The sequence below is a fragment of the Perognathus longimembris genome, chromosome 6 (genome assembly GCF_023159225.1).
Source record: "Perognathus longimembris pacificus isolate PPM17 chromosome 6, ASM2315922v1, whole genome shotgun sequence".
Lineage (NCBI taxonomy): Eukaryota > Metazoa > Chordata > Mammalia > Rodentia > Heteromyidae > Perognathus > Perognathus longimembris.
This window is the reverse complement of record NC_063166.1, coordinates 78156461-78225544: the sequence shown is the minus strand read 5'-3', so window position 1 is coordinate 78225544 and position 69084 is coordinate 78156461. Positions and strand designations below refer to the sequence as shown.

The 69084-nt window shown below is 59.7% G+C and overlaps 1 protein-coding gene across 1 annotated transcript; it reads left to right on the top strand.

Annotated features, from left to right (window-relative positions):
- The first annotated feature begins 13272 nt into the window (after positions 1 to 13272).
- On the top strand, positions 13273 to 68272 carry Sulf2 (sulfatase 2). Its single transcript, XM_048349588.1, has 21 exons — positions 13273 to 13325; positions 27766 to 28026; positions 35667 to 35906; positions 51271 to 51422; positions 54730 to 54899; positions 57332 to 57482; positions 58112 to 58287; positions 59740 to 59868; positions 60673 to 60729; positions 60998 to 61127; positions 61414 to 61606; positions 61714 to 61942; positions 62022 to 62118; positions 62353 to 62447; positions 62929 to 62988; positions 63202 to 63371; positions 63506 to 63648; positions 64701 to 64824; positions 65185 to 65218; positions 65402 to 65455; positions 67341 to 68272. The coding sequence occupies exons 2-21, from the start codon at positions 27852 to 27854 to the stop codon at positions 67369 to 67371; spliced, it is 2610 nt and encodes an 869-aa protein (XP_048205545.1). The 5' UTR covers positions 13273 to 13325; positions 27766 to 27851; the 3' UTR covers positions 67372 to 68272.
- The last annotated feature ends 812 nt before the right edge of the window (positions 68273 to 69084 follow it).

The window sequence follows — 69084 nt, the reverse complement described above, 5'->3', positions numbered from 1 at the left end:
ATCGACTGGGTCAGGGCTGGAAGGGAGAGTTCCCTGGCCAGGTGAACGCCGCAGCCTTAGAGCTGACAAGGCCATGGAAATCCAATCCAGGGCACTTCCCAGGGGACCTAGCAGCTGCTTCTGCCCATCCCAGCATCCTTGAGCTGGCCAGGGGTCCCTACCAAGGGCACGCTCAGCTAACAGAGAGCCCTGTCCACTTAGCCACGCCTCCGTGGGGGCAGGGCCACCCGCTGGGGGTGGGGGCTCCTGTGGCTCCGTTGGGCCCGTGATCAGGACACCATCCTGCCTGGCTGTCTCTCATCCGTTTGTCTCATCCTGGGCTTCCTGGACCTGAATGGAGCTCATCTGACCCGCCCATACCCTGGTTTCCAGCCCTGAAGTCCCAGATGTAGGCAGAACCCAAGCGGCCCAGCCTGCCTCTGCCTTCGCCACGCAGACACTTCCGGCTGCTTCTGTCACCTTGACCTCCGTCTCCTCTGGAGCCTGTGGGAAGGTTCTTCTCCTCACCTCTACCCCGCGACTACCCCAGAATCCCAGGGTCCCAGGAAACACACACGAGAGGATTGACCCAGGCAACCAGACGAGCACTTGGGATCACTGAACCCTACTGTGATTCTTCTCCTCCGGTTCTCCCAGTCATCTCAAAGAAACCATCTTGGTTTGGTGCTAATATGCCGTTAGCCCCCCGTGTAAGCCCGGGCTATCATCTTCGCGGACGACGGCAGGGCAAACGCGGGCTTAGCCCCTCTGTTTGGGCTGATTGTTTTTATTTCTATGGTTACCTTAGAAAGGAGATCAGCCGGGTTTTCATTTGCTCTGGTGATATTTTCCTTTCGACAAAAATAGAAAAATATTGAACAGAGGGCCATCCAGGGGGTGAGTGACCTTGGAAAAAGAGTGGATGGCCGCCGGGACATTACTTAAATTGGGAAGCTGGGGAATATCCCAGGAGCGGCAGCATCCAAACATTGCGGCTCAGCACCCTGCCCCCCCCCACCCCCCACTTACCACTGAGTCCTCTTCTGGATGTACAATAGGAAACAGGCCCCTGAGCAGAGCGATGGGCAATAAGGTCATGTGTGAGACACTCAAGCCACGCCCAGCACCGAGCAGTCAGCCCGGAAGCAGCCACTAGGACTAGGAGCGGGGAGGGCAGGGAGAAAGTTGCACACACACCCGGGCTGCAGCTGCGAGAGGAGAGGAAGCTTTGCAGCCCGGGAGGAGAAGATGCCGGGCTTAGGAAGGAGGTGGAGGTGAGGTCTGGAGGAGAGGGGATGGGGTTGCTAGGCAACGCAACACCGCCCTGATACTGGAGTTGGCCGCGTGGCCCAGGAACCACACCATTAACGTCACCCCCGGGGTGGCTTCAGGGTCACCAGTAAAATCTGTTCTTTCCAGCTGCCCCAGGGAACTGAAAATGGGAGAGGAGCCCAGTATACCGCGGGGTCAGACTCCTGCAGAGCCCAGCCCATCACACCGGGGAGGATGGACTCGTGCACAGCCCAGAGGAGCCAAGGGGACAAGAACTCCGAACGCAAGCCTAGAAATGAGCGTGGAGGAGCAGGAGCCGGGCAGCTCTGAGGTGGCAGAAATCTCAGGACAGCGTTGAGTGCCCTGGAGGTGGGGGACACGTGGGTTACAGAGCAATCCAAATGGCTAGTAATCTGAAGAAGCACTCTGTGAAAAGAGCAGACATGGGGGGGAGGGGACAGCCACTCCCGGGGGGCCCTGGAGAGAGAATCCCATCTGACAAGGCAGCCTCTTTCTACAACACCTATAAGACAATAACCACACTGGTGCCTGAAGCAGTTGGTGCTGGCTCTCCTGCCTTTGAACAGGTGAAAGAATCCTAATTTATAGAAGCCAGAGAAGACAAGTAAACTTTCTCTCCCACTTGAAGATGGGGGTTGGGGTGTGGGACACTGCCCGAAGTCAACCAGCTGGCCCCGCCTGTTTCTCAGTCCTGGGGCCACGTGTGGCTAAGATGGCGCCTAACGATGAACCCAGAGGCGGTTCTGTGGGCTGTGACGCTCCGTCTCTTCCTCCCCTTGACGGACAGCTCATGCCTCCCCTTACAGTCCCTAGATAGGTGCACACCCCTCCCCTTCCTGCCGATCTTTGACCTGATTGGCTCCTGTGCCTTATATTAGTTGTACATAGTTCCTCAATAAACGAGATCTTGCGCTGACTTGACTCCCAGACGTGGCCACGTCTGATTGTCCTCTGGTGAGGGAGGGCTGCGTGCGGGCGGTCTGTCGGCCCTTTCCTTTCTTGGCTCGTCCAGTCGGGGCGTGCCTTCCCCATCTGACATTGGGGGGCGGGGGGAGGGAATGCCGGGGATGTAGCTAAGTGGTAGAGCACTTACCTAGTATAGCTAAATAAAGTCTTGGGTTTGATCCCCAGAACTACAAAATAGATAGGACGATAAATAAATAGACATAGACACAGACAGACAGACAGATAACGATTCAGGTCCTACTGTCCTATGACTCTGGCTCCTTCTTTATCCCAGGAACCCTTGCCCTGTCCTTTCCCAGCCAATGAAGAGTAAAAGAGCCAATACTTGTACCCAATTGGCTACTTTGGGGGGCACAAGGTAGCCTGCGAAATGTAGTTTTTAATACGAGACATGCGGGAGGGACTCTGAGGGTACCCAGCAGCCCTGCCCTGCTCTCCACGGGGCAGCTATGAATGTGGCGCAGGTAACTGCCCACCCCACGACAACATGACAAGGCCTGGTTATCACACTGGCCCTGTCATGGCTGGGGAAGACAGTTCTTGACCCTGGGCTGGACCTAGCCGTGTGCAAGTGGGCTGGCCAGACAAGAAAGGTCAGGGAGGCAGTGGGGACAAAAGCCACAGAAACCCCTGCCCCATCTGGGGTGTTCAGGGTACCCCGGGGTCCTCCTCCGGGCTGAGGGTCCCTTCCTACACCTGAGACAGGTGTGAGGCTCGGGGAGGGGCGCTGGCAGCCACTCTGTGCTGGACAGGAAATTCCAGCCTTTGGAGGAAGTGCTAATTACAGGCTGCACCGCACAGTCTGCCACCTGCTAAAAATATGTCTCCTGCTCATCTCCACAGGTGCAGCCCTGAGGAAACAATGCTGTTTTTAGCACGCGCAGGAGACAACCGTGGCCAGACTCTCAGAGCCCTGCCCGGCTGCGTGGGAACGTGTTTGCCTGATGGCCGCCGATGGGCCACTTAGCCCACGGGCATGGCGAGCTGCCCACAATGGGAGCCTCCGTGCCGAGGCCGGGGATGGCTGTTGCAGCGGGACAAGGAGGGGTGCGTGGGCCTCAAATCCACCCAGGAGACCAGACACCGGGAGGGGAAGAGGGTGACAGCCATTCTGCAAACGGAGTCGTACCCGGCACACGAGGGGCACAGTGACAGGCAGAGGCCCCACAGGAAACAAAACCTCTCCCACCTGAGTTGATATTTAATAGTGTGAGGTGTGCCCGGGGAGAATGGCCCCTTACCCCTTTGTGCTCCCTCCTTGCATACAGAGGCCTTTCTAGAAGTTTCTGCTCAGCCCCTGAAACCCAGGTAACTGGTGTACCTGGGGGTAGTGGGAGGACCCCAGGCTCTGAGGTCACTTCCGTATCCCCTGTGGCCACACCTCCTTCCCCCACCTTCCACTGAGGCCGTACTTCCTCCCTCCCCCTCCCTATAGATCACCTTTCTCCCTGCCTCAAGTCCCCTCCCTGTACACTACCCCCCGTGCGAGCCAGCAGTTTGGTTCTCCTAATAAGCTCTCCCCTTTCTCCAAACCTTACAAATAGGGGGCTGGCACCAGCTCCCCCAGAGCAGATAAGCACGGAAGCAGTGACAAGAGTCGCGTGGGGGCTTGGACCCCTCCTCGGGATCTACTAGCTCACGTGGGCTCTCACGTCAGACGTAAGTTGGCCTTCAGAAGGACTCTCGTCTCTCCAGGCCAAGGGCAGGAGCTCCTGTCCCCAGCTCCCGGCTGAGGTTCTGCCCAGCAGACCTGCCAGGAATGGAGCCCTGCAAGATGGCGGCTGTGCCCCCAGGGGCTCCGAGCTTCCAGAAAGCAGCCTGGCGAGGGCTCTTCCACGGCCTCCGGGGCGGGGTGCTCAGTTTCGTCCGGTAGATGCAATGCACGTGGTTCGTGTTGCCCAAGCCCCTGCTCTGCGGCCGTAGCCTCTGTCTCCACGGTCACTGCCTGGCCCTGACCATCTAGAGACGGGAAGCAGCTCAGGAGCCCTTGCTGTGACCGGCCTAGGCAGGCCTGCTGTCGGTGTGGTGTCATCTTCATGTCACTCTCTCCCAGTGGGGTGAGTCGGCCTCACCCACGGGCCTCGGCTGCTCTGCGAGTTGACAGCCCGGCCCTTGCAGGCATCAGTGCCTGCCAGAGCCGATGGGGTGGAAACGCAGATGAGTCACCAGAGCCCTGGCAGAGCCCGGACGACCTGGGGGCCGAGTCACGGCCAGGGCACCTGGCGGGCCAGAGCCACCGGCGAGGTGCTGCTGGAAGGAGGCAAGGAGGGGGCCCTGGGAGCAGAGCAGGCCGTCGCGGGCTGCGACGTCTGTCCAGGCCCCTAGGCTACTGAGGAGAGCGGGGTGATGTGTTGTCACAGATGCTGAGTGACCTGTTCTGGAAGATCACTTCTGTGTGTCTGGGCCTTGCAGGCAGTGATGCTGGGTCCCCTCAATACCTTCTGACGCCCCACGCCAACCCCAGATCCCCAGACAGTGACCTGGGTCCTGCCCGCAGTTCCCTTGCCGGGTGGAAATGTGTATGGCGCCCGAGCCCCATCTCCCTCCTCATCACCCCTGCGTTAGCCCCAGTCTGGGCTCACAGCAAATCCAAACCATCCCAGGGATGCTCACCTGCACCCAAGTTACCTGCGTCGCTGCTGCGTCGGTCAGAAGGCCCCTCCTGACAACAGGACGCCCTTGCCTGACAGGCTAGCCTGTGGCGATCTCCCTCTGGGGACACTGAGGACGTTGCTTTTCTTTCAGCACCACCACTCACCCCAAGGGGACAGGTGGACCCATGGGCATGCGTAGCTGCCAAAAAGGACCAGAGGTCAGGTGGCCCGAATAACAAGAGCCTGTGTTCTCTAGGTTCTGGGGGCCAGAAGTACCAGGCTGCCCCCCGCCCCCCGAAGCCTCCAGGGTGAGATCCTTCTGGTCTCTTCCAGCTTCCTCCCGAGGCACCCGATGGCATGTGGCCATGTGACTCCAATCTCTGCCTCTCTCTTCCCAAGGCCTTCTTCCCTGCTGGGCTCTCAGAGCCTTCACTCTTTCTCCATATAAGGACACCAGTCACTGGATTAGGGCCCCCCAAGACCTAGCTTCATTATTTACATCTGCAAAAGACCCTTCTTCCAAATAAGGCCACATGCTGAGTTTCTAGACCGGCCTGAATGTGGGGGCCCACGATTCCTCCAGCCAGAGGGGAATGGTGGCTTAATCAATCTTGCTAGGGCAGGCCACGCCCACGGACAGGCACGGCCTCCTCCTCTTGGCTCTTCTTGAGTCCCTGGGCCTGCGTCAGAATCCAGGCCACCTGCCCTCCCGGGGCTACCACAGAAGCATAGGTGTGTGAGAGGTGGAGAGCCTCTGCCCAAGGTCTGGATTAAGTGTCACCTTTGCAGACGCCCCAGGGGACATCCGAGAGACGGGAGCAGGGATCTGGAGAGGCTGGAAAATCAAGTCCTATTATCTGATCCAGACTCACCAGGAAGGGAAAAAAAAAATGCTGGGTTGTTGACCTCTACCTGGCTGTAACTCACCTGGCTGTGGGATTGCAAGGTGAATAATGAGCTGAGATCATCCCTAAAAAGAACAACTGCACAGGGTCAGTCCCTTTGATTCCACATCAGCCCGGTGGGGTGAGCACCCTCATTATCCCTGCTTCCCAGAGGAAATGTGTTCAGAAAGACTTGCCCAGATGGCAGAGGAGGGGCCTGGGCTTAGCCTCATGAAATCTGCCTCCAGTCTGAGCCTGAAGCCAGAGCCCAGCGAACTGCCACCCACAACCGGATCCAACCCACCCGGACTGCTTTTACGCAGCCCATGAGCTAAGAATGGCGTTGCCATTTTTAAAGGTGGTTAGAAGAGGAAGAGGAGGGGATCTGGAATCCCTGAACTGGTTTTGCTTTTTTTCCCCCCCACTCTCCTTTTAGAGAGAATTCTTACCAATCTCCCCCTCCCCCCACCCCCAAACCATAGCACTTTGCTGCTTCTCTCAAACCCTGAACCCAAAAGGTTCCTAAGAAAGACCCCAGGAAGAGTTCGGGAGCTGTAGACAGAATCGTATATTCTCGGAGTCCAGACTGTGAGACACACAGGGAAAAATCACACCACCCGCAGCTGACAGCTCAGGCCCATGACCAAACAGAGCTGATGCCAGTACCCTGTGACAAGTCCCCAGGCTTGACAAGGGGTGTGGATAGGTCCACGAAAAACGACAGGCAATGGGATACAAGCTGGGAATTCTGCTTAGAAGTAAATACAGAAAACAAGCTTAAGAGAAGGAGTGTGTGGGGGGGAAGCAGATTTATTGGCTCATGTCATTCACTGACAATCCTAGTATTAGCTTGATCTAGGTGTGCACACACGCATTCATTTTCTACTGTTGTATAAAAAGTTTCCACAAAGTTGGCAGTACAAACCAAAGGCACTTTCTTCCCCACAGTTCCCTATGGGTTAGCAGGACCCTTGCTTAGGGTGTCTAGGAGCTGAGGTTGAGGCCCTGGCTGAAAGTGGCCGGGGGGGAGGGGGGCAGGCTCCCTTTCCGCTCGGGGGTCCCAGGAAGAACTGGGTGCCTAGTGGTTGCGGGATAAAGACTCTGCCATGCTTCCCTCCGGCAGGGGCCCGGCAGAGGAGCGAGGCAGCTGGCCTCAGGGCGGCCAGAGAGAGGGGCAGGAGGGAGAGAGGACATGCCTGCACTCCTGGCTTTTGTCTTTTCCCTTTTCCTTTTCCCCCTGGGTGGCTTGCGCCCTGGCAGGGCTGTCCTGTCTGTGGATGCCCAGACATACCCAGAGCGTGCCTTATTCATCTCCTAGGTGTCTCTCAATCCAAGCCGACAACCATCATTGGCCACCATAGGGCCGCAGGTGGACACCATTTCCCTGGAGGAAAGGACAGCGCCTGCCACCACAGCTGGGTGAATGGCTGCCGGGAGCCACCACCTACATGCACCCCAGGCAGCCTTACCGCGTAGTTCCTGGACAGACCCCAAATTCTCTATGTCCAAATTTCCAACCTAGCTCTTGCTTTCCTAACTCGTTTTTGTTGCAATGTTAGCCCCAAACCGTCTTTACCCGCACATGCCTGGGCATGTGAATGTCCAGTACTGAAGATCCTTTGCCCACGTACACAGGGGAGACCGCACGTTCACATCAGTCTGCCTGCCAGAGCAAACCAGGAGGTCAGAACTCACGCCACCAGGCGCCCTCTTGTCCTGCAAGGCGGGGAGCTATCTCCATCCCCTCCTCCGTGCCCTCCAGGCCGCCTCTGCCCTGTGAACCACAGGCTCTGACCTCCATCCCAGAGGCCTGCTGTACACAGGCGAGAGCCTTTTCCGGGCCAAATGTTGGCCTGGCTGGTGTCTCACGAGGTAGCATGGGGCCCAGAGTCTACCCCAGCCTTGCCAAGAAGCTTCCCCAGGGGTGTCTGCTTGGAGGCAGGTTCAGTGCCAGCCTGCGAGCCAGCCAATAACGCTTAGAAGCAGGGGCTCTGGCCCAACACGGCGCAGGCATTAGAAGTGCTCTCGGGAGGTGGTACGGTGCACTGGGCTCTGCTGAACACTTTGTGTCTAAATCCATTAAGAATGTGCCACAACCCTTGGAGGCAGAGAATGTAACGCCATGCCCTTTGGCAGGAGATTTTAAGGGACAGAAGTCCATAGCGGATGAGAGTGGCACTGTGCATTTTTCTCTCTACGTTGGGGTCCAGAGCAAGCGTGTTTTACCCCCTCTTGTGTTTGAAGGTGTCACAAACAGGATATTGATTTATTCCTTTAGCAAATGATTGTGTGCTAGACAGTGCCGTGGACATTAAGGCGATTATGGTGGCAGACAGAGACTCTCCTCTCCTACGAATAGCGTGGGGTGAAGCCTGGGGAAGGGGAAATAGACACAAAATACACATGGAATCTCCAAGACTGGCGGTTACAGGAAAGGTGGTAAACCGAGGAGAGGACGGACGCTGATCAGGAAACACATTTAGCAAAAACATAGAGATGCGCCGTTTGGGCTGAAATTTGAGCTGGTTGGGCAAAACCTGGATAAAGAATCTCAGTGGAGAGAGGGCACGGAAAGTGCAAAGGCCCTGAGGCAGGAACCAGGCTTGAAGAACAAAGCGCAAAGGACCTCTGTGGCTCTGGTTCCTGGGAGCAAGCTGGGAGTGGTTATGGAATTACTGTTAATTTCCTCGGATGGGATAATGATGGAGATGCAATCTGGGAAGACAACATTCTTAGGCGCTGCCCGCCCCAGTCCTGCCTGGGGGAGGTGTGTGTGTGTGTGTGTGTGTGTGTGTGTGTGTGTGTGTGTGATCTCAGCAACATGTAAAGCACACCCAATGAGACACAAACAACTGTGGAGCGGTGTCCTCTCAACACCCACCATGTGACTGTGTCATGCTAAACAGGGTGGAAAGTGCTAGAAGAAGATGGAGGTCGGCAGGGCTGTTTGCAGTGCCTCAGCTGCTTGGCTTTCCACTCTTCCGGCCCACGCCATTATACGGGAGTCTCATGGGCCCGTGACCGGCGTGTCTCTGATACCGACGAACCCTTCCCTTGAACCCCGCTCAGCTCAGCATACACACTTCGTCTCCATTAGCCTCAAGGCTCTTCATCTTCCGCCCATTGTTAAAGGAGGAAATTGGGGGCAGTTAAGGTGGCTCTGGCCGGTTCTGGCAGAGCCCAGGTGGTCTAAACTCCCTGGCCCTGGAGCCGCCCCGAGCTGCCGTCTCATCCTTCCGCCTCCCCCCATCCCCCCATCCTCTGTAATCACCACCCGTGAATTATAACCAAGGCTCCAAAGTGATACATTTTTTTCTTCTGGAATGAAGTTGTAAAACTAGATACGCTGTCCCAGAAGAGAGATCGGAATGGAATTGCACGATGCTCCGATGCCGCCTGCTTTTCTCCTTAAGAAAACAAAGATCCTCGGGCTCTGCTGGGTTTGCTCGCAGCCCAGGGCCTTGCTACTCATTTTAATACTCAGACACACCTGGGCCCAGGACGCAGAATTGCCGGCGGCAATTCGACTCTCCAGCCTGTTTATTGGAAAGAGGAAACCAGACACGTTGTCACTGTTACCTTTGAACAATGGCTTCACTGGGGACAGCCCCTATGTGCGGTCTCTGTAAGCATTGAGAATAAATATTGCCGTTTGAGATCGCACCCAAAGCAGCCCTCAGGAGACTGCAATTATACTCCTGTATAATTCGCTTCCCTGCCAAACTAACCTTTGATTCCTAAATGTGCACTTTTAGGCGTCAGGCGTTAGGAATAAATTAAGACTATACAATTACGTGTAATTAAAGGGGAAAATGGGTCTGCACTGCAAAGATTAGCCGTGTTTCGCTGAAGCAATCCACGCCTGTGTCTGTGTGCTGGCTGGCCCAGAGAGGCCGCGTGAAATACAATTAGTGTTCTTCTGATTTAATGGGGTTCACGGAGCTGTTTCTCATTATCGCACTATCTCGACACATAAACAGTTTTTCTACCGACAAGATAGCTTGGGTCTAACTGAAAATTCTGCAGGATTAAGCCACCAGTGTATGTTGCCATGCATCATACTGGAATTTGTTATTGGAGAGCACCCTGCCAAAACTGTCTCCACGAGAGAGCTGGGGAGTTTCATTGCTCCTCGAGAGCGATGGGGGCGGGGTGGGGGTGGGGGTGGACTAAGTCCAAGCCAAACGTATGAGCGTCATTAAAGCCACCTGTGTTCCAGCTCTGGGGCTTCGCTTGTCTATGCAAGCCCCCCCTCTTGTCTGTAGCCATGTCCCTAAGTTTAATTTTACACATCAATTTGTTTGAGACATGTTAAAAGGTTGCGTTTTACGATCCTCATAAACCACTCCGACTTAGACCCCGCCGATTAGATTAGTTTCAGCCTCGCAACCAAGAGGCAGCAACGGCAAGAAGGAATTCTGTTGGTTTATTTCCATTGTCACATGGGGGGCCGGAGGAGTGACAGAGTGACTGTCTCTGCCAGGTGGCAGGGGTGGGGGCGGAGGGACTGCCCTCCCGCCCCACGGAGCCACTGGGGCTCACAGGAGCCAGACAAAGAGGCCCCTTGAGGTTAAGTCAACAATGGTGGACAGACCTGAGGAGCTGGAAAGGCTGGACGGGACTGTCCAGACAGTGATCACGGCGACAGATGTTGCTGGGGACCCAAGGGGCGGGAAGGAGAAAAGCTGTCTCAGACAGTGCAGTTGGGGGCAGCAGAGGCTGGAGGCTCAGGAGGCCGCGAGGGTCCCCAGACTCCGCGGAGCCCACCCAGGCCGGCTGAGACACGGTTGGGTGACTTCCCTGGCTGAGCCCCTCACGTCCCCATGGATATGGAGCGCCCCCTCCACGTGGGTCCAGATGCCCCGCCCTCCCTCCAGGAAGGGAGCAGACAGTAGGCTGCAGCCGGAGGACGGTGGAGTTTGCTGGTAATCATGGGAAAATGTGCCCGGACAGCACCCTGAAGACCCTCCAACCCCGAGTGTGTGAGCTGTGAGTCTCAAGATGAAACATGGAGTGTGCTGACAGCCCTGCCTGTCGTGAATACCCACGCACACATACACACACACACACACACACACACGTAAGTCCTCACACTTAGATCTGATGATCTCTCCCATCAGCCCCCTCAAAGTCACTGCTGCAGTGAGGGTCAGGTCCCAAAGCCAGGCCCAGCCTCCAACGGATTGAAGTCCCACAGGCCAATGTTGTGACCATGGGTCAGAACTGCAGGTATAAAAGACACATAGAGTAGGGTATGTTGGTGTGTGCCTGTAATCCCAGCTACTCGGGAGGCAGAGGTAGGAGGATTGTAGTTGAGGCCAGGACGCTGGCACAAGCATCTGAAAGCTCACTTAAAGTGAAAAGGGCCGGAGTTGTGGCTCAAGCGGTATAGCTCTTAAGGCCCTGATTTCAAACCCCAGCCATACCCCCTCCTCTCTCTCTTTCTCTCTCTGTATAGAGTAAGAAAAAAGAATGCAAAACTATCTCACTCACACTTTTCTAAACTGAATACGTGTTGAAAAGATTTTAGACATGGAGTTTAAGCAGACTGTATTCGAACTGTTTTCACCTGCTCCTTTTTTTTAACCAAATGGCGCTACAAAAAAAAATTACATGCACAGCCTGCAATATATATCTACTGAGCAGCCCAATAGAATTCTGACCTCCACTTTGCAGACGGGAGACAAGAGAGGAGAGATTCCTGCCCCCCCCCACACACACATCTTTTGGGGTCCATGAAGGCAAAAAAGCAAGCTCGCCTGACTTCTGTTCCCAGGCACAGCCCGGGCACTGGGAGGCATCATGGTCCCCTGAGCAGGAAGAGCAAGTTTGAGGTGTTTCAGAATTCTGTGTGGATTGGGTGGCAAAGGGAAGAGACCATCAGCAGGGGACTAGGACCACCCTCCCCCTTTGCAGGAGACTGGCTGGGAATTTCAGATCAACAGCAAAGAATGACTTAGAGTAAGTTCCCCCCACAGTCCTGCAGTTGTATTTACCAATTCTCCCAAGGCTAACAAGAAACTAGAAAAACCGGACAGGGAGAGGGAAGGAAGAAGGAAGGTTAGAAAGGAAGAGTGGCCTGGGTTCCCCAGGAGACTGGCGGTTCAGATTCCAGGGCTGCTTTCCATCTGTGGGCCCCACGGGCCAGTTCTGAAGGTCTCCGGGGCTGGCGTCCCCATCTGCGAAGTGGGAATGGCTCCGGCTGAAAGCAGTCACCACTGCCCACAGGTGGCTTTCCACAGCTCAGGAGCCCGCTCGCCTTCCGCCGCGCAGCTCCCGTGGCTCCCGGGACAGTGGAGTCGGGCAGACAGCACCACCTGGAGTCCGACTGCCCCCTGTGGAAGGAAGCTGGCCTCCCCTGCCTTCTTCCCCATCTATTGCCGGGCCACCTCGGAGCAACGCTGCCGTTCCCACTAGAGCTCAAGTTAATTTCTCCCGGCTCGGCCCCGGCCGGCGACTCCAATGGCAACCGCGCGTGGTAGGAGGCGAGCGCAGGGGCCGGGGGAGCCCCTGGGAAAGCGGATGCAAGGAAAGCTTTACCAACGGCTCCTTTCCGAGGGCGGGGGTGGGGGGGGGAGGGCGCCGCCTGGCCCCGGGATGGCTTTGCGCCTTGCAGCTCCCGAGGGAGAAAAAGAAAGCCCAAGAGGCGCGGGTCCCCCGGCCCCCGCCCAGTGGGCTGACGGCTGGCCCTCGGCTTCACGGCCACAGCTGGTCTACTAGCAATGAATGCACAAACGTGCACAAGCGCGCAACACTCACACCACACGCACACAGGTTGCACACGAATGTGCACACACTAACGTGCACACACGAACTCGCAACACACGCATGAACACTAACGCGCACCCATGCACACTCGCATGTGCGCACACTAACACGCCCCGCGCGCACCACGCGGCCCGGGCTCGCGCCCCCCACCCCCCCTCACCCCCCACCCCCCCACCCGTTGGCCGCTCCGGGCGAATCCGCCTCGGTCCCACCTCCCCGCCCCGGGCGCGGGCGCGAGTGCGGGGCGAGTGAGCGCCGGGTCCCGGCGAGGGTGCGCGCTCGGTGCCGGGAGCGCGGCCGGCCGGCCGGCGGGGTCGGGAACCACTAGAGGCCGGGACCCAGCTCTCCGCTCGCTGCCCCGTCCGAGGCCGGACTTCAGGGCCAGGGCCGAGCGCCGGGGGCGGCCGCTGCGCCCCCACGCCAGAGGTACAGCGCTGGCCCGCGGGGTCCCCGGTCCCCCGCGCGCCGCCCGGGCCTGGCGCTCCCCAGCCGAAGCCGGTGGCCGGTGGCCGGCAGGCGGGGCCCGGGCGCGCGGTGCCCCGGGCTGGCTCGGGCCGCCGGACCCACGGGCGGCGGGAGGGGCGGAGCCGGGCCTGGGCGGGGCCGGAGGCGGGAGGCGGGAGGGGGGGCCGGGGCGGCGCGCGGGGCCGGGGCGGGGCCGGGGCGGGCAGCGGCGGCGGCGGAGCGCGGCGCCCGCCCGGGATGCAGCGGCGGCGGCGGCGGCGGCGGCGGTGGCGGCGGCAGCAGCGGCGCGGAGTCCCCTGCGCCCCGCGGCCCGGCCGGGCTGCGGCAGAGGCGGCGGCGCCCCGCGCCGGGTGAGGCCGCCGGAACCGCGCGCGTGGTGAGTGGGGCGCGGGGCGGGCTGGAGCCGGGGGCGCCGGGCTGCTCGGGGCTCTCCGCAGCCGGTCCTCGCCTGGGGCGAGCGTGGCCACGAGCGCCGCCCAGGTGAGCCGGGGCTGATCCCGACCGCCCGGCTCCGCTCCGGCCCCGGCGCCGCGGGGCGGTGAGACGCGATCGGCGCCCCGGGCGGCGGGCTGGGCCGGCGCTGCCCGCCGCGCCCCTCGAGACCCGGCCACCCCGGCCCGGGAGGGCGCCCGGGCCCCGGCGGCCCCGCGGGGTGGAGCCCCGGAGCCCCGAGCGGAGGCGCCCACGTGGGGCCGGCCGGGCCCGGGAGCCGCGGCCAGGTCCGCGGGCTGGCGGAGGAGCGGCCGGGCGGGAAAGGACCCCGGAGGCCGCGGAGACAAACTTCCCAGGAGTCGGACCCGCCCCGCCCGCCCGGGCCGGCCGCGATGTCCAGCCTGGCGCTCAGTCCACGGGAGCCCGCGGTGGCCGGCCTCTCGTTCCCCCCTCGCCTTGGGGGAGCCCCTCGCCCCGCTCTGCTTGCGCCCCGGGAAGCCGGGGGAATGGGACCCGGAGCTGCCTGGCCACTGGAGGGCGGCTGGGAGAGACTGGGTGTCCCGGAGGACAGTGTGGGGGACACCGCACTGTCGGCCTCGCGCACCCCACGACCGCGACCACCCACAGTAGGCCCCACCGCACATAGTAGGACACCGCATACAGGATGCCCCAATAATAGAACTCTACATACACCGTAGGACACCCCCCCCCCCACACACACAAAGAAGAACCCTGCACACACAGTAGGCCCCTGAACACACAGTAGGCCCTTGCGCACAGTAGGCCCCTGCACACACAGTAGGGCAGCGCCAATCTTTGCTGTGACCATCCTAGCCTCTTGCTTCTTGAAAGTTCTGATTTGCCCCAACACCCACCTCCACCCACCCCCTTTCTGGCCAGGCTTTCGTACAGCCTGTTTTAATCACTTTTTGAGATAAAAGTCAATATTTAATTAACCAAGTAATTACATTCAGCCTACGCTTGAATCTGGGTACTTGGTCATCGGTACATGTGGGGACTTGGTCATCCGGACGCCACCCTTTCACCCCTCCATCTGTCTCCTGCCTCCTTCCCCAGGGTCGTCCCCCCCCCACCCCCAAAGCTCCTTGGAAGCCAGGTCTGGGGTGAGAGAAAGCAGGTGAGGCACTCCCCCTCCCCCCATTGTCTTCTCCCCAGAATTGTTCCTCGGGCAGCTCACCGGGAAGGGCATTCCTGGGACTCCATTCATGGGGTGGTAATTAAATTAAAGCCATTCTTTAAAGATAGAATGGGGTGGGGGCACTGGAGACCACTGCCTGGTAAGGCATGTGCCTGGAGTAGGAAGGCTGGCCCAGCCGAGCCGGGTCCCCCCCCCCCCCCCCCCCCGGGTTGAGAGGGAGGCTCAGCGGTGGGGGGGGGGGCGCGTGCGGACGGAGAGTCTGCTGAGATGATGGCACACTGGGCAGTGCTGCCCGGAGACCCTCTCAGCCATGTCACAGAGGCTGGCGCTGGCACCGCCGCAGGGACAGGGCTGGTGTGGCTTTGGGCTTTGTGTTTGTCTTGGGTTTTTAAATTTGAATTTATGGCTTTGCCTGAAACCCTAATAACATGTTAAGTTTCCAAATGTAAGAGTTGAAGGATGAAATGATGGCTTGGAGGTGTGTGTGTGTGTGTGTGTGTGTGTGTGTGTGTGTGTGTGACCAAGCAATTCAGATCAGCTACATCCAAGGGCCCTCGAGAGGTCAGCATGCGGATCCAGCCCTGAGCGTCCGCGGTTTGGGTCTGGGGTCTGTGTTTTCCCCCTGGCTGCTTCAAGGGGGCAGCTGCCAGCCTCCTGGGCCAACCAGGTCACTCAGCCCAGCTTTTGTGACCCACTCGTGGCTCAAAGGAGGCCCTCTCCGCACCCCACATCACCACTCCGGTGGTGTGGTGTGGTGGGGACCGGCACAGTCCACAGAACGCCGGAGGGCAGGTCCTGGGCTTGCCACCGCGCTAGCAGTGGGGAATCGGAGGCCCCGAGAGTGCGGTGACTCCTTGACAGTGGTCCAGGGGTTTAGCCCTGGTGCTCCAGGGTCCCTCCAAGCCACCAAGACGGAACTTCATAGCAGCCCTGACCTTGTTTCTAAATGTAGAAAAACCCACGTGTTCAGTTAGATAAAACTTTGCACGCTTCAGCATTGCTTCCTCCCTCCTCCGCTTTGTATTTGGGGATTCTGGTTGTGTTTTTTTTTTTTTTAACCCTGAGGAAAAATTGCTTCCTGCCTTTCCTTTCTCCCAGGGCGTCACACAGGGGCCTGGTCAGTAGAATGTCAGGTGGACTGTGGGGTAAGGGTTTCAGCCCTTTGGAAGTACGTGGTGGGGGACGGCCTGTCTCCTGAAGGTGGGGGGCCCTCCTGTGGTTGGTGATGGAGTGGGGGCAGGGGCTCCAGGGTCAGGCTGGGCCCTATTCAGCAGAGGCTGGGTTTGCCGGGCTCTCTCTCTCCATGGTGACCTGCAGGTGGAGGAGGCCAAGCTGGGGCAGCCCCCTGAGCAGCCGGCCTCATGGCGCTATCTAATTGGGAGATCATTAAGATCATTATAATTAATTGGCATCCTGATAAATGGCGTGATTGCCTAATTGGGGTGGTTGCTAGGGAACTAGGCCATGCCTGGAGCCTAGAGGGGCAGAGGCGCTGGGCTGGCTAGGGTCAGTCGCTGGGGTTACAGACCCAGCAGTTGATGGACAGCCAGGAAGCCAGGAGGGTCCTGGCAGCCAGGAGGGTCCTGGCAGCCCGGAGGGGCAGTTGTGTGCCGGTTGCTGCAGAGCCTGGCTGGACTGCTTCCCCCACCCCACACAGAATGATCAGGACACCTCGCACTCTTGGAAGCCACGGAAACTTGAAAAGCCCAAGTCCGCGCGAAGGCTTAGCAGCTTTCAGAACCTTGGAGTTGTCGGGGGAACTCAGATTCAGGTTTTCCCTCCAGCTCCACTCTGCCTCCAGCGCTCCCCGTCTCCTTCTTTCCCCAGCTCTGAGTCTGTGGGCTCGGCAGTTAGGGCAGCCAGCCGGCCTGGCCTGCCGCCCAGCCCTGACATGGGGGTGTGTGACTCAACCTGTCTGTGCCTTGGAGTTCTCATCCCACAAGGAATGCCGGTCCTCGCACCTGCCCCCCTGGCTTGTGGAGAAGGGAGGGATGAGCTCATCGCTGACAAGCGCTTCCTAGGGCTGCCAGGGTCTGGCACTGGGACAGGCCGGCTGCCATGGGGAAGGACGGAGGTGTCAGACGCCAATGCAGCCCCGCGGTCCTGGGAGCTTGGCAGCGAGGGCCAGGCCCCAGGCTGCCCGAGTCCCCTAGCAGGGGTCCTGGGACCCCTGACCTGAGCTCACCGCACCCCAGGCTCTAGGAATAAGGAACTGCCGGTCCTTGGCTTAGGCTGGGCTTGCAGACTCCAGCTAACCTGGAGCTGGGGGTGTGGCCAGCAGCACCCCTATCCCAAAAGAACTCATTGGGGTCGTTGGATGGGAACAAGGAGCCCTACTAGCGTGAGTAGCATGCTCCTAGGGACCTGTCTCCATCTCCGCCGAGGTGGGGGCGGGCATCAGCATGCAGGGTCTAGCTGGACCCTGTGCTTTCTGGGGTCCTCCTCTACCCTGTGGAAGTCATCCTGTTTATTTAATGAGTGCAAAGCTCCAAGGCCAAGCCTGGTGGCTGGAGCTTGCCATCCCAGCTATGAGGAAGGCAGAGATTGGGAGGATCCCCATTGGAGGTGAGCCTTGGCAAAAAAAAAATAATAATAATAATTAAAAAATATATGGCTGCATCTCAATGAAGAAGCTGGGTATGGTGTTTTACACCTGTTATCCAGGCTCTGTGGGAGGCAGAGATGGGAGGATCACAGTCTTAGACCAGCCTTTGGCTAAAATCACTTGACTGAAAATCACACCAAAGCCAAAAGGGCTCCGGGGATGGCTCAAAAAGAAAATGACTTCTTAATTTTAATTTTAGACATAAACCTATAACATTTTATTGGAAAATGTGACAAGATGGAGTATTTATGAGCCTTGGTTGTATACTAGCTACTGGGGAAACTTCAGCACATGTAACAAAGCAGAACTTGATCAGCTCATTTGCTCTTGATTAGAAAATGCATTTTGATTTCAGTGGAAACCAAACTTTTCTTTTTTTAATATGGATCTTTTACATCCCGTAGTGCGTGTGTACCGTCTGTACGCATGTACCATCTGGGTGATACACAAAGCGGATCCCCAGGGGTGCATACACATTCCTGCCTGTTCCTGCGGTGCAAACCACTGCACGTCAGCTCCGGAAGCCCCCAGTGCGCCTGCCCGGCGGACGGCTCTCCCCTCTCCCACAAGTCAGTTCTGCACATCTTTGCTTTAATTTTAAAATATATCCATAGATGTGCCAGTCCTAGGGCTTGAGCACAGGGCCAGGGTGCGATCTGTTACCTCTTACACTCAAGGCTGGCCCTCCAACCCTCGAGCTACACCTCCACTTCGGGGCGTATGTAACTGTACATGAGGCTGTCTCGGACTTGTTTGCCCTGGCTGGCTTCGAGCATCAGCCCTCGGCTCTGTGTAGGTTAAGAGCGTGCCAAGGGCCTTGTTGGCGGTGGCCCTGTACCTGGGGCCAAGAGAAAGAACCCTGCTCTCGCCTTCTCTCTCTTTCTCTCTCCTGAGGGGTAGAGGCTGGTAGCACACAGTGGCCAAGGCCATTCCAAGAAAGCTGGGCAGTACAAACACAGCCTGTGCGATGAGAGGCCACTGCGTGGGCGGGGGTGGGGACAGTGTCAGGCGTGGGGCCAGAGGCCTCTCTGAGCACTGACCTTCGAGCTATGGCCTGAAGCTTAGGGAGGGCCTGGCCTCGGGAGGATTCCAGATAGCAGGAACCACCAGTGCCAAGGCCCAGAGGTAGACAGCAGGTCTATCCGAGACGTTTGTTCAAGACACACAAGTCCAGTGGGGTGACGGGTCCGGAGTAAGCTGGCGGCGAGGGGGGGGGATCAGAAGTGAGGTGTTCAGGCTTCAAGTCTGGAGTCTGAAAGTCAGGGACGAGCATGGCTTTAATGCAACCTCAAGAAGGGTGCCCTCTCCGTGGAAGCCGGGCTAGCAGGCAGGGCCAGTGGGCAGCCTCTTGAGGCCCGGAGGACTGGGCCTGGGGGAGGAGGAGTGAATTCGGGGCTGCAGTGGATGGAGTGGTTTTGTTGCTTCTGTCTGTGTGCCGGTACTGGGGCTGAGTGAACTGGGCCTGGGTGTTGTCCCTTAGCTGTGTTCTTTAGGGCTCGTGCTCTACCGCTTGAGTCAGACCTCTACTTGTAGCTTCTTTGGGTTTAATTGGAGGTAAGAATCTCACTTACTTTCCCGCCTGGGCTGGCTTTCAACCGTGATCCTCAGATCTTAGCCTCCTGAGTAGCTGGGATTACAGAGGTGAGCCACTGCTGTTCTGAAGGAGGAGACGCTGCGGTTTTCAACCTGGAGTGATTCCCCACCCAGGGGACTTGCAGAGGTGGCCAGAGATGTTTCTGTGTCTGTCACCTGGGGTGGGAGTGGCAGGGATTCTGCTCAGCCCCAGCACTGAGACTCACCCAGCCCCAAATGCCCCTGGGAGGAGGCAGGGTGTGCAGTAGGTACTTGGGGGCTCCTAAAATGAGGGCGCGGCGGGGGGGTGGGCCCTGTTGTGCCATGTCTTGTGGGTCTGCACTGGGTGGGGCGGGCACCACCTGAGTGTGGGAATCTTACATTAGTGTTGTTGTTAGTTTGCCAGCCCTGGGGCTCGAACTCAGGGCCTGAGCACTGTCCCTGAGCTTCTTTTGCGCAAGGCTAGCACTCTATCTCTCGAGCCGCATCACCATGTCTGGCTTTTGCAGTGTATGTGGTACTGAGGAATCGAACCCTGGGCTTCACGCATGTTAGGCAGGCACTCTACCGCTAAGCCACCTTCCCAGCCCCACATTAGTGTTATTTTGAGCCAGAAGACTGGACTGGCTCCTTGGGGAGAAGGCATTTGGTTCCCTGCTGCCCCTCCCCCCCGCCTGTCACATGTGGCCATGGGGTGTATTTGGAGACACCTCCCCACTCCTGGGGGCTGTGCAGACTGCAAAGGCGGGGGGGGGGAGGGAACAGTGATGGCTTGTGTGGGGTCCGGGTGCCAGCAGGTGACCCTGGCAGAACTGGGGTTGGCATGGGCTCCAGTCCCGAGTGTTTCCAACTCCCTGACACCTTCCAGGAGGGTTCTGAGGCACAGCCCCGTGCCCCGGGCCTGGCCTCGTGGCCGGTCTGGGCCTCTCTCTCCCTCAGAGTCCTAAAACAGGCAGGGGGATGGAGGGTTGGTGGGCGAGGCCGTCCCCCACATCCCCAGGGCCCGAGCTGTGTGTGTTTGGCCAGGTGGACTCCAGATGTTGCTGGGAAGGAATGTTGCTGACAGCTTTTCCTATTGGCTCAAGGTGTGCACCCCAGCGGGGCCTTGACCCGCCTCCACAGAGCCAGGGGTGCAGCCGTGAGCAAACCAGCCACCCAGAGAAGCTCAGCCGTCCCTCGAGCCTGACAATAAAGAGGCATTTCTGGGCTGCTTTGGAGGGAGACGCCATTCACAGACTTCAGACAGCAGGCCCCTGACCTGAGTATTTCAGAGAGCAGGAGAGTGGACCAGGACCCTTCTGAAGCCAGGGTCTGCACTCCGGAGCCGAGGTCCTGGTGCAGCGTGGTGTTCATTTCTCACGTGACAAAAAGTCTGTAGCTCAGCTGCCAGCGCGCCAGTGCCACGGAATTCCCAGGATCCTTCTGTCCTCTGCTCCTCTGGCCTTTCTGGGTCTTCGGCTTTGTGGTCTCTTGATTTCAACGTGGCTGCCATGGCTCCAAACAACAAGCCCTCCTGCAAAGTGGGAATATAAGGCAGGACTCCTTGCTGTCTCTCTGTTAATCAGAGAAGGAAATCCTTCTGCAACACCCCCCCCCACCATGACAGACTTTGCTGTATTTCTCATCAGCCCCAGGTTGGGTTTGTACTTACTTCCAAAGAAGAAGGAGAAACGCGTGAGCTTGGTAGACCCTAACGCAGCAGTCAGACACCCTCTTCTTCTATTAGCAAATGTTTTTGCCATGCTTGCCTGTTCCCACGTACTCATCTCTGCACCACCTTGACTCCAAGTAAAATAAAAAACTGGGTGCTGGTCACTCAACACCTCTAATCCTACTCAGGGGGCTGAGACCTGGGTGTCGTGGTTCAAAACTAGCCCGGGAAGGAAAAGTCCTTGGGACTTTTAGCTGCTCCAATTCATTCGCAAAAATATCCAGAAGTGGAGTTGTGGCTGAAGTGGTAGAGCACTCACTTTGAGCACAGAATTTCAGGGACAGTACCCAGGCCCTGAGTTCAAGCTCCAAGACCAGCACACGCGTGCTCGCATGCGCGCGCGCACACACACACACACACACACACACCACATCTGTCTTTTACTGGGTAGTTCTGTGGATAAAGAAATATGAACCTGCTTGAAACGGGGACAGGAACCAGCCAAAAGGAATACCCTGGCCGTCTTTTTTTATTGCCAAAGATAACTCTGGACATTAAACCCTCGTCGATCTTCATGATCCCCCGGTTTTTATACTGAAAGCCAGCGAGCCGAGGGGAGCGTTCCTCGCGCGTGGGCTGATGGGGTGGAGAGAGGAGGGAGTGGACAGCGACCCTGGCCAGCTCTGCGATCCCTGCCTCCCACCGCTGAGGTACCCGGGCAGCGTCCGGCTGGAAGCTCTCCAGGCCCGGGCAGGGAGCCGGGTCTCTCCTGCCTCGGGGATGTACTTTTTCCTCCTGTGGGTAGAACTGGGGGTGGCACTTGAAGGGACAGAGGATGGGTCAGGGAGATGGACCCAGCTGGCCAGCGTCCTTGCCTGAAGGTGACTGCTCCCAGCAAGGGAGTCACCTGCAGAAAGCAGGGGGCGGGGGTCGCTGGAGTGACAGGCTTACCTGCCCCCCAGCCTCCCCTCGACCACAGCGGGAGCATTAGGCCATTCTTGGGGCTCCCCCTGGGTGTGGAAATTCATCTTCGAGGCTGGTGTCTGACCCCCGAGGAAGGCCAGCCTCCTCCACGGCACCTCTGAGCGCTCTGCAGCTCTTAGCAGTGCTCCCCTGAACGCACTAGAATTCAGAGAGGCATTAGCTTCTGTCCGCCCCATTGGCAGATGGGGAAACTGAGGCACTGCCTGTGTGGCCCCCTGGTAGGTGGGTAAAGTTGCTCGCTCCCGTCTGCGGCAGCTCTTCCTGGGTCCCCGTCATGTCTGTTCTCTTTAAGGGAAAAACCAGCTCCCGCCTCCCTCCAGGGCCTCTGTTTCCCAGTCGAGAGGACGGGGGCAACTTGGGCTGCGCACAGCGTCACCAAGGGGGTGGCCGCCATACCGGACACAGCCCCCAAGCCGTGGCTCCTCCCCCGTGAGGCCTGTGCCCCGCTGCCAGTGAGCGGGTGCAGCCGACAGGTGGGACAGGGCCTGGCGCTTACTTGCAGGCCCGCAGGCAGCCTGTGAATCTCGTAAAGTCTCCCGCTCAGCCCCCGCCCCCCTCTCTCCCTCTCCCCACCCATGGGCTCCTGGCCTGAGCTGTGATCATTGTGTCACTATTCCAGGGTGAGCCTCGAGCTGTGGCCATTGATCTCAGGAGAAATGGGATTATCAACGCCGGCCAGTCAAAATATCCTGTTATCCTTATGTGTTCTGGCCGCCCGGGGAGGCCTAGAGGCTGGGGCTGGGAAAGTGTGGGGTTAAAACTGGGGGTGGGGGTGGGGGACACGGAGTAGGGGGGAGGCTAGAATGGTCAGCCCCGCCGTGGCTGTCCCCACCGGGAACCAGCCCACAATTAGGCATGAATAATGACTCTGTTCAAGTCCAACTTTTATTGCTTTTGGCCAAAGGCCTTTTGCAGAAATAACATTGTAACTCCCTGCCAAGAAAGCTTTGTCCTCAGCCAGACAAAGAGACAAAGCACAGAGGTGGGAATTTCTGGGTCTGATTCTGTTTCCTCTATAAACAACCAGGAAGCGCAGGGGGCGTGGCTTGCCCGCAAGGTGTGCGCCCAGATAAAACAGCGTTCACCCCCATCTGTGCCACCTGGTCACTGTCCCTCCCTGCTCCTGCCGCTCCGTCTTTATCCTCATTCCCGCCACAGGGCCTTTGCTTGTGTGTTTCCCTTGGCTCAGAGACCATTTCAGCCCCAACTGGCTCCTCACCTGTCTTCTGGACTCGCTGCAAATGTGAGAAGTGCCCCTCCCCTCCCCGCTCCCCCCCCCCCCTTTTGCTTTCACCTCTCTGACAGTTTCCTTCCAAGCCACTGGGACAAGCTAGCGTTGCTCTTCATTACCAAGCAGGGGTCTTGACCACAGAACCTTCCAGTCCCCACCTGGGCGCTCGGTGCTTTGTACATCCATCCACATGGTGGCTCTCGGCTTGGGGCTGTCTGGTGGTGTCTAGGATGTTGTTAGGAGTGGGGGGAAAGTACCGTGTCTTTCCCCTCAGCTGGCAGGGATGCTGTCCTTCCAGGAAGAGGGTGCCCCCCCCCGACTTCCCCTGCAAGCATCAGGCCTTCCATGTGAGCAGGGCTGCGGTAGAGGAGCCCAGCCCGGGGTGTGTGGGGAGAGGCTTTCCTGGGTGGTAAACCTCTAGGACAGCTGGGGCAGGGCGTGGGGAGCTGAGAGGCCGGGGCAGTGCTGTGGGGTACGCCGGCCAGCAGAAAGCCAGGCACCCCCGTGTGTGGGATGGGGTGCCGGTTACCCTTCAAAGGGAACCATTTGTTTTGTGCCAGGCTCCCCTGCTTGGGCGATGCGAGCTCTGGCCGCAGAGGTGGGCCCGGCCTAAGGAGTCTTGGGGCGGTGACACAGAAGAAGTGACTCACCGGTTCTGTGGGCACCAGCCAGGCCTGGGCGCCTCTTCCCTGCTCCCCTCCCTGCGTGGCCACGCCTGTCACCTGAACCGCAGCTGTCATCTCTCCGCCTTCCTGCACCCACACCCAGCCATGCTGGACATTCCTTTGTGCTCCTCAAACACACGGGCATGTTCTGCCTCAGGACATTTATACTTGCCGTGACCCTGAACATCCATGCGTAAGGCACAGCCTTCCCTTTTGTGGGCGCTCTGGGACGGGTCATCTCTCAAGGAGTCCCCTCTTCGACCATGCTGGGCCGGGGACATGGCTCCCGTGGTAGAGCACCTGCTTACTGGAATTCAACCCCCAGTGCCGGGAAGGGAGGGAGGAAGGAAGGAAGGAAGGAAGGAAGGAAGGAAGGAAGGAAGGAAGGAAGGAAGGAAAGGAAGGAAGGAAGGAAGGAAGGAAGGAAGGAAGGAAGGAAGGAAGGAAGGAAGGAAGGAAGGCCGTGTCATTTACTTTGGAGTCTGACCCATACGCAGCTCCACGTCCTGATCTCCAGCGCTGAAATTGGGGCCTGGTGCTCAGGAGATAGCCGGTGACCATCAGCAGCAAGGACCGATGGGCGGGGCCTGGAGAACTGGCCCCGCCCCCTTCCCCACCCTCACCTGTGGAGCTGCTGGTGGCAGAGACCGCAACCAGGCCCCGACCAGAGGTAAAATAAGGAACAAGGAAGGGCACCACAAGTTAGGTGAGGGCTGTGAGCCAGAGGCGAGCCAGGGCCCAGGTGGAGGCGTGGGAGGCAGGCTCTAAGCCCCGCCCAGGGAGCTGTCTGCCGTCCTTAGCAGATGCGGAAACCAAGCCCAAGCGAGGATGAGAGGGGGCCGGGTGCCTGCTCCCGCACTGTCTCACACACTGTTCCGGGTCTGTGGTGGGATGAGCAGTTGGCCCACCCTAGGGCGGAGTGCTGGGCACAGGCCGCAGGCCCAGCGTGGGGTGTCACCCGATGCCCCAAGTCAACTCTCTCTGGTCCTGCTTGCCCCCCTCCCCCCTTTCGTGGGCTCAGGACAGAGCAACGCGGAATGACCCAAGCAAGGGTGGGGTCTGGCTTGCGTCCTCAAAAAAAAAAATGAAGAAGTTGACTTGAAAAATCCCAGCTTGTGAAACAGAAAGAGGAATTGACTGGGCCTGGGACGGGGAACGGGAAGTAACTCCTGCGTCAGACGGCAGGATCCAGGTCCCAGATGGTGTGTATACACTCTATGTCCCACAATGCCCCTCTTCCGTGTGCTAGCCTCTGGAGACCCCAAAGCAGGAGGGCAGCAGGGTCTTCTTCATCCTTATTACAGCAAAACGAAACCAGTCAGCCAATTAGAAAAAAGCAGGCTCACATGTGGACCAATCACACCAAAGCAACCTGGATTACCCTGGCCAATCCCTGAGAGGCTCTGATTGGCTTGGGTCTGAGTATGTGGACTCGCCTTAGCCCTCAGGCTGGGGCTGGTGTACCAGGTCCCAGAGAAAAGGATCCTCAAACGAAAACTAGGAGCTAGAGAAGTTAGGGTGAGAGGATGCTGAGTGGCCCAATCCTAGTTGTTAGCATCAGCAGCACGGATTGGGCACTTGCTGTATACAGTCTGTTCTGAGCTTCTGTCACTTGCTCTGTGTCCAGGACATGAAGACGCTGGCTCACGCCCATGCATCTGATCTCCAGACCCCATCTGCCTGGCGTGGTCCCCCCACTTCCCCGCGAGCATGGTGTGTGTTTGCTGCCTTCCTCCGCTCCACCAGCCCCACCGGGGCACAGGGTTTTTTTTTGTCTGGAATTGTTTTCACTAGACCTGAACCAGCCATGGCCCAGAGCCGCTGCAGAGACCCGAGTGTGAGTTCTGCGGCCCTGGGAGTCCCGCAGCACCATGCTCAGCTTCTGAGGCTGCCATGTCTCCAGACTCTGAGCGCTCAAGGTGACCCACGGTTTGCCGCAGGTCACCCGAGGTTGGCTCTATTTCTTGTCCTGTGCCCTCTCCCTCCTTACCCGGCCTGGAAGTACTCTGTCAGCCCCACCTTGGATGAGCAGCTGGAGTTTGGGGTCCCTGAGAGTGGGGACAGAGTGCAGAGCAGGGCCTAAGGGAATTCCAGAAAGCCTCACGGCACCTCGTCCGTGGGCCCGGGTCACCGGCTTGAGCTCCCATCTCCGTGACACCCAGTCGCTACACACCTTGCTTCCTGGCTCTCACAGACCTCTTTGCCCCCCCCTGGTGGGACTTGGGGACCCTCTGAGGAAGGAAGCCCATCGGGGTCTTCCCAGCCCCCCTGCACAGGGCCCCAGGGGTTCCCCACAGCCATTCCGTCACCCTGAGACCCGCCCTTGCCATTGGTCGCCAGAGATGGAGCCGTGTCTGCCCGTGTGTGGGACATTTCAGGCCCCGGAGCCCGGAGCTGGGGCAGGACGGTGTTGGGAAGGCCTGGGAGGATCCGGAGAAGCGGGGACCGGGGCGGGGGGGGGGGAGTGGTTCGCGGTCTAGGCAGAAGGACATGGGTGGGTGGCATGGCACCGATTCCCCAAGACTGTCGATTCATCCGCTTTGAGTATTTACCAAGAAGGGAGAAAGAGGCAGAATAGAATCCCTTGTGTCATTTCTAATTGATTTCTTGGGCACCGGAGAGAGGCTGGCACGAGGCCAAGGAGGAGTCTGAGCCCCGGGAATTCATCAGAAACAGACGTGCCGATGGCTCGAGCTGATGAGATAATTAGCTCCTGTTACCCCATGGCCTTGGAGCTCTGGCTGCATCCGAGGCAGGAAGAGCAGGTGCCCGGATGGCAGGTGGGCCCTGCCCTGCCCTGCCCTGCCCTGCCCGAGGCCAGGGGTTCTGAGACTCGAGTGGAGCCAGGACTAGCTGCTGGAGGACGCGGCGCCCTGTCACCTCGTCCCTGCGGCTGGGCGCTGCGGGGCGGCGGGCAAGTCAGGCAGGCTCGTGTAGCCGGGCTCGGCTTCTAGGGTAAACCTGCAGCTCCCACCGCGTGCCCCCCGAGGAGGCCACGGGCCACTGGTAAGCCGTGGCCGGAGGCTGGGCCTCCCTCCCCCCCCCGCCCACCCCCCTGCCCCTCCTCAGAGGCCAGCGCTCCTCCTGGGGGTGACTGCCTCCCACTTCTCTTGATTCTGAGGTGTCAGCCTGACAGGGAAAGGGATCCCCGCTTTTTCGCTTCCACTTACGCGGGGGAATGTTAGTTTGTGGGGTTTCCCCCCCCTAGAATGTGCATGTGTGTTTTTGTTTTGAAAATGAGGCATTTAAAGAAAGTTGTTAAGTAAATATGGGTTGGAGGGGGCGGAAATCTGGACTCCGCTGTTAAGAGCGGAGGACGGGGAGGCTGGGAGAGCCGGGGTCCCCACTGTGGGGGGCAGCTGGGAGAGCCGGGGTCCCTGCTGGGGGGGACAGCTGGGAGGGCCAGGGTCCCTGTTCTTGGCTGCCCCCCTTCTCACCACCAACCCCCCCCTGCCCCGCGCCAGAGTACAGCCAAGCCCTCGGTCACCTCTCCACAGAAAACTGGGTGACACAGAGCTTGGGGAGTGGGCGAGGAGGTCACAGTGGGCTGGCAGCAGGGACCGGCCATCCCCGCCACCAGGAGTCGGCGCCCCTGCACGCGGGCCCTGGGAGCCAGGCCCTGCCGAGTCAGGATGTCCCTCAGCTGCCAGGGCCGGTGGAGGATGAGGGGAGGGGATCCCCTATGTGTAGTTGCCACCCCTGGGAGGTGGGACAAGACAGCCCAGCCTGGGGGCCCCTGAGGCCCTGCCAAGGACCCCAGGAAGAGCCCTGGGGTGGTGGCCAGACCTCAGACCATGACAAGGCAGAGTCCTTCAAGGTCACGGTCATGGTGGGGCATCCTGCCTCCATGCACTTGGTCTCCTCCTTCCTTCCCTCCCTCCCTCCCTCCCCCCCTTTCCCTCCCTCTCTCCCTCTGCTCCTCTTCCCTCTCTCTGTCTCAATGAGACTGGCCAGGACTCAGAGCTCATTTCCTAGGAAGGGGACAAAGCCCTGCAGCGGGTGGGCAGGACCGGGGGTGGGGGGTGGGGTTGTCTCTGTCCCCGCCTCCCCCATGGCAGCCTTGGTGACACGGACTGAGGCCATGGCGGAATGTGTGACCGTCTCCAGCCCTGGGCCCTCCACATCCTCCTTCGTTATTTTCTGTGAGTCGTGCTGCCTGGCTGTGGGCTTCATGGACCAGGGGCTGCCCTTCCCCTCCCACGGTTCTGGGTTCTAATGATGCCCCCCCCCCCGCAGTACCTGGGGAAACTGAGGCTCCTCCCTCGTGTGTTTATGAGGAAACAGGTCTGGGTCAGGAGTGCGCAGCCGGAAGCAACCAGGCGCGGCTTCCGGCCGGGCTGCCTGGGCCCCTCCGCCCACCCTGCGGCGGACGGTCTGTCACCCGTGGCACGTGACCGCCGGCTGCCCCCACCCTGCCCGTGGGGGTGGGGGGGTCGGCCCGTGTCGGGCTTTGGCCCCTGTGCCGCCGGTGGGGAGACCCCAAGGGCAGTGCTGACCCACGCCTTGTCCCCCTCCAGGTCTCCAGCCGGGAGAAGCACGAGGACGGAAAGCACCCCCCGCGAGACACGACCTCCCCGAAGCGTGGGGTCCGCGGGAGGCCGGGATGGCGCCCCCGAGCCTGGCGCGCTGGCTGCTGTCGGCCGCCCTCTTCTCCCTGCTGGGCGGGAGCGCGGCCTTCCTGTCCCATCACCGACTCAAGGGCCGCTTCCAGAGGGACCGCAGGAACATCCGGCCCAACATCGTGCTGGTGCTGACCGACGACCAGGACGTGGAACTGGGTGAGCATCGGGCCCGGGGGAGGGGCCGGGGCCGGGGAGCGGTGGGTCCGTCCTCCCCTCCCCGGGTCCCCGGTGGCCGGTCCTCGGGGTTCGCCATCTCTGGTCTCTGCCCCAGGCAGAGCTGCTCCCGGTTTCTCCGGCTCGTTGTCCACGCACGAGCCACCGTGGCTGCACCCCCGGCCACCCCCTGAGCTGCCCGTGGCCCCCCCCACGAAGCGGGGCCACAGGCCCCTCCACCTGAGCCACGGTCTCCCGCAGGAGGCCCTTCGCCATGTGTCCACGAACACGGGGAAGAGATCCCCATTCTCGAGGCCACCACAAGGGAACCCCAAAGGCCCATTCCCGCTCCTCTGCTGCGAGGAGCGGCGTGGGTTCACGTAAACGGTTTAGTAGGTGGGTTGAGCGCTCCCCGCTATTTCCCACTCCCCTGTGAAGGTCTCCCCTGGCTGAGCGCTCTTCCTCCATGTAACCACGCACCCTGGCTGCCCCCCTTAGATGCACCGGTGCCGGCGGCTCCGTGTTCACAGGTCCAGCCAAGAGGATCTTGGGAAGTCGTGTCTGTACCGAACACGTGACCGGCATTCATGGGGCGCGCGCGAGGCCTCTAGAGATGGCGAGGGGTCCGATTCTGTGCAGATACTGCGTCCGTTCAAACCGGGGGGCTTCCTAGGGGCCCCAGAACCCATCCCATCCCCTGTGGATACGAGGGGCCGTGGTACAATGCCACCCCCAAATGCAAATGCCATCTTCCATTTTCTAGGAGCTGCATCTTTAGACGTATCCATGTATGTGTAAATGCAAAAAAATGAAACTAGGAAAATTTAGCCGTAGGAACGTTTTGTTTCGTCCATCGCGTTCCCAGCGTTCTCAGCTCAGTGCATCACCAACCTAAGGGATTGGCTGTGACATGTGCCACTTGGTTCAGGACTCACGGGTCCTTGGCGTGAACTTTATGGCCAGAGCAGATCCCCGTAGGACCAGCCACCCCTGAGGGCTCAGTTGCCACCAGGCTGCCATGCCAGGCGGTGCCCAATCAGCTTCATCCACCCTCCTCCTCATCGGTGATAGGCAAAGGCCCTGAGGCAGATGTGGCTGGATCCCCGGAAGGAAGGGGGAGGTTGAAGCCAGGTCTAAGGCCCCAGTGAGCTGTAGCAGGGACTGCCACCGCCTGGTCAGGTGAAGGGGAACCTCAGCCTCTGTCTCCTGGCGAAGGACAAGAGAGGATTTATTGGTAGCAGCAAATATGACGGCTTACCGGTCAATCAGTCCTTTAACCACCCAGGGCAGGGGAGAGAGTCTGTGTGAAGCCGCGTTGCTCCTCGCAACGATGCGTGCTAGAGATCGCTCGTGCAGATTGTCCGTAGGGGGTTTATCAGTGCAAAGAGAATTTCAGCCAGGAAGCGATCAGCGCCGAGAGCTTCATTGACAGCGTGACACCCAGCACCCCCCCCACCCCCATCACCCCGAGTCAGAGCCGTGTTTCCCGTGGGAGCTGGCAGACAGCACCTGCAGGCGGCCCCTGGGCCTCGGCCCCTCTCACTTCTCGGCCCCTCAAGCTGCTTCGCGGCACTGCTGGGGGCTCCGGGAGCCGGGACGCCCGCCACTCACCCCGCACGCTCCTACGGCGTCTGCTCCGGGCAGTGCACCGTGCCGGGAGCCCGGGAGCTGGGGGAGGAAACGGGCTGATAACAGAGAGAGGGGGCCTGCAGCTGCCGGGACCGGGCAAGGCAATTCGGTGTGGAATGAATGAATGAATGAATGAATGACAGGGTCTTGTCAGGTAGCCCAGGCTGGCCCGGAACTGGTCTGGTCCTTTTGCCTCAGCCTCCTGAGAGCTGGGATTACAGGTGTGTGCTCTCTCTCACACCTGGCTTTCAGTGTTATGCTTAATGTACCAACTGTGAAAGTGGGGGTGTCCAGCAGAGGAAGACTGTGAGCCCCCCTGCCGCGGTGGGACTCCTGCTCTTCCATGGAGCCAGACCACAGGCAGCAGAGCAGGAGGGCAGGGCACCGGAGCCACGCTGGTGACCTAGCTATGCTTCGTTTCAGGATCTGCTGTGGATTTAGCACTGTGGCACCTAGCAGAGCGACAGATTAGGGTTGGGGGAGGGGGTCCCCTACTTGTCCAGCATGGTCGGGGCCCTGGCTTCTGTCCCTAGCCTACAAAAGACCCCCGAGGAATATGCAAAAACAAAGAAGGGGTTTGGGGTATGACAAGAACCCGAGAGAACAAGACCAAGGCCAGCTAGAATACAGAGGTCATTCTCTCCACCGACCCACGGGGAAATGGAGGCACAGAGAAATGGAGCCACTTGTCCCCGGCGATTAAGCAGGATTGGAGCCCAGAGGCTGTGGTCTTCACCCAGCTCTAACAAGCACTTCCGGGGAGGGTCCTCCGTGCCCGGCCAGGCCGCGGGGCTCTGCCGGGGCCTGAGCCTCCTTGGTCACCAGTGACCATGCTGGAAAGGCCAGTGTCAGGACATGGGTGTGGCAGGTCTGAGCCGTGTGTGTCAGGACATGGGTGTGGCAGGTCTGAGCTGCGTGTGTCAGGATATGGGTGTGGCAGGTCTGAGTCACATGTGTCAGGACATGGGTGTGGTGGGTCTGAGCCTCGTGTCAGGACATGGGTGTGGCAGGTCTGTGCCCTGTGTGTCAGGACATGGGTGTGGCAGGTCTGTGCCCTGTGTGTCAGGACATGGGTGTGGCAGGTCTGTGCCCTGTGTGTCAGGACATGGGTGTAACAAGTCTGAGCCGCGTGTGTCAGGACATGGGTATGGCAGGTCTGAGCTGCGTGTGTCAGGACATGGGTGTGACAGGTCTCAGCTGCGTGTGGCAGGATGTGGTGTGACAGGTCTCAGCTGCGTGTGGCAGGATGTGGTGTGACAGGTCTCAGCTGCGTGTGTCAGGACATGGGTGTGACAGGTCTGAGCCGCGTGTGTCAGGACGTGGGTGTGGCAGGTCTGAGCCGCGTGTGTCAGGACGTGGTGTGACAGGTCTGAGCCACGTGTGTCAGGATGTGGTGTGGCAGGTCTGTGCCCTGTGTGTCAGGACATGGGTGTGAAAGGTCTGAGCCGTGTGTGTCAGGACATGGGTGTGGCAGGTCTGAGTCACGTGTGTCAGGACATGGGTGTGGTGGGTCTAAGCCGCGTGTCAGGACATGGGTGTGGCAGGTCTGTGCCCTGTGTGTCAGGACATGGGTGTAACAAGTCTGAGCCGCGTGTGTCAGGACATGGGTGTGACAGGTCTGAGTCACGTGTGTCAGGACATGGGTATGGCAGGTCTGAGCTGCGTGTGTCAGGACATGGGTGTGACAGGTCTCAGCTGCGTGTGGCAGGATGTGGTGTGACAGGTCTCAGCTGCGTGTGTCAGGACATGGGTGTGGACAGGTCTGAGCCGCGTGTGTCAGGACATGGGTGTGACAGGTCTGAGCTGCGTGTGTCAGGACGTGGGTGTGACAGGTCTGAGCCCCATGTGTCAGGACGTGGGTGTGGCAGGCCTGAGCCGCGTGTGTCAGGACGTGGATGTGGCAGGTCTGAGCTGTGTGTGTCAGGACGTGGATGTGGTAGGTCTGAGCTGCGTGTGTCAGGACATGGGTGTGGCAGGTTTGAGCCCCGTGTCAGGACATGGGTGTGACAGGTCTGAGCCGCGTGTGTCAGGACATGGGTGTGGCAGGTCTGAGCTGCGTGTGTCAGGACGTGGGTGTGACAGGTCTGAGCCACGTGTGTCAGGACATGGGTGTGACAGGTCTGAGCTGTGTGTGTCAGGACATGGGTGTGGCAGGTTCGAGCCCCGTGTCAGGACGTGGTGTGACAGGTCTGAGCCGCGTGTGTCAGGACATGGGTGTGACAGGTCTGAGCCGCGTGTGTCAGGACGTGGGTGTGACAGGTCTGAGCCGCGTGTGTCAGGACGTGGGTATGACAGGTCTGAGCTGCGTGTCTTCCGAGTCCACGCTGCCACACACCGCCATGCCTGTCTCCCACAGCGCCCGGCCTGGGGTGTTGGCAGCGCTGAATTGTGAACTCAGGCACTGTAGCACTCCAGTCGCCTCCTCCCCTTTAGGTTTTCCGGTAGGGTCTCGTCAAGCTTTTCCCCGGAGGTAACCTCAGGCCACAACCCTCCACCTTCGCCTACCAAGTAGCTGAGATTACAAGCGTGAACCACCGTGCCCACCTTCTTTGTTGTTGAGACCGAGTCCCTCTCACATTTTACCTCTGCTATCTTGAAACCGCCTTTCTTCCAGTCTTCACCTCCAAAGCAGCTGGGATTACAGGTGTGCACTACTGTGTCCGGCGCCCCGCCACCCCCAACCTGGCTTTCAAAGCAGGCTGAGCCTCTCTCTGCCAGGTGAGAGATGGGAAGGTAGTAATCAGAGGGCCGCTGTGCTTTTTATAAACCACGAGACAGACCCAGATCAATAATGCATGCTCCAAAAAAACCCCAACACATTATCTCACAGTCTGCTACAACTGGCAGGCAGAGGGTGGTCCTAAAAAATTTATCACCTGCTATTTTCTGCTCATCCATGCGGCAGATCTGGGCTGGAGGGCTCTCGGCGGAGACGATCTTGGGCTTCCTTCAAGTACTCGCGTGGAAGCAGCCGTCCGTCCTCATTAGAGGCTGGCTGAGAGGCTGGAGAGCAGGGAAGAGGGGGCTCAGCCTGTTTGGGGATTGCAGGGGGGGGAGGGCGTTGCTCTGTTTCTCGCCTCGCCTGCCTTGCTGCTGTCTCTTACAAGTAGCAGGGCCCCCTGGGGGAGATGCTGGGGACAGACTCGCCCCCATGGTGAGTGGCCTGAGTTACTATCTGCCTTCAGCAGCAGCTGGGAAGCCCTGGGCTGGGACATCCCCAGAGAACGTGGGGCCGGCCGGGCCCCAGCAGCCTCCGTGAGCCACGCACGCACGTGGACGCCCAGGTCCTGGCTCAGGGAGGCCGTGGGCCCGGTCACTGGTTCAGTTGGGTACAGACCCCCTGTGAGATTCTTGTGGGGCGCAGGCTGAGCCCCCCACCACAGGCAGACCCGACCTCTCCCCCCCTCCACCCTCCAGCTTTGGAGTCCTGGCTGCTCTCTTTACCGCTTTTAGTTTTCCAAGCTTAAATCTTGGCTTACAAAGAAGCCCGGAACTCTGGCTGTAAATGGAAAACCCAGCACCCAGCACTTAAGAGTCACGGCCTGACCTGGCACTAAACACTTAGACCTCAGCAAGGTGCTGCCTCCCACCCGGTCCCTCGGAAGGTTCTGGAAGGTTCTGAGAGTAGCCTTGGAGTGAGGAAGGAGCGGAGGGGCTTCCGGCAGGGGCAAGCTGGACAAGAAAGGCAGCTCCTTCAGTGCAAGTCATGGGCTTTGGATGTGGGCCACTTACACAGTCCCTGTACAGACAAGAGTTGGTGCGTCGCTAGACCCTGAGCCCCACAACCTCAGGAATTGGGGTCTCAACATGCCAGGAAATGAGGTGCCTGGTAGTGGTTCCTGTGGATTGTCAGGTGAACCCCCAAATGGCATGCACCACGAGGCACATGTATGTTACACATGGAAATTCTTCTGTATTGGGCACTGCTGTCTAGGCAGATAGAGGACAGTCAGGACGAGCCAGGGGTCACCCTGCCAGATGGTGTGGCCTTGGGAACGCTACTCGACCTTTCTGAGGCCTTGCCTGGGACATCTGGTCAGTCGCCATGACACTTCCCTAAGAGCTGATACGGGAAGGACGGTGGTGGAGGGGTTGTGTGTCGTCCAGCCTGGGGGCGGGGGGGGGGGGGGGCGACTCAGGGGCCCTCCGCAGGGGTCTCAGCGCCGGGAAATGTCCCCTCTGGGCTTATTTAGTTGGCCAAGAGCCACCAACCCGTGCGTGTCAGTGTGTGGCATGTCCCCTCAGTCCTCAGCAAGCCCCCCCCCAGGGCCAGGCCCCCCCCCAAGTGTGCCACTACCAAGCAAAGCCAGAAAGATGACTTGATATAAAATCCTCCGATTTACCACAACACCAGCAAGCCAGCCACGCACGGTGGCGTCCGCCTGTGGTCCCAGCTCGTCAGGAGGCGGGGGCAGGAGGAAGAGGAGAGTTGAGATCAGCTCTGAGACAAAAATGAGACTTAAAAAAGTACCAAGTCTGGGCGTGGCTCAAGCGGTAGAGTACCAGCCCTCGCAAGCGCCGGGCCCTGGGTTCCATCCCCAGCGCTGCTTCTCTGCCATTCCAAAAATCAGCAATTTGCTCAGACTGTTACATCCTTTGTGGTAGACTGAATCAGACGCCATGCGTGAGGGGCTCCGTCCGGGGACTCTGGGCATTGAGGCGACAGCGGATAAAGGGTTTTGGAGCCAACGTGGCTCACGCACTTTCCGTAGTCCAGCAATCGCCTAAAAAGGTCACGGGCGTTTGCTTCTGTTAAAGTTCAGAACTAGCTGGACCCCGGTGGCTCACGCCTGTCATCCTTGCTACTCAGGAGGCTGAGCTCTGAGGCTTGCAGTTCAAAGCCAGCACGGGCAGACACATCTGAGCACACAGCCACGGAGTGTAACCTGGTATTTTCACGGTGAAAGGAGCCCAAGAGCACAAAGATGGCGTCTGCCCTCAACAGTCTCGGTACAGCCCCAGGAAAACGTCCCCGTTTGGAAAGGATCGACTAGGAAACACACACACACACACACACACACACACACACACACACACACACACACACACAGCCTGAGTGCACTGAGCCGTCCTATGTCCGCTGGTCCGGCAGTTAGGGGCTGTCGGAGTGTCAGAGACACAGTAGCCTCGTCCCGACCCTGCAGAGGGAAGGTTTGGTCCCAGAAAAAAACAAGTCTGTCTCAGTGTCCATACCACCAGATTTGTGTTTACCAAGTAAGCGTGGCTTGCCCGCCTCGTGCACATTGTGAAAGCCACCTTTTTAAGTTCTGCCCTCCTGGCTGTCAGCGCTGGAGGGGGAGACGGGGGCGGGGCCAGGGTGTGTGTGTGTGTGTGTGCGCGTGTGCGTGTGTGACATGGTGCGTGGATCTATGGGGCCCCGGCGTGACAGGCCTCAGTGAAGCAGGTCACTGTCCCCCGGGAGACTATACACAGCCTGCTGCGGGGACACAGGCGGTGTCCTCCTGCTGGACACGGGAAGCGGCACTGACCTGGTGGACTGGCTCCGCTGCCCTCCCCGCCTGGGGCCTGGGACCATGGAGGGCACAGGGTACGCGTGGTACTAAAGCCAGGCCTTGTAGGGAAGTGGACTTCAGGGCCGGCCCAGGCCACGCTGTGCACACGGCCCCTGCTGTCCCACGCCTAGGGGCTCTCCAGGTGCAGCATGGCCAGGCAGCAGGCGTGGATTTGGGGCAGGTGTGGTGTGAACCAAGGAGACATGACCATTGCGGTGCTCGTGGGTTAGGAGAACCTCAGCGCGGTCGGTGGGGTTTGGTGTGACCAGGTTTCGGCAAGAGTGAACCATTCCTGGGAGCATTCCAAGTAAAACCGGGTTCGAATCCTCCTCCAGCTCGTACTGTGGTTTGCCTTAAAAAGAAAAAAAAAAATCTCCCTCTGTGTGTATTCATGCCCTGCAGAGCGGACGCTGTGTATGCACGGTAGGCCCTCCCCTCCCCCGCGGCCGCCCCCCTCCCCCTCGGGCCCGCTCACGCCGCGCCCTCCGCTCCCGCTCGCAGGTTCCATGCAGGTGATGAACAAGACGCGGCGGATCATGGAGCAGGGGGGCGCGCACTTCGTGAACGCCTTCGTGACCACGCCCATGTGCTGCCCGTCCCGCTCGTCCATCCTCACCGGCAAGTACGTGCACAACCACAACACCTACACCAACAACGAGAACTGCTCCTCGCCGTCCTGGCAGGCCCAGCACGAGGGCCGCACCTTCGCCGTGTACCTCAACAACACCGGCTACCGCACAGGTGAGGGGGTGGCGGGCGGGGGGGGGGGAGGCAGGGGGGGGGGCAAGGGGGGCCGGGGCGGGCCAGGCTGTATGGGAAACGGCTCCTAGGTTCCCCCACACACACACACAAAGCCCGGTGTTTATTTCTTTGTTGTTGTTGGGTGTGGGGCTTGAACTCAGGGCCTGGGCGCTATCCTCCAGCCTCTCTGTATTCAAGGAGAGTGCTTCACCGCTTGAGCCACGCATTACTACTGCCGGTTTTTGAGTGGTTCCATGAAGGGTCTCACGGGGACTTTTCTGCCTGGGCTGGCTTTGAACCGTGATCTTCAGATCCCAGCCTCCTGAGTAGCTAAGATTACAGGCGGGAGCCACCGGTGCCCACCTCTGTATATATTTCTGGGTATAGAAAATGAGGACAAGGCAGTTTGTTAGCAGTAGTGGTTAAAAAAAAACCAAATCTGTCTTCAGGAAATGTGAGTCCCCGAAAGAAGAAGAATCTATTGAAAATAGGAACTGGGTCCCAGGCAAGCCACCCGGGCTCAGGTTGTGTCTTGTTAATGAGTTGAGAGGACTTTGGCTGCCTGGGACCTTCGGCATGAAGGAAGGTGCCGGAACATCAAGGCTAGGGGGGTGGAGGGGAGGAGAGGCGGTACTTCCGCTCTGGGGGCTGTAACCTGGAAGCCAGCAGTGACCGTGGACATGACCTTTGCCCCCAGTGACCCTGCCAGCGTCACCTGTGGGCAGCGGCCCCGGAGTTCTTTGCAGGTTCCGTGGCCTGCACAAGGTGCAGGGCAGGCAGTCCAGCTCGGAGCAGAACCCTCCGGACTCTCGTTGACGAGACTTGCTTGAATTAAAAGAAATAGCTCACGACTCCCCACCTCGGCAAAGAGCCGGGGCCGTTGCCAAAGCCCGTGTCACGGCTCAGAGGCTGACACCATGGTCTCGATGGGTGGTGTGGCTCGGAGGTGGAGCTGTCGGGGGAGCTGCATGTGAGTGTGGACGGCGTGTTTGGGTCGGAGGGCTGAGGCAGGGTGAGACCCCCTGGAGGACCCATGGGCCATCCCACTGCAGCCTGGGCATGGGGGAGGCCCTGTGCTTCACTGGGGCTGTTTATCTGTCTGCCCTGTAGACACGTGACTCCGTGTATTTTGGCCGTACTGGGGTGTGAACTCACAGTCTTGTCCTTGCTAGGCACGCACTCTACCACTGGAGCTCCAGCAGCCCCGTTGGTTTCTGGCCCCTGCTAGAAGCCTATGTCCAGGCTAGCTTACGGGGTTCGGGGCTGGGGCATCACAGGAGAGATCGGGACAGGCGGAGCCAAGGTACAGCAGCAACCCGAAGGAGGCCAATGCGGCTGGCCCAGGCATGACCACCTCCGCCCATCTCCGCAGACCCGGCTGGTCTGTGCGCGGATGGGCCCCAAGCCACTGTGGTGCGGGCCTCTCGCCCAGAGACTCCCAAACTCTGCACAAAGCGTCTCCGCATGGGCTGTGCTGACCAGACCCACTGTGTCTGGACCCAGTCACCGTCTGGCTATGTGAGCTGGGGCGAGTTATGTCCGTCCTGGTTGCCCGGATGTGGCTAGCGAGGTGTCGCGAAGCCAGACCGTGGTACAGCAGCGCTGGCTCCCAGGACGCTCTCAGGGTGCTCCCTGTGGTGACCGTGATGCTCCCCGTGGCATGGCACCACTCCGGCTGCCTCGCTGGTAATGGGGGCCAAACCCGAGAGCACGCACTCGGCCTCTCAGGCTAAGCCAGCCACCCTGCCCACCAGACCAGAGGCCGGGTAGGCCGGGTGAGCCGGGCGGACCTGCCACACCGGATGCAGGGAAGGCTGGCTTTGCATATGCAAATGAGCCCCTGCACCTGCAAGGCAGCGTGCTGGAGTCTGGTCCCATTCAGCAATTCCGCTCTGGCTCCGTGCCCTCAGCTCTGCGAGTCCACGCGGCCCTGCACAAGGTGGGGGGAGGAGGGCCTCCGGGCCACCCCGCTTGCTCGTTAGGGTGGGGACAGTAGACCGACTGCAGCCTGGGCGCAGTGACCCCAGCTGCTAGTGTGCTCAACAGGATATTGGATGAGAGACTGCTGTGATTTCACCGTAAGGCTCGGGGATTTCCCAGGAGACTGGCACCCACGCCAGGGCCTTTGCGCTTACTCTTTCCGCCCCATCACGTGCATGATCTGCTTGCACCTGCCCCATCCGCCCTGTGTTCCAGTGGTGCCTCTTCCAAGAAGCATTCCTCGACTTACCCGGTGCCCACTTGGTCTCCTTACTTGCCTTCTGTTCCTGTCAGGCTCTTGATGTCCCTCCATAGGAATTTATGAGTTCGTCTGTCATCCTTCCTGTGCCCCTCATCCTGGTCTTACTGCCTGCATGTGGCCGCCATGGCTGTTCTTCCCACCCTCCCAGCTCGTTGGTGGTGTCCCTTCTGGACTGCCAGCTCCATGTCCCTCCAAGGGGCTCACCCCAGAGCAGGTGCTCGGAGCGGATGGATGCACACGCTCCGCCCATCTCCATCTTCCCCTTCCTCCTTCCTCCCATCGCCCCATGCCCACCCTGGCCTCTCCGCTTCCTCTCCTCGGCACGCAGAGCAGAGGGGACTCGCAGATGCCTGGCCGTCCTCTCCGGGCCCGCGCCCAGCTGTCCCGGCCTTCACAATGGCAGCCTTCTCTCGCCCCTTGGCTTCTGTCCTGCGGTGGCTCCCGGCTCTCTTCCTCTCCCTTCGAGCACCCAGGGCACGCACGGCGCGCACACAGCTCCCTTCTTCCCTGGGCCCAGCTGCCCCGCCGCCCCCGTGGCCCGGTGGTGTGACAGGATGTCCCCGTCCGCCCTTGGAGGGCGAGCTCCTTGGCGACAGGGGGGCTTCCTGGCCTTCCGTGCACCGGGGGCCCAGCCTCACCTTCCCACGGAGGGCTGAGCCTCCACTAGAGACCCGCAGCCCCGCCCGGGGCCCAGACCTCATCTCCCAGCTCAATGTCCTTCAACTCTGATGCCCGCTCCCTGGCCCTGCACCTTCAAGTGTCAAAGCAAGCCAAGCACAGGGGCAGAAAGCGAGGCTCTGTCCCTAGAGCCCCCAGCCTCGCTTTCTCCCCTGCCCAGCACCGTTGGCATATCGGTGGGAGCGACCCAGTGCCGGTGGGGTGGCCGGCACCCCCAGGCCCAGGAGGAGAAGAGCCCTAGATGGGAGAGGAAGCTCCACACGGAGGCAAGGCGTGGTTCAAAGCCACCAATGTTCTCTATCCTTGTCCCTGGTGAGGGTCAGTTTCTAGGCCGTGTGCCCATTCCTAAGCGCCCAGTCCCCGGGACCTGGGCCCGAGTGTGTACTTGGTGGGTCATCGTTCAGCCCATGGGTCCACCTCCAGTGAGACAGCGAAGGCTGCAGTTCAGCCCAGGCCAACCCACGACCACCAGGGGTGCAGGGCGCCCCCTGTGGGTTAAGACCCGTGAGTGCGTTTCTAGTGGTCATGCAGGTTGTGGGCTGACAGGGTTATGCACCGCTTGCTTTGCAGAGCCCATTTTCTGACATCTTTCACTTGGGTTGGTTATTTTATAATGTTTAGCTGAGCCTTGAACCTAAGACTTTTGCATATAAATATGGAAAGGTTTGTGCAGTTTATATATATACCCGGGATTTCCCGGGAATGGAAGGAATATTATAATCGCATATCAAACTTTCCCAAGAATTGTTCTTTATCTCTGAAACACCCTGTTTCCTGCTGCAGTGACATCCGAGGTATTTGAATTGCAAATGCCGCCGCCCACCCAACCCCATTTGTAACTGTCGCCCTTCCGAACCCGTCTCCCCGCGCCAGGCTCTTGACGTGCGGGCCTGTCTCCTTGATGGATGTACCGCCAAAATCCCGTGTTAAAATTTCCCTTCGTTATAAATCGCCTTTCCTCTTCTTGTTCCTATAGACAGCAGTTAGAGCACGCTGCGGGCTCTGGCAGCAGTGGGCAGAGGTAGTTGTTATTACTGCTAAATTGCCTTTCCAGAATAATCAGGAGGCCCCACAAAATGTCTGTCCCAGAAAAGGGGACGTTGAAGGAATGGCAGTAGGAACAACTCTTGGAAGAGTTGGCTCAGTGGGGGGCACTCCAAGTGTTGGTCAAATGTCCACAGACATCCTTCTAAGAGTCCCGGGTAAGTTTCTTCTGCACCCCACCTCAGCCTTGGGGACGGAAAGGGGGGCAGATGCCAGGAACCTGTAGCTCACACCTGCAATCCTGACTTCTCAGGAGGCTGAGATCTGAGGAGGAGGATTTGAAGCCAGCCCAGGCAGGAAAGTCTATGAGACTCTTAGCGCCAAGGAACCACCAAAAAGCCGGCAGTAGCACTGTGACTCGAGCGGTAAAGGGCCCGGCTTTGACGGAAGACGCTCCAGGACAGCACCTGAGCCCTGAGTTCCAGCTCTTGTACAGGCATCAGAAAGGGACGTGGGGGAAAGCAAGGAGTTTAAGACCCAGCTCATCTTGATGATAGCACCACGCCTGAAAGTCAGGAAACAGGACCTCGGGGCAGCCCTCAGCCACTGTCTGGCCTGGCTGCTTGTTTCTGCTTCTCCCCAGCAGTTAGACATTTTCCCTACCCTTCCAGGAGACAGAACTGCCTTCTTTATGCTCTTGGAGTGAGCCCACAGCCCCGTGCCTGGCCTGCTCCCCTTGAGGTCCGCATTTCCCGTCTCCTTTCCTGCCTGGCAACCACAAGCACAGCCTCCCTGCTGCTCTTGAAACCTTCCAAGGTCATTGCCTCTGCATAAAACACCGTCTGCTCAGCTCGCTCTTGCGATCATTACCTTTCCGTGAGAGCGTCTGTGATCCAGGCCCTCCCCGTCCCTGAACTCCCCGGGCCAAACAGCCCAGCCTACCCTGTTGTTATCTGCTGTGTACTCAGCTTTGTCCTCTGACTTCTCTCTCTCGAAATTATCCTGTTTTAGTTGCTACTCGTCAGTAAATAGTGGCAAATATTGGGCACTCGGTAAAGATCTGGATGGGCCTGGGTGTGACATCCACGTTAGAAGTGTTGCTTAAGGAAGCCAAAGGTTCTGAGTTCAAACTCCACTACTGTCATGAAAAAAAAAAATTGAGATTGGTCGAAGCCAAGTTTGCCGGCTCCCGGCGCTCACGTGCTATCCTAATCGCCCTGTCTTTCTGCTTCTTGGAATCCTTTCCTTTGGGCTGGCTTTGTTCCTAGGAAGGGCTCCCCTCACCCCCCCCCCCCAGGTGTGGTGGCAGAGTGACCCTCACAGGAACCACGGTGACCCGTAGGGTGAGTGACCCCAGGTGATAAGGGGCCTCTTGGCAGAGCAGCTGCCAAAGCCTGAGGGACAGGCCCTCATCGGCTCCGCAAGGCTCACATGTTTCCCTCTTGCCCAACCAGAGAGGCTGGAGGAGGTGAGGCTGTCCGATTGGCCGGGTGCAGGTAGAAGGGTCTGGAAACCATCTGGGGAGAAACCAAGAAGGCAGGAGGGCGAGGAAAAGCACAGGTACCAAGCACAGGAAGAATGGGTGCTGGGCAGACGAGTGAAGCAGATGTGTAAGCCAGCTGCACCCCCCTTTGGGGCCAGGTAGAAGGGGTCCCTCCGGTGGCCCCCCCGGGAGCCTCCCAGGCTCAGCTCAGCAAGATCCTATCTCCGACCTCCTGAATGTCCCAGCACTGATTTATCGCCGCGGGCCGCAGCTTGCAACTGTGTCTTCTCCAAAGCAGGAAAAGCAGCCGCAGTGACCTTGCAGGACCCAGGGAGGAGGATCCGGTTACAGACTTTCACGAGTGCCCGCCGGGCTGTAGGGCTCTGGGTTATTTATTGAATTTCTTCCCAACCCTGCCTCCTTAGCCAATCTGTCTGCCAAAGAAACGAAGATTTCGGGCCTGTGGCATTTCGCATTTAATATTTATAGTGTTCTCGAATCTGCAGAAATGCTGCGTCTCTTCTCCCAGGTTGGTGGGATTGCTTCCTGTGGCCCAGACCGGGAGCCATCCTAGGGACAGTCTGCTGGTGGCCCTTGGTACCACATTTGGACCTTGCAAAATGGTAGCTGACAGCAAGGATCCGCACTTCCACACCTGCTCAGGGTCTGTTATACGGTGCTTTTTAAGAATCTGAACATTGTATCCTCCTCCCTCCAACTCGGATCACAACTGTCTCTTGAAAGAAATGAAAAATGAGGGCAGTCTTGCCAGTATTGACCATATGTAGTAGGAGTAAGTAAGCTGCAAGCCACAGGTCCTTGTTTTTTTTGTTTTTATTTTATTCTTGCCAGTCCTGAACTCAGGGCCTGAGCACTGTCCCTGGCTTCTTTTTGCTCAAGGCTAAGCACTCTACCACTTGAGCCACAGCGCCACTTCTGGCTTTCTCTGTGTATGTGGTGCTGAGGAATGGAACCTAGGGCTTCATGCATGCTAGGCAAGCACTCTAACACTAAGCCATTTTCCTAGCCTGTGGTCCTTGTTTTTGTAAATAAAGTTTTATTGGGACACAGCCACACCCAGTACCTAAAGAACCTGCTAGGGCTGTTTTCACATGATGCTGCCATTAATTGATGACTGCCAGAGACCCTGTGGCTGTAAGGCTGGAAATATGTGCAGCCTGGCTTTCTGTAGGTGTTTCCTGACTCCCACTAGGTGATCATAACCTGGTGTTTTTTTTGTCACACCTGCCCCAAATATTTGTTAGACTATAGGAGGAGCTGTTATCCAACATGGCTCCCCACTGGGTGTATGGCTAGGCAGCAGGAAGTAGGAGAGCTGGAAGGCCGTGCCTACTTCCTATGGGGTCAGAACCAGAGAGCAGAAAATACACAGAATACTAGCTACTCAGGAGGCTGAGATCCCAGGACTGCAGTTTGAAACTCTCCCAGGCAGTAAAAATCCAGGAGACTAATCTCCAACCAACCAGCAAAAAAGCCGAAGTGGAAGTATGGCTCAGGTGGTCGGGCGCCAGCCTTGAGCAAAAAAAGTGAAAGGATAGCACCCAGGCCCTGAGTTGAAGGAAGGCCCAGGATCAGTGCAAAGGAAAAAACCCCCAAACCCCAAACAACTCTATAGAATTACAATGGAAGCCAATGACACTGATTCTTCGAGTATTTCACAAGCTGGGCTGGGACAATTCTTTTTACCCAGAAGGACTGGCAGTGGTGTTCGGTGACAGGCCTGGTGGTGTCCGTGCCTGTGGAGGGGGCTGCCCCGGGCGGTATTTCAGGATTCGGGTGTGATGTTGTGTTACTGGATGCAGGTGAGGGCTTGTGACGTTTCCCTTAAAAAAAGCAGGGGCACTTCACTTAGGGTCCTTGACTTCGATTGCAGCGTAAGAATTTCTGGACAAGTCACGATGGTAAGAAAACTCGGCGGAGCTTTATTGAGCGAGTAGGAAAGCAGGAAAGCAGACAGACAGACACGCAGGGAGGCCAGGGGCCGCGATCTTAACCGTGTGCATCTCTCCAAGGGAGGGAAAGAGAGACGCACAGCTCCTTGCTGCTAGGGCTGTGTCTATGGTAAAGGCAGGGGGTCTGCTTTTAAAGTTATGCAAAGATAGGTATTTTATCTTTGCTCTATCCCTCCTGGTGTTGCTTTCTGAGTTTCTGGATGTTTGGGGGGGCATTCTTTCCAGGTAAGAATGCATCCCGCCATCAAACAGACCCTTATCCTTGAGCTAAGGAAGGCGCCCGGGTAGCTGCGTTTTGGGTAGAAGGTTGCTTCCATTTGGCGGGGGGCATTTCTCTCAGGAAGGCGTGCACCCTGCCCGACGGACGCCAATCCCCAGGGTGAAATGGGCGTCTCTCAGGAAGGAAAGCGTCTTGTCGTTTCCGAGGCAAAGATGGCTTGCCCACGTCCACGCATGAGGCCACGACTCCTTCTTCAGGGGCTCTGCTTCTGTCGCACGCGTCAGACGCCGTGGAGATGTTGCCACGACGCCCACGTTTCTACCTCCACCTCCCCCCACCCCCGGCCTCCCGTCTGCTCTGCCTGCGTTTCCGACCAGCACCTCGCACTCGGCCTGTCCGGCCTTCCTCTGACGGCCCCCATCCAGCCCCTCCCGCAGAGCCGCCTTCTAGATCAGCACCAGACACCCCAAACCCGCGTGGAAGGACGGTGGCTGTGGCCTCCTCCCTCGTGTTTACGGAGGGCCGAGTGCTCGCCAGACTCTTCCAGACACGAGGACTCCGGGGAGAGGGCGAGGCACCCCCGCCCCCCCCCCCCCCCCCCCCGCCACAGGCTCTGCTCCAGTTGGAAGTAGATGATGAAAACCCAGAGGATGAACTTGCTAAGTAGAGATAAGTGCTGCGGGGCCACAGAGTCGGGGGGAGGGATGGTCAGAGCGATGACCCGGCAAGGCGCCGGCCTTCTAGCAAATGCCTGGTAATGCCCCGGTGAGCCTCATGAAGAAGGGTCCTTTCCAAGAGAGAGGGGCAGGGGCAGAGGCCCCCCGGCAGGAAGGAGCTGGGCTGGGTGAAGCTAGGACGATGAGGGCCCACCGAGGCTGGGGGGGGGCGGGCCCAGGGCTGGGGGGGAGCAGGGGAGGATGGGGTCAAGGGTCAGCAGAAGACATGGCAGGCAGCACAGTGAGTGCTGGGATAGGTGGGAGGCAGTGGGGGCCTCCAGGACGCCGCCCTGCCCCGGCCTTTGCCGACACGCGCCCGCCTAGGTGAGGAGCAGGGCGGCCGCTGGCACTGCAGTCTGTTTGATGCCAAAGGAATGGATCCGGAGGGTTCGGGGTATCGAGTCAGCCACAGCCCAGACGATCGATGAGTCACGGCAGAGGGCGTGCCAGGGCCACGGGTGGCGGGAATCGGACCCTGCCCGGCAGGGCAAGGTGCCTGGTTCCCCTGACTCGGCGAGGCGGGGCCCCGAGCCGGGCAGGCCAGCCTGACAGTCCCCCTCCCCCCCCCCCCCCCCCCCCCGCTGCACCCGCTGCTGACCTTCCCGCCTGGTCTCGGCCTCGGTGCTAATGAGCACCGTCCTCTGCCCGGCCCTCAGGCTCCCGGTGCCAGCCTGGCGGGAGCCCCCTCTGTGGCTGCTCCCGCTTCCCAGGGGAGCTGGGGAGGCAGGGCTGGGACCCCCGCTCTTCAGAGCCCCTCTGCAGGCCGCCCGCCCTTGGGCCTGCGTGCCACGCGTGCCACGGCACTGGGCATGGCCGCGGTCTCCAGGCACACACACGCACACACTCCTGCCCCCGGGCACCCCAGCGTCTCTCTCTCACCGCTGTGACTGTGTCTGGTTTCGCCCGGTGCCCCCTGGGAGGCAGAATCAACCGCCCTGCGGGCCCCGTTCACGCGGGTTGTCCCCGAGTCTGGACTGCCTCCCGGGGACACTAAAACAGAAGCCACTTGGGGTCCGAGCCAGCCGCCCGGTGCTCTCCTGGGAGGAGGCATGGCGCGGCCGGGGCCTCGCCCAGGCCCACAGCCCCACCGTCCTGCCAGCCGCCGCTCTCTGCTGCCCGCCGGGGGGCGCTGGGCGGGGGCCACTGTGCCGGACAAGGCCTGGGTCCCCCGGATCCTCCACGTGCTTCGATCGTGGACCCGTGGGAGGTGGAGGTAGTGGGGTCACAGGGTCGCCTCGGGGGGGGGGGGGAAACAACAACACAGGATTCCATCCAAAACATAATAATGCAGAAAAGGGCTGGAGGCGTGGCAGCCGAGCAAACGTGGCGTCCCGAGTTCAAATCCCAGCGTTGCCCAAAGTCAGGCGTTTAATGCGGTATCAGCCCCAAGGCGGTGTAGCACGATTCGGTGAGTGTCCTCAGGAGCTTTGACACTTTCACCGTTGTTTATCGGCTACTGAATGCTTGATGTTTATTGAATGCTATGCGTGAAGATGACATGAGGTGAACATGTGTGGAAAGTCACCCGTGCCCTTAAAACAGCCCCGTTGACGGCTCCACCCAGATACCCTGAGGAGGGGGGGTGCCATACGCCCACCCCTCCGTCCAGGGGATGGGGCACGCACCATCTCCCCCTCTCAGGAACCTGGTCCCCACTGAGGGCCAGTGGGGACCCCACGGTCGGGGAGGGGGCAGGCAGGCGGTCGTGGGGACGCTTGCCCCTGCGTCCCCAGGGAAAGGAGGAGCTGCTGCTGGAGTTTTGAACACGGGTTCTCCACGCCGGCTGACCTCGGGTTCCCTCTGCTCCCCTCGGCCTCTGACCCCGTGGGCGCCGAGGTGATTCCTCCTGTGCCGCCCGCACCGACCTCTCCCTCTGTGCATCTCTCAGGAAGACACAGCACGCGCGGGACTGTGAGAGCATTTGCCTCAGACACGGGGAGCCCGCGGGCCCGGGGATCGCAGGCGTGGGGCCCCCGCGCCATCGGTGATCGCAGCCGTGTCCGCGTGCCACTCCTAGGGAGGAGACACAGACAGTTTCCCCTCCGCATCTGCAGATCGGACACGAAGGTCAGGGATACCCAGAAGAGAAGTAGGCACACACACACATTTCCTTTTCCCCTGCAGCACAATTCGTGTAGTATTTATATTAAGTGACCCAGACACCATGGAAGCCTACGGGAGCACGTCGTAGGTGAGATGCAAATGCAGTGCCATTTTATCCAAAAGCACTTGGGCATCCGTGGGCTTCGGCATCCAGGAGTCCCGGAGCCGGGGGCTTTCGTATACTCAGAAACAGCTGTGTTAGTGGCCTTGGTTGGACAACGTCACTATCTCCATTACGGGTGGAGAGACTGAGGTATCAAGAGATGGAGAGAGTCGGGCAGGGTGAAGCAGGCCTGTAATCCCAGCACCGGGCAAGCAGAGGCTGGAGGATCGCGAGTTGGAGGCTAAGCCTGTCCTTCTTAGCATGACCTGATCTGAGAGAGGGGCGAAAGGCATGCGGGGGACACACGGCTGGCTCCCAGGATGTGGAGGAAGTCCTGGGGCGGGGGGGGGGGGGGGAGGGGGGCGGGGCATCGCTTCCTCTCAGCCATGATCCTCCTTTTCATCTCCGCTGTGCTCCTTTGCGGTCAGCCCAGCTCCCCCGGTGGAGCAGGGAGGCCCTTGGCACTCCGGGGCACGCTGGCTTCTGCTGCGGCTCCGCCCCTTTCAGGTTGAGGCGGGGGTACCCTGGCTCCGGTCCGATCTCCTCCGTCACCCATAGGGAACCGTGTGCCGAAGAGCCGGGGCACCGGGAAGCCACTGTACCGCCGCAGGTGGCCGCGGGGACGCCCCATCGCACTGGGGAGGGGCTGGTATTCCGTGGTTAACGGTGGAAAACCTGTGAGCCCGGGTCCGAGCCGGCTGTTAAAACAGTGTCATCACGCCAAAGCACCGCGGGTCTCCACCACAAGTGTAAGACTCCCTCGGGGGCTCGGGCCATGCAGGGCCCCCCCATCCAGGCCCCTTCATCCTCCGCCAGGCAGCTCTGCCCCAGCCCCCCAGCCCAAGCTTCCCCCCTCTGCCACAGTCTGGGCTGCACTTTTCATCTTGGTCTTCATTCTAGCTCATTCTCTTGGCCGTGTCTCCCAGCCACCCCCCCCAACCCCACCCCCGGGGCCCACGCTAATACGCTTCTCCCACCTCCACTAGTGCCAGAATAACCATTTTAAAAACTGCCTTGGGGAAATCTAATCAAATGAGAGCAAAATCTAATTTGGCACTAAAAGCCTCCGACTGAAGCCGTTTTCCAGGGCCTCGTACAGCTGGAATAATAAACTCCTGCTGGGTTCTGGAAGGGAGGAGAGAGGTGACAGGAGGAGGCGGTGTGGAGGAAACGGCCTAACAACCCTGTCACGGGGTGGACACAGAGGTGGACGTCCAAAGGTGGAAGGACCCTGCCCGCCCACACCCGCGAGACGCCCGTCCCGCCAGCCCGGCTGCGGCCCACCCAACTCTCCTGGGACAGGTGGCCAGGAATCCCATCGCCAGCCGGGACCCAGAAGGTCTGGGCGAGACCGGTCCCCGTGGGGCGAAAGTCCTACTTCTCCAACGGCCGGTGGTCCTGGGGTCCTGCCCGCCGCGTGCTTCTTCCCAGGAACATCTTCCTCTGTCCCCGTCCGCTGGAGCACCGGCCCGGCTGGCTGCGGCATCCGACAGATGTTTTATGCGGCTGCACGGGTCCTCCACGGCCAGCCACGCGCGATGCCTCGCGAGATGTTTAATGGTCGTGCCAGCGTCGCAAGTCTGCACCGTAGCCAGGCCCGCGTGCTGGCAGCTCTGAGCTGATCGGGAGTGGGCAGGGGGCAGACCACGTGGCATGTGGACCGCTGGGTAGGGCGAGGCCTGAGGGCGTCTGGGCTCCCTCACCCCACTCCACAGCACCCTGCCGCGCCCCCCCCCAACCCCCGGGGAGGGAAGTCCTCGAATCTCACTCAGCTTTCCCCGCCCCGCTCCCTCCCAAAGGAGGCCAGCACGCTGGGGCTCTGCTCGCCTGGTCTTTCCCTGTCCCTGCAGACCAGCGGTTACCAGAGCCCGTGGACCAAACCCAGCTCTGTGTGTGCGTGTGTGTGCGTGGGTGTGTGTGTGTGTATGGGCAAGTCCCCATCCTGGGGCTTGAACCTGGGCCCTAGAGCTCTTGCTTGGCTTTTTCACTCAAAGGTGGCGCTCTAACACTTGAGCCACCCACCCACCCACCTTTTTGCGGGTTCATTGGAGATGAGAGTCTCTGGGATTTGGGCTGGCTCCGAACCACAATCCTCAGATCTCAGGTAAGGTCTTCGGGAGAGCCACTGGGGCTCCATCAAGTGAGCAGTTTTATTGGCACTGAGCTGCACCCATTGGTTTCAGATTTATTTATTTATTAGTGTTTGTCCTAGGGCTTGAACTCAGGGCCTGGGCACTGTCCTTGAGATTCTTTTTCTCAAAGCTGATGCTCTACCACTGAAGCGCGCCGCTTTTTTTTTTTTTTTTTTTCTGAGTAGTTTATTAGAGATGAGAGCCACAGACGGTCCTGCCCGGGCTAGGTCCTCCTGAGTGGCTGGGATTACAGGCGTGACGTGAGCCACCAGTGCCTTGGCTTTCTCTGGGGCCGTCTCCCACGAGGACAGAGTTGGGTCGCTGCCACAGATGCCACCTGGCCTGTGCCACTGGCTACCTGTGTGGAGGGAGGGGGGCGGGGAGGGTGGCGTGGGGAAGGCGGGCACAGGTCGTGGGTTGACGGGATCTTGTTTCTCTGGCCGGGCTCCATCTCTAGGGGCCTTTTTCTGGTTCTGAACTGAGAGGTGCTGGAGGCCCAGGTGATGGATGGAGGTTTCAGATAAGCCGAGTGACTGCCCTCCGCATTGACCTTTTGTTCTGGATTGTTCTCTGTGGTGAGGGCATGGCAGGACGGTGAGTGGAGTCCCTGGCCTCCATCCCAAGCTGCCAGCAGCCCCCAGGAGCGGTCCCCCTCCTGACTGCCAGACTGCCCCGAGCCGGCTGGCCTGGGGGTCACGACCCTGACTGTGACCTCACTGTAGGGGGTTGCTCTTGTCCTCCAGCACCCAGCCAGGGGAGCTCGGTGCTGGTTAACGAGGCGCCCCCCCCCCATGCCCTCTCGTTGGGAATGCTGGCAGCTGCCCAGGACTGGGCCTGCCTCCTCCAGGTGCAGGGCCTCTGTTTCCTCCGGCTCGGGAGGCTCCTCGTACCCCCGGCCCCCGTGCCTGCAGCTGCCCTCAGCGGGCCCCGCGGGGCAGGCTGGGCATCGGGGACCGGGGCTCCCGCTCTGGAGGGGACTCCTCTCCTGGGCCCCGCCACCCGCCTGGCAGGCTGAGAGCCAGTCCTCCGGGCCAGCGGAGCCCCCGGCCTCCTCCCTCGCAGACAGGCACTCCCACCTCCCCGTGGGTGCCCCAGCACCCAGGAAGTGTGTCGCGGTTGCACTCAAGGACCTGGGTCCGTGGGAGAACGCTCACAGATGTCTCCCGTGGCCTCACGGTTCCTGATCACGGGTCGGGTACTTGCTTGCTAAGCTAGAAAAGCGTCACCAAGACCGCCGGCCTCGTCGGCCTCCTGGGGAAGCCGAGTTTGTAGTTCAAGTGAGCACCATTGGTGAGAAGTTCACACTGCCAGATAAATGAGACCCACAGGCTCTGGAAACAAGAGTGTCCCCCGTCCCGGGAGGCCCCCCTCCCCTCAGGCCCTCCCAGGCCCCTCTCTCCCTTCGTGAACTTCACTTGAGGGGCTCACCTGGTGCACCCTGGACGCCCCACCGCCATACCGGCATCTGTACGTGGTTGAGGGGCGCTTGTGTTCTCCAAGGCTGCAGGCTAGTGTTCCACTGGGTAAATGCACGGGCGTGCTCCTGGCTCGTCCCTCGTGGGTGTGTCGATTCTGTCTCTGGCTGTGTCCGAGCACATGGGCTGCTGGGTGGACTCGCCGATGCCGTTGTGATGGGTAAATACCCACGATGCGAGTCATTGGGGCGAGGTGACACGTTCAAGTTCAGTAGACACGGCCCCGGCTTCCTCACCGTGAGGGGCCCGCTGGCACGCACCCCAGATGTGCAGGAGTTCCAGGGGCTCCCTGTGCCCACCAGCACAGGGTTGGTATGGTTAGGGTTTTTGTTAGCCACTGGGGAGATTACTCTCATTCCTTACCACACGTTGGCTGAGACTAGCTTTTAGCTTCCGTTACGAAAATGGGTCACGAGCCATAGTATATCAGCAGGGTAAGTTCAGTCCTTTTTCCTCGCCAGTCGGGGCCTGGGCACTGTCCCGAAGCTGCTTTTGCTCAAGGCGAGCACTCTGCCGCTTGAACCACATCACCATTTCAGGCTTTTTTCTGTTTATGTGGTACTGAGGACTCGAACCCAGGGCTTCGGGCATGCTAGGCAAGCGCTCTACCCCTAAGCTACATTCCCAGTCCAAGTTCAGTCCTCTTACTATCCCGCTGTCGTTGGAACTACAGCAAAATCAGATATTCTCACACATTACGGCTGAGGAATCATCTGTCTTCGTGTCGTCTTGGTTTTTTTTTTTGTTGTTGTTGTTTTTGGTTTTGGTCCATCGTAGGACTTGAACTCAGGACCCGGGCACTGTCCCTGAGCTCTTTTGCTCAAGGATAGCACTCTACCATTTTGAGCCACAGCGTCACTTCCAGTTTTCTGAGTGGTTAATTGGAGATAAGGATCTTACAAACTTTCCTGCCCAGGCTGGCTTTGAACTGCAATCTTCAGATCTCAGCATCCTGAGTAGCTAGGGTAACTTGGTGGGATCCACCAGCAGCCGGCAAGTTCTTGTTTCTGATAGATAGATTTTTTTTAAGACACGTGACTGTCGCAGATCCTTCTCATTATTCTGATGCCTGTATTTTGCACTCACTTGCTTCCCCTTGCACGACAGTTGTGACATTACAACATGTGAACTGGGGCGTGTGGCCTCACTGATAGCCAACGCCGTGACACCACTAGTGGCTTTGGGCGTGGGCATGTGGTATTGCAAACTTCCCTGTCTGTGTTCTCACGTGGCCTCCTGGTCCCGTCCCCTCCAGCCTTCTTCGGGAAATACCTCAACGAGTACAACGGTTCCTACGTGCCGCCGGGCTGGAAGGCGTGGGTCGGCCTCCTGAAGAACTCCCGCTTCTACAACTACTCCCTGTGCCGGAACGGGGTGAAGGAGAAACACGGCTTCGACTACTCCAAGGTGAGCTGTGCCCTCCCCGGCTCTGCAGGCCCTGCAGGCCGTGGCCCGACTTTGGGTGGACCACCCGGTTCCCCTCATGACTCTGACACCTGTTTACATGCCTGACGCACACCCACTGCCGCTTGGGCTTTTCATCTCTCAAAGAATAATCCCTGGTTCTGAGAACGTGGCCATTAACCTTGACTGAAGCCGACTGGCCTGATGGAAAGTACAGGTGGAGGGGGGTCAAGTAAGTGGGTTTTCACACACAGAGCGGGACGTGTAACCAGCACCCAGAGAGGCACGCAGATGGCCGTCACCAGCCCCCGAGGTCCCCCGAGTGGCCCCCACCGAAGCCCCGCCAGCGGCTGCTGGCACTGTGGGCTGGCTCTGCATTGCTCTCTGCGTGTGCTCCCGTGCCTAGCTTTGTATTGGGGTGCCTCATGCGGTTAGATTCTTGAAAGGCGCTTCCCCTGTGGGCCTGGGACGCAATGTAGTTATCTGTTCCATGGTTGCTGGGCACGAAGGGGTTTCCAGTCGGGGGCTGTTCTGAACAGAGCTGCGGGGAGCAGGGTTAGGCGGGTACTCACGGTTCCCAATCCACCGCGAAGAGTCGGGCTGCTTGGTGTGGTGTGCACTGCGTGTGTCCAGAGGGGCTGGCTGTTGCCCGAGGCGGGCTTCCGCTGGCTCCTCATTCCTCTCTTCAGAACTACTCATGGGATGGTCCCGTGGTTTTACACAGCTTTCCAAGGGTCCCGTGAGCCCCGCGTGTGCAACACCTACTCAAGACCGCGTTAGCGTAGGCCAGGCCAGAGAAGGCGGGCTTCTGGCTAGACGGCCAGGTCAGCGTGCAGGGGCAGCCAGAGATGCCGCAGGCTGTGCAGCATGGCTGTCGCTGTGGCAGAACTCCTGAGATGATCCACTCGGCGAGGGGAAGGCGTCGTGGCTCATGGCTTCTGAGGTGGCCCCTCACTGTCATTTGCTCTGGCTGCCTTGGGCCTGTGGTGAGCCCGCCCATCATGGCGGGGAGGACTGTGCTTGTGGTGGCCTGGGAAATGATGTCTCCGCAGGCCCCACCCCCTGCCAGGCCACAACCCCCGGCATGGCCACGCCTCCTGGCATGGCCACACCCCCACTGCCTAGCTTCCTACCATGAAGCCCCACCCACCCCTTGACTGCCGCACACCTCCCAGTAGAGGCTCAGGCCAGGACCTGACCTGCGAGCGACGTTTCAGATCCAAACTACGGCACCTGTGTTCTAGTGACACCTTATTTGTCCTGATTGACCCTGGGCTGTGGTTTTCCCGCCCTTGGTAAGGATGGGAAGAGAAAGGGCGTTGATGTCTCTCCAGATTTCCGTTTAAAACAGAAATACACAGACAGGAACAGACCTCGGTGCCAACCCCAGAGCGGCAGCATCTCTGCCAAGCTATCCGTGACGCCCGCGCCTCTTGCTTTCCCTCACGGCCGCCGGCCCTGTGCCCGGCTGCTGATGGTGATAGCCCAGGAATACTGTGGCCTTTATCCTGGCCTTTCCTCTCTCTAGTTCTCCCAACCGCCTTCCCCACTCACAGGGAGGCTGGGACCCCACCACCCGGCCCCAGCCCTGCACGGGGTACAGGCCCAGCCACCTGCTCCTGGGCTGCTAGGCTCGGCCACCTGCCACCCTTGTTGTGTGCACGCATGAAGGGGGTCTCCTAAGCTAAAACACCCAGGGACTCCGAAGAAGGGAGAGGAAGCCCACTGATGAATAGCCTTCCCTCCCCCTCCCAGCCCTCTGCACGCCGGTGGTACCCCAGCCCAAAGACACTGCGTGCACGGAGCATGCTCTCTGCAGGGTGCCGGCTCCTGCGTGGCTTCCCACCTGTCTGGTATGCTCCAAATGCCCAAGTCCTCCCTCACAGTCCACCTCAAGCCTCGCTTGTGCAGGCCTGAGGTCCGCCTCTCCTGGGCTCCTTCCCTTTCCTTCGGGGACCCTTCTCTATGCCCTGCCCCCAGTTTCCCAAACCAGAAACCAATGAGGAGTGATTACTGCCCGTCTCTGAACTTGGCTCCAGTACTGTGGCCCAAGGGGAGACCAGTCCAGGGCTGACTGCCTGTGGTGGGGGGTATTAGTGTCCCCACTAAGACCTCCCCGGGAGGGAGGGCTCGGCAGGTGTCTTGCTGGGCACCAGTGGCTCAAGTCTGTAATCGTAGCTACTCAAGAGACAGAACTCTGAGGACTGAGGTTGGAAGCCAGCCTGGAAAGAAAAGTCCAAGAGACTCTTATCTCCAATTGACTACCCAAAAGCCGGAAGTGGAGCTATGGCTGAGATGGTAGCCTTGAGCAAAGAAACTCAAAGACGGCTATGAATGTGGCTTAGCGGTAGGGTGCTTGCCTTGCATGCATGAAGCCCTGGGTTCGATTCCTCAGCACCACATAAACAGAAAAAGCCAGAAGTGGTGCTGTGGCTCAAGAGGTAGAGTGCTAGCCTTGAGCAAAAAGAAGCCAGGGACAGTACTCTGGCTTGGAAGGAAGGAAGGAAGGAAGGAAGGAAGGAAGGAAGGAAGGAAGGAAGGCCAGGCACCTGATAGCTCACACTTGTAATCCTTATTTACTCAGGAGGCTAAGATCTGAGGGTCATGGTTCTAAACCAACCCAGGCAGAAAAGTCCATGAGACTCTTATCTCCAATAAACTACTTAGAAAAAAAAAAAGCCAGCAGTGGCGCTGTGACTCAAGGGATAGAGCACAAAGAGGCCCAAGGACAGCACCCAGGGCCCTGAGTTCAAGCCCCAGTAAAGATGCTTGCTCTCTTATTCTCTCTCTCTCTCTCTCTCTCTCTCTCTCACACACACACACACACACACACAATATCAAGAGAGAGCATAAAGTGACAAGCACCCTCCTGTCCCTTTCCCTAGTCTCAAATCACATAAATCCTACATTTTCTCTTCGTGTGCAAACCTATGAACTTAGGGGTTTGATTTCCCTCCCTCCTGCTCCCCACCCCACCCCACCCCCAGATTAAAGTAGGATCTTCCTCGAGTGCGCCTGTGTGCACAGCCCCGAGGCGTGGCCACGCCATCTTTGTTGCCAACTATTGAGCAAAAGCATCAAGTACTGAGTTTGAGTCCTGGTCTCAGACCTAAAAACAAAGAAACAGAAGAGCGGGGGGCACAGCGGAGGCGCTTGGGGGTAGCTTGGGGGGTAGCAGAGCGGGGGGTCACCCGCTCTGTATTCTGCACGGTCTCGGCGGTCAGCGCCGCCCGGCCTTGGCAGGTCCCGGGCGTGGCTGTCCTCAGCGGCCGGTGCGCTCCGCCCCTCACCTCCTCCCGTCTCCCTCCAGGATTACCTCACAGACCTCATCACCAACGACAGCGTCAGCTTCTTCCGCGCCTCCAAGAAGATGTACCCTCACCGGCCGGTCCTCCTGGTCATCAGCCACGCGGCGCCCCACGGCCCAGAGGACTCGGCGCCCCAGTACTCCCACCTCTTCCCCAACGCGTCCCAGCACATGTGAGCCTCGGGGTGGGGTGGGGTGGGGTGGGGTGGGGTGGCGGGCGTCGCCGGGAGCCTGGCTGAGCCTTGTGACCATCAGTCAGAGTGCTGGGCCAGAGGGCTCCGCCTCAGCCGGGTACCGATGGCGGCGGGGGGGGGGGGGGGGACCCCATGGGATCCACGCGCGTGCCGCTTCCTCCCCTGTGGCTCTGTGTCCCACGTGGCCACATCGAGCCGTTGGCGCCGGGCATTGGCGGGTCAGCGCTAGCGTCCCCTAGGAAAGTGACAGAGGGCTTCCCGAGCAGGCCCGGCTGCTCCCAGGCAGAGCCAGGTTCACGTCTGCCCCCGCACGTGCTTGCCGCCCTCCTCCATCCACCACCCAAGCTGATGCAGCTTTCTGGAAAGTTCTCTTTGTCTCAAGCCACCCCCTGCCGGGCAGTGACACTGTGGCACTCCAGAGGACATGCGACAGGGCGATTTGGAGTCTGCCTGAATATTCAGCGTGTCTTAATTTCCAGGCCAGTCCGCATCCGTTAGGCTGACCCACCCGTCCCTGCTCTGGTGGGAGGAGGGGTATTGTGGGCTCTGTGGCTGGGCCCCGCCCCCACATGGGCAGCCTCCCCTCCCCCTCCCCGCCAAGGGCGGTGGCCCCTCCGGCCCCCAGGCCCTGCCTGCCGCACCAGCGCTTGGGTGGGGTTGTTTGACACTCGTTGTGCCTTTATTGCCCCGTGGAGATGGAAATGAGGAGCGATTGGACAGGAGCAGCACTGCCTCCTCCCCGCCTTGACGGGGGAGTGTGAACCCCCCCCCCCCAGGCCCAGGCCGCATGCGGACGTGCAGCACACGTGCACAAGGCAGGCAGGCACACGTGTGCAGACACTCACACCCATCCCATGAGCCGGGGCTGCCTTCCACGTTCCGTGAATGCTGGGCCCAGGCCTCCCTCTCCCCCCTGTGGGGCCGGACGGGCCGGGGTGACAGCCTGGGTGGCAGGTGCACCACTCGAGGTCCTCAGTGCTTGTGGGGTGAGTGAGGTCTTCACACCTTCGCCCATCAAGCAGCGGGGTGTGAAAATGCCCATGGCCCAGGGGGCTCAGCCCGGCGCTGGTGGCCATGCTGCCCGCGAGCGCCCCCCGCAGGCCCGGAGGTACAGCTGCAGCCCCCCCCCCCAGTCCTCCATCACGGAGGCCACTGCCCAGGCTGGTAGGGCCAGAAAGCTGGGCGTCTTGCCCCCTTCCTTCCCCCCACCCCCGGCCCCCTGCTGCCACAGGCCCAGCAGCCCCGCACACCCACCCACCCGCAGCCTGGGCATGGACGGGAGGCAGCCTGCTGTCTGCACGTACAGAGGTCAGGCCCAGCCGCCAACACCCGGGACAGCAGCAGTTTACATAATCAAAGGAAGCCTGGCCCGGGCAGGACTTAGCAGCAGGAGGTGGAGGATTAGCTGGGGAGGTCCAGAAGGATCCAGGCTGCAGCTGTGGCTGTCATTCCTCCCCGGGGGCCTGGTGACCTGCGAGGTGGGGACGGGGTTCCGGGGCCCACACCCCTTCCCTCCCCCGGCCCAGGTCTCCCTGACCTTCTTGCCAAGCCCTTTGTCTTCAGGGGCTGGACGTTCGCCCCCTATTACCAGCTCTCACCGGGGTGGGGGTCAGATCTGAGGAACCCTGCCATGGGAGGGAGCCCCCCTGCTGTGGACGTTGTGCTGTTGCGTTTTGGGAAGTTTGGGGACCGGTCACTGTGTAACCTGGGCTGGCCTCCCTGTGGGATGCTGGGATTCCCTCCTGCAGGGAGGGCGCTGCACAGAGTGGGGGGCCCCTCCCCCGCCAGAGCTGCGCAGTGGTGGGGTTTGGGCAGCTCAGGAGGTGGGAGGAGCCCTGGGTTTGGGGAGGGGTCAGAGGTTACGGGGCGCGTCCCAAGCCAGGAGCCCTCAGGTCCCCTGGGATTGTGGCTGGAGTTCTGTCCTGGCTCCAGGCGCCCAGGAGGTGTGGGAGCCCTATCAGCCCAGTGGAGGGGGAGCCCCAGGGCTGCCTTGGGCCTCTGTCCCCTGAGGAGGACGCGATTGCACCAGCTCCCATGAGGGCACACCTGTGAGCTGGCACACCTGTGAGGAGGCACATGGCAGGAGACCCCAGGCAGAACCTCCCTTCTCTGATCCTCCATTGCTTTAGTAAATGGAGACTAAACCACAAACCCTGGCAGCCTGGTGCTGATCAAGTGAGGCCATGAAGTTAAGTTCATGAGTTCAAGGCCAGCCTGGGCTACATAGCAAGACAGAAGACAAAACCTACAAGGGTTGTTGGAATCACCGTGACAGTTAAAGAAGTGGGCTTTCGGTGCCACCCACGCGGTGTGGACCACGCATGCAGGACACAGGGTTGTGGGGAAGGAGAGGCAGGTCCCCAGGTCCTTCGTCCCCAACTCCGGCCTGATCACCCTGTGTTTGCCTCCAGCACGCCCAGCTACAACTATGCGCCCAACCCGGACAAGCACTGGATCATGCGCTACACGGGGCCCATGAAGCCCATCCACATGGAGTTCACCAACATGCTGCAGCGCAAGCGCCTACAGACACTCCTGTCGGTGGATGACTCCATGGAGAAGGTAGGCCCCGCCCCTGAGGTCCCGCCCCCTGAGGTCCCGCCCCCCCGAGGCCCCACCCCCTGAGCCCCTCCCAGGACGATCCACATCCTGCAGGGCTCAGCCCAGGGAACTTGGGAGTGGCCAGTAGAGAGCCGGGGCCCCTGCCCATCTGTGGAGACCACAGAGCCATCCAGATGGAGCCTCTGCCATTGAGGTGCCAGTCAATAGCCCCTGCCAGTTGTGTCCAGCTTCTTGCATTCGTTCGTTCAACATTTATTGAGAGTCACAGGAACACAATGACGGGCATGTCGGGCATGTCCGGCCCTCTGGGGGCATCCACAGGTAAATGAAGGAAATGAGAGAAGACTTAAAGCCAGCCTGGGGAGCAAAGTCTACAAGACTCCCATCTCCAATTAGCCAGTAACAGCTGGAGGCATGGCTGTGGGCAGACAAGCCAAGTGAGAGCTCCAGGCTCTGAGTTCAAGCCCCAGTACTGGCACGTAGTAAGAAGACAGAGGGCAGGGCTGCAGTTGCACAGCGACGGTCCCAGAACAAAGCGGGCCCCTCTCCCTCCAGAGAGGTGCCCCGAGCAGGGGCGGCGGGGCGGGGCCTGGGTCTCCAGCGCCTTCAGCTCTGGGTCTGCGCCGTAGATTTACAACATGCTGGTGGAGACGGGCGAGCTGGACAACACCTACATCGTGTACACCGCCGACCACGGCTACCACATCGGCCAGTTCGGCCTGGTGAAGGGCAAGTCCATGCCCTACGAGTTCGACATTCGGGTCCCATTCTACATACGGGGCCCCAACGTGGAGGCCGGCTCTGTGTGAGTATCCTGCACCCCAGCTGCAGCTGGTAAGGCCCCCCCGGGGGCGCTCAGAGCCAGTGGAACAGCCGGGGCATCACCTGAGGGCCAGAGCAGGGGTCCCCAGCTTCTACTTCCACCCTAGGCTGGGCAGCAAAGTGAACCCCTCTTCCCCCCAGCCTTCCTCAGGAGCTCAGCCAGCCATTCTCCTGGGCTTATCCTGTGAGGTGACCCAGTCTCCAGCAGAGACTGAGGCAGAGGGTCGGAGATGGCCCGGGAAGGAGTCCTGGTGACGGGGTGCTCGGGTCAGCCTGAGGCTTTGGGAGACAACACAACACTCCCCGTGTCTTCTGTGATGCTGAAGCTCCCAGGACTATCACATGGCCCCGGCCCCGCTCCCCACAGAGGGTGGGGTGCGGCTCAGATGCACCTTGGACACGCAGACTCACATTCCACCTGTCGGCCCTCACCCCTTGCGATGCACGTGGAAATGACCTTTACCCCGGATAAGGCAAATCAGTGAAGAGAGCCAGCGCTCACGGGAAGCCTGGGATGGAAGCCGTTGCCGCGGTGCCGAGCGCCAGCTGTGTCTGCGGGGGGAGGGGGTGGACACCCTCCCCCCACCCAGCCCGTCCACCCCCCTCTGTGACTCCACGAAGAGGCCTCCCCCCCCCCACACACACACACAGCTGCGGCCCACCTTCCCCCAGGCACACACGGGACGGGCCAGGCGTGCAGCGCAGTAGGTGTGAGGTAGTCTGTGTGACGCCCTGCCCGGGTGCTTGTGCCACACCACACACTCACCAAGGCCGTGGCCGGAGACGGTGCGCCACCGCACCGACCACGCGTCAGAAACCCGGCCCGCCCGGTCAGGTCCCTCAGAGACCTGGAACCGCCCACTCCCCAGGCTGTCACCCCACAGGGTGACACCCCACAGCCCGGCCCCTCCCAGGCCGCCCTGACACTTCAAAGCCAGCCATTGGGAAGTGGGACAAAGGCAAGAATGCCAGTGGGTCAGGGTTTGACACCCAGCCATGCCACCTTGGGGATGACAGGCCAGCCTCCCTCGCTATATGGGCCATTTGGTGACAACCCCGAAGATGGAGTCCCGGGCCTGGGGCCCCCGCCCCCACGGGCCTCCTGGGCAATCGCCGACCCAGGGGTCCAGGCCAAGGGTCAGATCCCAGTTGGGGACCTTCCAGGGAACAGAGCTGGCTGGGACGGGGCTAGACCGCGGGAGGGACCGGGGCTGGAAGGCTTTGCAGGTGGGGACCACGCCACGCTGTGGCATGTCTTACACAGGTGTGCGGCACAGGGTGGGGGGGGGGGTTCACCTGCATTGGGGCCACACTGGGAGCCCCTGAGGGTGAAGGTGGTACAGTCCGCGCCCCTCTGCCCCCAGCCACCCCTCTCTCAAACAAGACCCAGGCATCACCTTCCCCAAGGCCAAGTCCCTGCTGTCCCCGCCCCTAGGAACCCCCACATCGTCCTCAACATTGACCTGGCCCCCACCATCCTGGAGATCGCCGGCCTGGACATCCCCGCAGACATGGACGGAAAGTCCATCCTGAAGCTGCTGGACACGGAGCGGCCAGGGAACCGGTGAGGATGGAGCCCCACCAGGGCAACCACGTAGCCCCATCTTACCGTCGGGGAATGTGAGGTCCTGTCCCGTCACCCGGTGTGGCTTGAATGACAGTGAGGTGAAGGGAGCTCCTTGCTAAGTGTCCTAGAGGCAGAAGGGAACAATGGTGAGAAAGGGAAAAAAAAATTACAGGCAGGGATCAGAAAGGACCGGAGCGGCCCCTGGTGGCCAGCATTGGAACTGCACTGGTAACGGCCTTCCAGGTGTCACTGTGACCTTGGGCTTGCTCTGAGCCCTTCCTCCAGCGGGGTCCATGGGTGGGGAGAGGGGGATACGGACACTGGCTTAGATGCCAGCATGCCTGGGAGCCAGGGTGTTGGGTGGAAAGGCCCGCTGGCTTCAGTGTCCCCACCTACAAAGTAGAAGAGACTGTCCTTACACAAAACACATTCCAGTTACAGGAGCCTAACTTCAGGGGACCCAAGGAGGCTGGGTACCCCACAAACCAGTGTGGCTGACCCAAATGCAGCCCACGGAGACATCTAGAAATATAGTCTGCCGTCTCCCACCTCCTGGGAGCTGTGCGTGCACACACACGCATACACACACACATATACACACACACACACACACGTGTAACAGGTCAGCTTAGTCCCACAGCTCTGAATCAAGAAACAGCTCTGCCCAGAGGCTGGCACGGGGACTCGCCGGTGCCCACCTGCCTCGGGCGGGCTGACTGGACCGGGCAGCTCAGGGCTCCAGCCTTGGCAGTGGGATTTCACAGAGCCTGCATGTGAGAAGCTAGAATCTGTGTTTTCTAGGTTCCACTTGAAAAAGAAGCTGCGGGTCTGGCGGGACTCCTTCCTGGTGGAGAGAGGGTGAGTGCCAGCCTGGGGGAGCTGCCGCCTGAGGGTGGCGCCAGCCCCGCCCCCGCCTGGAAGGTTCTGCAGGAGGGAGGTGCAGAGCTCAGCCCTGCAGGTGACAAGCTGGATGGGAGAGCCTGTCGTGTCTTCCAGCTTGCCTGCGTCTCCCCAAAACCATGAGCTCTGGGTAGCATCCCCACAACCCCCGCGGGGAGGGAGGCACGAGCTGCGGGGGGGGGGGGTCCTGCCCCCACCAGCTCAGCCAGCCCCGTGCCTCCCACAGCAAGCTGCTGCACAGGAGGGACGGCGACAGGGTGGACGCCCAGGAGGAGAACTTCCTGCCCAAGTACCAGCGTGTGAGGGACCTGTGCCAGCGCGCCGAGTACCAGACGGCCTGCGAGCAGCTGGGGCAGGTGAGGCACCGGCGGGCGCTGCCAGCGGGGTGCGGTGATACCCGGAGACGGCCGATGCCCGTCTGGGGCCGAGGTAGGAGAACCGAGAGCATTCTAGACAAGAGCGGGAAGCGCGAGCGCTGCGAAGGCCGGGCAGCAGCCACAGACGGGGGTACCGGGAGAGTGGCGAGGGCCGAGGAAGGGGGAGGGCGGGAGAAGCTGGGACACGGGGGCCAGAGCTCGGGTTCTAGAAGGAGGTGGGGACGCGGGCCCGGGCCACGGCCCCTGAGGCCCGGCGTGCTTGCAGAAGTGGCAGTGTGTGGAGGACGCGTCGGGGAGACTGAAGCTGCACAAGTGCAAGGGCCCCGTGAGGCTGGGCGGCGGCGCCCTGTCCAACGTGGTGCCCAAGTACTACGGGCCCAGCAGCCGGGCCTGCACCTGCGACGGCGGCGACGACCAGCTGGGCCTGGCCGGACGGCGGAAGAAGGTGTTCAAGAAGAGTAAGTACCGCTCCGCACCACCATCCGTCACTGTTGGTTCCTCTAGCCGCACCCCCCGCCGACCCCCTGTCCATGGCTGCCTCGTGTGCCCCTCCTGACACCCGCAGAGTACAAGGCCAGCTACGCCCGGAACCGCTCCGTCCGCTCGGTGGCCATCGCGGTGGGAGGCACGGTGTACCACGTGGGCCTGGACGACGCGCCCGCGCCCCGCAACCTCAGCCGGCGGCGCTGGCCGGCCGCCCTGGAGGACCAGGAGGACAAGGACGCGGGGGGCTTCAGCGGCACCGGAGGCCTCCCGGACTCCTCAGCCCCCAACCCCATTCAAGTGACCCATCGGTGAGCGTGCGGGGGGGAGGTCGCGAGGCGCGGGCTGGGCCCCGGAACCGGCCACTGGCTCACCCCGTCTCTTGAGCAGGTGCTACATCCTCGAGAACGACACGGTCCAGTGCGACCTGGACCTCTACAAGTCCCTGCAGGCCTGGAAGGACCACAAGCTGCACATCGACCATGAGGTGCGCCGGCCGGCAGGGCCACCGGGGCCCTGGGGTACCGCAGGCTAGAGAGGCCGGGACCCCACCCACCCGCCGCCCCGTCGGGTCCCACCCTCCCTCTTCCTTCACCTCGGGGGCTCTCAGAGGGCGTGGCTGGTGCTAGGCCAGGGCGGGAGGCCCAGGTCCCTTTGCTGGGGGGGGCTGTAAACAGGGGCGCCTCCCCCCAACCTCCTCTTGCATTCATTCCTCCCTCAGATCGAGACCCTGCAAAACAAAATCAAGAACCTGAGGGAAGTCCGCGGCCACCTCAAGAGGAAGCGGCCTGAAGAGTGTGACTGCCACAGAATCAGGTACGGGGTGGCAGAGGGCCCCGAACCCTGGGGATGACCCCAGGGTGCAGGACTGTAAATCCTCCCTCCTGTCAGCCAGCCGGGCTCCGGGGTGCTAGGGGTGCTGTCTGAAGCACTAACGGGAGGCAGGTCCTGGCCGTGGGGGGCAACCCGGCTAGGAGAGGCCCCCGCATGTCTTGTGGCTCAGGGGCCCCGCGGCAGCTCCCATCTGCTGACGCCCAGTGACCTGTCGGCCAGAGCGTCCCACGCAGAGCAGCGAGCTAGGATTCCACCCCCCCACGCGGAGCCAGGCCGCTGGGCACGAAGGGCTTGCGAAGCTCGGGGGCAGGAGGCCAGCTCCCAGGGCGGCTCACACGGGGAGGCCGCGCGGGCTGGCCAGGACCCCGCACCGCCGCGGGGGGGGGTCGGCACCCCACCGAGCGATGGCCGCAGCCGGAGGTCCTGCGTGCTCCTGACACGAGTGGGGGGGGTTGGGTTGCAGTTACCACGCCCAGCGCAAAGGCCGCCTCAAGCACAAAGGCTCCAGCCTGCATCCTTTCCGGTAAGCGCAGGGCCCGAGACCCGTCGGTAAGCTGAAGCGCACGGGGAGGGAAGAGAGGGCCCCCCCCATCTTCCCGGGGTGGGGGGGGGAAGGGGGTGGACGGGAGTTGCCACCTCCTCCCCGATCCTGCCTCAGCGCCACCTGGAGGGAGGGGCTGTGGCTTCTGGTTCCAGCCCCAGGCTGGGGGTCACGCGGGGCTCCGGGTGCCCGCAGGAAGGGGCTGCAGGAGAAGGACAAGGTGTGGCTGCTGCGGGAGCAGAAGCGCAAGAAGAAGCTGCGCAAGCTGCTGAAGCGGCTGCAGAACAACGACACGTGCAGCATGCCGGGCCTCACGTGCTTCACGCACGACAACCAGCACTGGCAGACGGCGCCCCTCTGGACGCGTGAGCAGGGGCGCGGGCGGGCGGGCGGGCGCGGGCCAGGGCAAGCTCCCGCCTGGAGAGCCCAGACGCGGGTGGCAGGCGCCCCGGCTTCTTCCTGCAGACACCCTCAGGCGGGCTCTCTCTCCCCTCGGCAGTGGGGCCTTTCTGCGCATGCACCAGCGCCAACAACAACACCTACTGGTGCCTGAGGACCATCAACGAGACGCACAACTTCCTCTTCTGCGAGTTCGCAACCGGCTTCCTGGAGTACTTCGACCTCAACACCGACCCCTACCAGGTACGCAAGCCACCCACGGAGGGACGGGGCCGCCGGCGAGACCCCCCAACCCTGGGTCCCCAGCACAGGGAGTGGTGAAGCAGTCGGCCCAGCGGCCCCGCGGCCTCCTTCCAGCTGTGTCCACTCGCGGGGGAGCCGCCACCCCGGGACCGAGCCCACGGGCCCCTGCAGTGACTCCAGTGACAGTGCTCGGCAGGCCCCGACCTGGGCAGACGCTCCATACTGGGGCACGGTTGAGGTGGCATAGCACCTGCCTACCGCACATGAGGATCTGAGTTTGAGCCCCAGTGTCCTCCCTTCCCTAACAAGGGTGACCTCAGTACAGAGGGAGGTGGCCTGTGTGAGGCGTGAGCAGCCGGGTGCCCGTAAATGATGCCGGGGTCAGCGGGCCTCGGCTGGTCTGCCTGGGGCATCCCGGAGGCGGCCTGCCGGCCTCCAGACAGCGTCGGCCTGCATCTTCCCAAGGCAGGGGCCATGAGCCTGCAAGCAGGCCTCGGCAGCAGCTCCCAGCCCCCACCCGTCACCGCAGGCTGCCTGCCCAGCAAGGGTCTCGGGACTGGGAGCAAAGGCTGCTGACGGCCCACAGCCTGAAGGCCTTTTCTTTTGGGCCGGTCCTGGGGCTTGAACTGTGGGCCTGAGAGCTCTCCCTGAGCTCTTGTGCTCAAGGATATAGCGCTCCACCAGTTGAGCCACAGCTCCACTTCCAGTTTTCTGGTGATTATTTATGAGAGTCTCATGGACTTTGCTGCCCAGGCTGGCTTTGAACCACCCACCTCAGATCTCAGCCTCAGAGTAGCTAGGATGACAGCCACCAGGGCCCGGCTCTGAAGGCCTTTTCTCTGCAAGCTCTGCGAGTCTCCTGCACAGTGGCTCCAAGGTCCCCCCCATGACACCCCTCCCCCGTGACGTGTCCTTTGTCTGTCTTTTGGTACCGGTACTGGGTGTGAGCCCTCACTTCACTCTTCTGCTCAAGGCTGGCACTTGAGTCACGCCTCTGGCTCTGGCTTCTTGCTGGTGAGACACTTGTTGATGGCCTTCCTTTTGCCAAGCAGCTGATGAACGCGGTGGACACGCTGGACAGAGGGGTCCTCAATCAGCTGCACGTGCAGCTCATGGAGCTGCGGAGCTGCAAGGGGTACAAGCAGTGCAACCCCCGGACACGGAACATGGAGCTGGGTGAGTCCTCGCGCCCTGGTGCCCTTGCAGAGCCCCGCTAGACCACAGGGAGGGCCTCAGGGCTCACGTCTGCCGCGACAGTGCACCCCGAGTCCCCAGGAGCTCCCTGCAGAGGGGACACAATTCAAGACATCGCGTGGACAGGTCGAAGGCAGGCACATCAGGGCACTGGGCGCTCGCCCCTGTCACCTTGAGCCACTCAGGATGGTGGGGCCGAGGCCAGCTAGGGCCAAAAGTAAAAGGACTAGAGGGGCGACGCCAGGCCCCAGTGCTCCTGGAAGGCAGTCGCAAAGTTGGTCGTTCTTGTGCCATATTCTACGCAAAGCCGTTGCTCATCTGTTCTTTCCTCCCCTCCTCTAGGACTTAAAGACGGAGGAAGCTACGAGCAGTACAGGTACTGGCTTTTGCTACTGAAGCCCGGGGGCGGTTCCCATGTGCTGACCTTGTGTCCCCTCTTTGAAGCTACCCTTCCTCAGGCCCGCACGGCCCTCGGGGAGAGCTGTCACCTCTATCACCTTCCTGTGTGGTTCTCGGGGGTCACTTTCTAGTGTAACCTTCGTTCTCCTTTGACACTCAGGCAGTTCCAGCGTCGAAAATGGCCAGAAATGAAGAGACCTTCTTCCAAGTCCCTGTGAGTAGAGGACGCCGCATACGATCTTTCACTTGCTTTTTGCCAGGGCGCTTTGTGCTTCTCATTACCCGTTCCCATGACAACAGGGAGGCGCAAGGGTATCCGTATCCTATCAGTTACTGTGTGGATGCAGTTCGTATTTTAGATGAATACTTTGTCCAACACATTGCTCGTTTTCCTAACAACCCGTGCTTCGTGCACCTAAACGAAGACTTAAATATCAGCCTCCAGTCACTTGGGGGGCTGCAGATGCAAAAGCAGCAGTGCATGCCGTCGGCAGAAGCGTGGCCTCCTGCGTGGTTTCCAAACTGCCTGCGCTATGCACCGTGTCTGCCAGCCACCTGGGAAGTCCGCCTCGTTCCTGAAGAGAACAGTGATAGGTTCCCTACACGAATGGGGGTGCAAGGTGCTACATCTTCTAATGCATCAAAGAAATCCAAAAATGTGTATGTGTGTGGAAGCTGGGTGATGGGGCCTGGGCTTGAATGCTGGCCTTCATCTGAGGCCTGCTAGGCAGCTGCTCTATCGCCTGAGCCACACCCCAGCCCGAGAATGCATTCTTAACTCTTGCAAACTAATGTGACATCCTGTCAGCAAACCAAACCCTTGGAAAGCTGCCACCTTTGGTCTACTTATCTCCTTTTCATCCATATAAACCTGAGTGGCTATAGGGCAGTAATAATGGGTCATCTAAATATTTCTTTGGTGTTCTCAGGTTTACATCTCTTATCCTCCTCAGGTACTACTGTATCCTTTTCTTTTTTTTTTTTTTTTTTGCCAGTCCTGGGGCTTGAACTCAGGGCCTGAGCACTGTCCCTGGCTTCTTTTTGCTCAAGGCTAGCACTCTACCACTTGAGCCACAGTGCCACTTCTGGCCATTTTCTATATATGCGGTGCTGGGGAATTGAACCCAGGGCTTCATGTACAGGAGGCAAGCACTCTTGCCACTAGGCCATAGTCCCAGCCTGTGTATCCAAATTCTTAACTACCACCTTTGCCAGCCTCTAAGGGACAGGTCAATAGCTAAGAATTGAGAATTGAGTCCATTAGAGATGCAGCCCTGAGCTGAGTGACCTAGAAATATGCCCTTTCATGAGCCAAGCTGACATAGCTCTAGAACTGTTTTAAGAAATCCTAAGGGGGGGCTGGGAATATGGCCTAGTGGCAAGAGTGCTTGACTCGTATACATGAAGCCCTGAGTTCGATTCCCCAGCACCACATATATAGAAAATGACCAGAAGTAGCGCTGTGGCTCAAGTGGTAGAGTGCTAGAGTGCCTTGAGCAAAAAGAAGCCAGGGACAGTGCTCAGGCCCTGAGTTCAAGGCCCAGGACTGGCAAGAAAACAAAAACAAAACGGGGCTGGGAATATGGCCTAGTGGCAAGAGTGCTTGCCTCAAATACATTTGAAGCTCAGGGTTCAATTCCTCAGCACCACATATATAGAAAAACGGCCAGAAGTGGTACTGTGGCTCAAGTGGCAGAGTGCTAGCCTTGAGCAAAAAGAAGCCAGGGACAGTGTTCAGGCCCTGAGTCCAAGGCCCAGAACTGGCAAAAATAAGTAAATAAATAAATCCTAAGCATGGCTGGGCAACATGGCTCACACCTGTCATCCTAGCTACTCAGGAGGCTGAGATCTGAGGATGGTGGTTCAAAGCCAGCCTGGGCAGGAAAGTCTGAGACTCTATTTCCAAATAACCACCAGAAAACTGGAAGCGGAGCTGTGGCTCAAACTGGTAGAGTGCTAGCCTTGAGCAAAAGCTCAGGGACAGTATCCAGGCCCTGAGTTCAAAGCCAAGGACAGACAAAAAACAAACAAAAAAAAAAACACCCAACTTCTAAGTAGCATGGCAAACCAAAGGCTGAGACGTCTGTTGTGTTTTACAGGGGACAACTGTGGGAAGGCTGGGAAGGCTAAGAAGCAAGAGATGGACCTCCAAGAACAGAGGCCTCCCCTAGCTGGACAGGCCACAAAACCCATGCAGTTCGCAGCAGACCTGGGCTGAGGCCCCCAGGCCTGAGAGTCTGCCTCCGTCACGGTGGGAATCCTGGAGGACCACTGTCAGGAGCAGAGGCTTCAGGAAGTCCACTCTGCCCGGGCTTTGCTTTGGATTATACCTCAGCAGCTACACAATGAATTTTCATATCAGTCACCACTAGCCCTTTCCGAGAGGCTCACAAGGGAAAAAGAACAGAGAGATCTTTGATGAGGCTTCCCCCAGGGGTGAAAAGCCATGGAGTCTAAACCCTAAGGGAAAACAGCCCTGTTCAACTCATCTCCCTGTTGTACTTCATCACAGAAAAAGGAACTGAAAAGCAGATGGGCAGCTCCCCGATGCTGAAAGCAGCATGTGGAGCTTCGCCATGAATGAAGAGCACAAGAAAAGTGACATTTACCTAGCCCCGACGCCCTGGCTGCCTCCAAGGAAGCTGCCTGCACTGTATATATGTGACTATTTACATGGGACCAACATGGGATTTCCTCCTACATCACCCTAACAGTTCCCACGTTTCCAGCCCAGCGGTGTCAGTCCACGAGCGCTCTGGGCAGGGCCAGGATGGAGAGCAAGCCCTGGCGCTGCGGCCGCCCTGTTCATGCCGGACGCCACCCAGCACTCGCCCCGTGTCCACCCACAACTGACATTTTGTAAGGTACTGGAAAGAAACCAAGCCGATGTATGTCCCATGTTTTCATGATGTTGTATTTGTAAAGCAATTTTGTAGTGTAAGTTCTGTCATATGATGTTCAAAATCCCAGCCAATGACCAGCAGTTGGTATGAAGAAACCTTGGGATTTTGTAAAATGGCCATTCTTGGGAGTTTTTGCTATCTTTGCCTTTTTTTTTTAAAAGCATTCAAAAAACAGTCATCACCTTTTTGAAGGAGATGCCATCAGTGTAGAGGATTTTTAAAGATGAACAGACGGTCATAAACCTTACAGGAGAGCCTCAAGCTAGCCCAGCTTTGAGACTTCATTTAGGAACCCACTCCTCAAAGCAGTGCCCTGGGCTGCACCTCAGCTAGCTACCTTCAAGAGGGGTAGTGGGACCTGGTACAGGAGGCGGGGAGGTTTCTAGAGGGAGGGGTTGAGTTCACCACTACATCAAGAGATCTCTCAACCCAAGGTCCAACGTTCCCATGCTCACGAAGCAGTGCCCCAAACAGGCGCAGCCCCTAGGGAGAAAAATGGCTTTAGTATCACAGAAATGGCCGCTGTAATTTAAAATAAGCTTCTTTAGCCTCCTCTTTTACCTTGAAGCCAACAGTGATAAGGGAAAGGAAAAACCATACTCGTGGGCTCCAATGTTAAATAGAAAGCTTTATTTACAAGGACATCCAATATGGTCAGAAAAGCAGTCACAGCTTACTCCCCCATCTCATCGGTCATCCCACGTGGCCTAAATCCTTTGCAGTGTCAAGAGTGACTTCCATTGTAAGCAACACTTAATGTAAACTTGATTGAACCCAAATTCATTCTTAATAGTGTAAGTTAATTCCTGAGAATTTAAATATTGCTCAGAATGACATTTCCATCTTCTTCAGACGCAATGCATTAGAAAGGAAGAGAAAGGAGGGAAGAAAAAAAGACAACACCTGCCTGGTTGTGAACAGCTTGCTGTGTGTGGAGTTG

What these genes read in the sequence shown, in the direction of transcription:
- Sulf2 (XM_048349588.1), top strand. Translation starts at nt 27,852, where the DNA reads ATGGCGCCCCCGAGCCTGGCGCGCTGGCTGCTGTCGGCCGCCCTCTTC. An exon ending in ACGGCTTCGACTACTCCAAG is followed by an intron (nt 51,423 to 54,729) that starts GTGAGCTGTGCC and finishes GTCTCCCTCCAG; the next exon opens with GATTACCTCACAGACCTCAT. An exon ending in TCAACACCGACCCCTACCAG is followed by an intron (nt 63,649 to 64,700) that starts GTACGCAAGCCA and finishes TTTGCCAAGCAG; the next exon opens with CTGATGAACGCGGTGGACAC.